We start from the raw sequence: 72,089 nt of genomic DNA, 5'->3' as shown, positions 1-72,089 counted from the left end.
ACATATGTATGTAGCGATTTTGCACATCTTTGGTTTTATTGTTGATTTTTTAAAGTTAATAATTTTAATATTCTGCATAACATTGCTCTTATGGCCTAAAATATTAAATCGAACGCATTGAAAACGAAATACAAAATAATATATATTTATATATTTTTCTAAAAAAAATGTATTTACACACAGCAGTTAGAGGTTTCAGGGGTGTTTTATTATTTTTTTATTAAAACCCCAGTATGGGCTAAGACTAAGTTGTAAAGGTAGTACTGAAGTATCTGATATTTTCTAAATTAAAAAAGACACCTAGAGGTGTATACAAAAACAAACAAAAAATAAAGAATTGTCCACATTCTTCATTGACGAATTGTCAAAAATGTCTGGTATATTTTCTACAAAACTCCATCAAATCATTTCTGAGGGAACTATGTCAAGTAAATTCAATTTAATTACAATGAAACTGATGCTGCTTGCTTGCTGCGTATTTTTTCTACATTTGACCTACATTTTTGCATTTTTGCTATTCACCTCAAGTTGTCCTACCTTGTATTCTTGCACCATGGTTCCATACAAATGTAAACAAAACAGATACCTCTAGTGATCTATTGTTAAAAAATGGATCCTACTTTGAAAAAGCTATCCCGTTGCAGATCATCATGGTTACCGACAACAACTGAGAAGAACAGGTCCTTCCATGGAACGGTGTGGGTAGCACTTAACTCATCAAAAGCCTTTGATGCCCTCAATAATGCCAATTACTATCCTGAGATTATATTTCATGAACTTCATCACCGCATCCCAGATTCCTCCGAAGTGAGGACTTGCTGGCGAAATAAAATGCCATTTAACTTTTTACCTCTCTAATATTTCACAAATTTCGGAATTTTTTCGTACAGCATCCGCAAAATCTGCATTTAACCGGAGTACATGTCGGTACTTTTATCGGTACCTTTCTTTATCCCTCTAGTTATCTATTTTTAACAAAGGATTTCTACATTGAAAAAATAATGTCAGAGAAAGCTATGCTTTTGCAGATCATCATGGGCTCCGGCAACAATTGAGCAGAACTGGTGCTGCCATTGAACGGTGTTGGTAGCGCTTAACTTATCAAAAGCCTTTGATGCCATCAATAATGCCAATTACTATCCTGAGATTATATTTCATGAACTTCATCACCGCATCCCAGATTCCTCCGAAGTGAGGACTTGCTGGCGAAATAAAATTCCATTTAACTTTTTGCCTCTCTAATATTTCACAAATTTCTGATTTTTTTCGTACAGCGTCCGCAAAATCTGAATTCAACCGGAGTACATGTCTTTACTTTTATCCCTCTAGTTATCTATTTTTAACAAAAGAATTTGTACATTGAAAAAAAATAATGTCAGGCAAAGCTATCCTGTTTAAATGATTTCTGACTTCTACCTATTCTCAATATTAAATGTACAGGTCCAGCATAATCGACACCGCAGTGTTTCGGTGGTGCAAATACACTGACTCAATACTGCGGTAGGATGCCAATTAGCTACTCCCTACCCTGATATCTGCACCAAGTACACACGACACATTTTATGGTAATCTTTTTTATGCAGTTTTTCATGTTTAGTATCCAAAACTTTTTTCGAACTACTATTGCCAATTTCAGAATATTTTCGTACAGCATCAGCAAAATCTGCATTCAACCGGAGTACATGTTGCTACTTTTACCCTTGTGGAAATGAAATGATGTAGAAATGATTCCGTATCTAACCCAATAACCGCTTCCAAATGTCGCCATGCATGTATCATAACCTTTAAATGATTTCTGACTTCTATCTATTCTCAATATTAGCTGTAAAGGACCATCATAATCGACACCGCAGTGTTAAAGTGGTGCAGATACACTGGATCAATACTGCGGATGCTAGGATGCCAATTAATTATTCCCTATCCTGATGTCTGCACCAAGTACACACGACACATTTTATAGTTATCTTTTTTACGCAGTTTTTCATGTTTTGTATCGAAAATTTATTTCCAACTACACTTTCCTTTAGTCGATGTAAACAAAACAGATACCTCTAGATATCTATTCTTAAACTTCAATTTCAGTACTACCTTTACAAATTAGCGTCTTAGTCCACTACAAAACCTTTTTGTTTTCAAAAACTTAAATAATAATTATTTGTTATAATATTTTTTACCGTGTTTCTTCTTTCTATAATATTTTTTAAGACATGGACATTATACAACTAGGTGTCTAGATATAACTAATTCTAAATCTCACGCTCTTTTTCTCTCACTCATACACACAATCTCATTCACTCTCATTTCTCAAAATTATCTATTATTTCAAATAAGAACAAAACAAATATTCATTCATTCAATCACTCACGCATCCACATACACTCTCTCTCTCTTTCTCTTTTGTCTTTTTCTTCTTCTATTTTTCTTGCCGGCTTACAAAATACACTTTGGAAAACAAAGAAAGAAATAAAAACAAATATCGACAAATCTAAACTTTATTCATTAGTTCCAATGGGGTCTGAGGATCACCGGTACTTGTACCGCCACCATTCATTAACTCCGAACTGAGATCATTTATCGTCGTGACCAATGTGTTGACAACGGTATTCACGACATCGGGTATTGTGGCCACTGTGGCAGCCACAGTGGATAACACTGCCAAGGTGGCTGTAGATGTTGTCGCCGCCACCACACTCGGTGCTGCGGTGGTAATCGAGCCAATTGCTGCCACCGATGTTGTGCTGCTGCTATTTAAAATCGATAACATTGTGGATGTTTCCATAGTGGGAGTACTTCCAGTACTGCTTGCAATACTTGCACTGGCCACGCTGGGTGGCATTGTGGAAGTCAAAATGGCCGATGCAATGGCGGTGGCATTACCCAGCAACGAAGAACTTGTGGTAGTCGCCGTATAATGTGGATATTGTGGATGATCCATTATGTAGGGATATTTGGGGCAAGGATTTGTCAGCTGTGCCCCCAGCATCGACTCAAAAACATAGCCAATAAATGAGCCCACCGTCAGCCCCACATTGTAGGACAAAGTCATCATATTTCCCGTAACTTCTCTAAGCGTAGCATTTACCTTGGCCGGTGCCAACATCATCGGGAGACTACCCGCCAAACCATTACTCACACCCAAGGCAATGGTAAAAATGAAGGCGGCCGTTTCCCCCGAGATAACCGGTTGATGACGCGGAGCACAACACAACAGCAGCAGTGGGACCAATACAATTCTCAATCCCGACATCAAAATCAGTTGTCTCCTCGACCATGGATATGGCACACCAGCCAATGTTTTACCAATTAAATCGGAAGTATTGAATGTAAACATCAGCAGTACCGGCATCCAGGTACCCAAACTGCAGGAAATAATTTCCGATTCTATTCCAGGATATAGCGACAGCGTTACACAATAGGCCAAAGCAATGCAAACCATATATGGGTAAATGGATTGGGCCACCTGCCATCGTGATGCAAAGCCTGTTTTTAAATCACTTAATTTTCCAGGGGTACATGTGCCAGGTGTCAATACGTGCTCCACTTTAAAAGCCACCGTTGTGGGTGTTGCCGGTTCCTGTGGTGTTGTGGGTATATCGGGTAAATTATTCAGGCCCTCAATAACACTTTCACCAGCGGAGGGGTTCGATAGTTCGTACACTGGATTACTGAAACTCAATGCAGCCGGTGTGGTTTTATTTGGTATCGGTACCGTGGGACTGCTGGGCTCCAATGTCAATACACCATATTTGGCTGTCGGAGTGGAACCATCGATTTCGTTCTGTAAAAGAAGAAAAAGTTAAATAAAATTAAGTTTGAAACATGGAGAGAGAATCGCGATAATCCTAATGGTATTATTTTCGTTTCGCTAGGTCTAGAACGACAATTATTAATTGCTCCGAGCTTCTGATCAGAGATTTTGTCATTGATTATTTTACAAAAGGACATCTACATTGAAAAATGTAAAAAATCTGAGAAAGCTATCCTGCTGCAGATCATCATGGTTTTCGAAAACAACTGAACAGCATTACTTATCATCTCCAGAATTATAAGTAGAGGTAGCGCATGACCTATTAAAAGCCTTTGATGCCATAAGTAATACCACTATGTTTATGGATGTCAAAAATACTATCCTCAATTATATGTCGTAGTTGGTCGACAACAAGAAATCCAAACTCCGCAGAATTAAACGAGAGGTTTGCTAAAGTGAAGTGATATCTACGGAGCTATTTAACCTCAATATTTTCGGCATTTCACGACCTCCAGATATCATATCATTACATCCTATCTGTTCAAAATGCTTTGAACAGAAATATAATTTATCAGCTCTTCTTGCCAGTCGTCAGCATGTTCAAAATACTTTGAACAGAATTCTGTGTTACAGAAGATTTGATCGTTGGAGTGTTTTAAGATAAGAGTCTAAAATCCCACACGGTACGCTGATAAGACTGTTGTTGTTGGTGGTGAGATTTTATGACGCACACGATGGGAAAACTCTCCACAGATCAAATTCTATTATTAGAACAAATAGTTTGCTGATAGTATTTTGTGTTTGAGATTAGGCTAAGAAAGAGTTGTTTAAGTAGAACCTAAGGATAAATATTTTAAAATAAAATTAGTGCCTTACAACCACTCACTTAGTACGGTCGGGAGCACCGTGTCGTGTCTTAATTTATTATACAGACGAGCTGCGGCTGTCTGTATAATTTTAATACTATCATTGGAGGCATAGTTGTAAGATTGAACAACTATATCTTCCAAGCGAGGAATATATAACCATCTATGTGGCATCAGTGTGATCTGCGAAAGACTATTCAAACTTGTCAGGAACCCGCTTTGTAAATTGCGACAGGGTGCCCCATCCTGACTCCACTGAACCATATAAGTGATCAGATATACTCTTCCTTTAAGTCAGAAGTATAGGAACAATTCTGGTGTGTTTCTGAGATAGTCATTTTAAGCTGCTCTCTGGCTGCAATTGGGGCATAGACATCGAAACCTTGGCTTGTGCCCAGCTATGCAACAGCAGTGTCGCCCTTTGAATAATAATGCTAGGCAATGAAAACGTATAAAGACTTTTAAGAACGCCGACTTGTAAACGGCAACAGCGAGCCTCCCAATTAATCCGGTGGACCATCAATTCCCTACCCACAGCCTCGGAAAGTAGACAAAGAAACCTTATTGACCTCTGTTGATAAAGCGATTAGTCGGACTGTGGCCAACATTGAGGTATCAGTGTAGTCTACGAAAACTAGTACAATGCTATGGAGAAGTATTTCGATTTCTGAGAACATCGGATCGTTTAATGTAACAAGAAGCCAGTCATTCAGCAACATGAGGAGACGAAGATACGCCCCTTCCTCAGCACATTAAAACTCCCTCAGACAGGCATTTCAGGAAGAACATTCATGATCCAGAGATAATGTTTCATAGATATAAAAAGGAATATCTAGACCAGGATGTATTTTGAGCTAGTCAGAATAGTATTCTCACGTATTCGTAGGTCTAGGTTTAACAGAGTAGTTTTACCTCTACTACGTTCACCATGCCAGCAATGGTCGTAATTAGAATTGGGCGCGGATTTATTAAAACTACGCTGTCGGTACTGTAGTTTAGTGAACTGTACGTCATTTATAAATAAAATGAGTTCACCTCGAATCACGGAACCGTCAACACCGTGCGTTTCTTTTTTCTCTAGTTTCTCCCGTCGCACATTTGTGATGAGATCAGGAGTCATCTCATCAGGTACTACATTCAGCACGAATAAAGTTGTGACGACGTGTTTTTCCACATTGAAGCTGGGAAAGCTCAGAGGACGGACAGTGTCGGCACAAGTATAGGCAACCCAAAAACGATTAGGACACTGTGCCACGCACGGCTCGAGTCGGAGAGTCGAGGAAACGTTAAAACCCCACTCAACTCTACCGACTACCCACACAGCGGACTGAAGAGAGGAGGGAACCTTAAAACCCCACTCCACGCAACAGTGGACACACATAACCTAAGAGCTGATAGAACGTTAAAACCACACTCATATCTAAAGCCCACTCAGCAAACGTCTGAAGGGAGAAGGGAACGCTACAACCGCAGTCCACTTAACAGTACACGTACACAAGCCTAAAGAGCCAAGGGAACGTTAAAACACCACTTAACAAAATAACCATCCACCAAAGACCACCTATTGGGTCGATAGCGCCTCCATTTATATTGTGTCTATGACTGGCGATAAAATCCATGTCGGCTGATTTCTTTTTAACGCCGTACTGATACCATAATCGTTGTTTAGGGTTAGTCTCTAAATTCGTCATCTTAAAAGAGAATGACACTCCATAATAAAGGGTAGACAGTTTCGTCATCCATGGGAATCTAGATAAAGAGTGTCAGCGGTCTAGGTTGATTTTGAATTATTGTGTTATCAGAAGTCCTACTTTATCGATAACTCTTGGTATTGACGGAATCTCTATGGTAATGATAAAGCAAATGGATGCACTGTACCCCTGCATGACCACACCACCACATCTTATCCATTTTAGAGTGTCTTAATCATAAGCAGGGGAATCAATTTTGACTGACTTTTTCCGCTTGAGTATCTCAGGTATATGCCAATGTATCTACGCATTAGTTAATCTTCAGAGTTGAGCAACCTCGTTCCCGAAGCAGTTCGATCTTTTTCGGATTTATTAAGTTCCATTTAGTTCAATATTGGTACACGTCAGTTAATTAGGTCAATGAACGGAACGATTGGATCAAAAGGAACTAGATAAACGAGAACGAAATTGAACGACTGGAGTGGGGGTAAATAAATAAGTAAGTAATCGGCTTTTTGTATAAAAAATCTAAAAGTCGAAGTCGACTTTTGTTCTTTGAATAAATCACAAAGTTGATTTTTCAAAATAAAGTTTCGATTTTCTTCATAAATACTTGGTTTATTATTACAACGCCCAAATTGTCCAAAAATTACCCATTCCAGAACTTTATTTTATCTGTTGACAACAATTCGTATAATAAATAACTTTTACATTAGTCGGTAAAAATCGAAATTCGATTTTGAACAGGTTTGTCAAAATCGAAAAGTAGAACAAAATAGTTGGACCTATTACCGATCATTCCTTTTGCGGAATAGTCCCCTTGAACTAGCTCATTTTAGAGCTACCAAACTCTATGAATCTTCGTCTACTCAGATGTTCTGATCCTATTCGCTCGGTTTTAAAAGCAATGATCACTGCAAAGTGCATCTTCATAATATACGGATAGTTGGAAAAATTATGCTCTTTTAAATCAACAGGCCTATCAGGATTTTTTTCAGAGGATTGATGTAATTGTAGAATGTAGATTAAAATAATATTTAAAAAATGGCCCGTCGTAAATATCATATCTGGAGGTCAAACAAGTCCTTACAGGATTATACTACCTATACTATTATACTACCTAAGTTTATGACAATGTCGGAGCTATTCAGCGACAAATTATATTGAACAAATTTATAAGTATTCTCATACTTACCAACCGATCCTCGTCCGGTCTTAGGACAATCTTGGCACACGCTCTCATATGATAACGGACAAATGGCGAATTGATGGTGGCCAAATGCAACAAATAACTAAACAGAATATACAGCGTTGAGGTGAAGAAGAATATCACCGTTGAGATGCGGTCATTTTGTATCAACAGCTTTGTACCGACACGATTGGAAGACACCAAAAATCCAGCCAAACTTTCACCGGCCATCACTGCCTGGGTATAACGTTTGGGGAACATGCTGGCAAAGCCATAAAAACTTGATTGTTGAACTGCAAAAAAGAAGAAGACATCAATTAATAACTTCACGACATAACACCATCAGCACCACCCTCATGCCATCACCACCACCTTTTTTTTTTCGTTGGCACTTATCACCTTATACCACTTCCTCACCTGTACAACCAATCGCCACCAATGAGACAGCTGCCAAATTGACCGTATAGGCTGTGTTGGCGGCAAACATATGCCAGGCCACCTCACACACGGCCACAAACACCAATGTGGTAAAGGACACAATATAGCCGAACATGACGCGCACACGAAACGGTGCCAACGAAAGGAAAACATTATTTAGCAGGACGGTGCCAAATGCGACCAGAATGTACGTCATTGACATATCCAATGCAACGGAACGTCCAGGAAAACGTGACTGCCAGTATATATTTATGGTCACATCAAATAACAAGGCGATGTTAACTTTCAAAGGAGGAAAAACAAAAAGAAAATACCCAGAAAATAAAGCGAATAATTAGAACGAGGATGCAGAACTCTCTGTTATAAATCAACGGTTTCGCTGCTACGCAGGAGTAAAGAAGGAATGGCTTGAGTGACCGAGTTGGAGTGGAGTTGGCGACTGATAAGACATTACTGATGTTGCTTAAGAAATGTTTGGCACATAGTCGTCCTCCGTGCTGGATAGGTTTGCAAGTACGTTAAGTATCTTGGAATAACTATGTTTCATAGAATGAAATTCCTTTTTACACTTTGATCGGTTGAAAGAGAGGTTAACAATATTCGTTGGGACCAACAGGCGCATTTTACGGGGAGATAGGGCTTGAACAGACGGTCAGTTCTTATAATATATGACGGGCTATTTGTTGCCAGTAAAAAATATCGGTCACCTATTTGATACAGAACTGACGAGAATGTGCTGGATCTGAACAAGCTGCTTTCCTGCCAGTGGATCGTCATGCTAGCATGTTTGCCAGTGTATCGCATCCACGTTACAAGTGCTGCTTGCGGCGGTGCCGCTTGATAGAAATATGGGGTTATTAAATATAAGCTTAAGCGTGAGTTGTAGCTGGGTAAAGATAAATGGCTCAGACCGTCTGATCTAGTAGATGGGGATAAAATCTGGTACAGCACTATTATTCAGGAGTACGTTGTTGATAGTTGGAGAAATAGTGACAAAGGAAGGATGACGTACGATTTTATTCATGACACGACGTTTGTACTTTACCTGCCAGACTTTCGCCTCGGCTTAAAAACAGGTATTCTACTGACAGGGTATAGTTTTCTAAATGCACTTTTTCATAAATGAAGAGTATTGCAGGCTGATGGCAGAATACTGGAATCATATGTTATGCTGTTACTATAATAACATTAGGGATTTAGCAAGTATGGATAGCGAATGTTCTGGGATTTCTGTAGGGTACTTGAAGATGATCGGGCCTTAGTTGTTTAAGTAGTTTTGCACGTGAGGTGTTTAGGAGAAGGACGGTACCTAATGGAGATGGTCTTTGTCCATAATACACTTGTGGGTATCGTGCATACTATACGTGAGGGTGGCTATACCCAGTGTTGGTGTTGTATTGTCCGTTGCAGCGGTCTCTTTGTGCAGTCCGAGAGGACATTGTTGTGCTTAGTGTGTTTGTCTACATTTTAATTGGATTACCGGTCCGGACTTGAGGTCAAACTGATAGATGCTTCGACCTCTAACCTGAAAGGGTGATGTTTGTCCATAGAAATGTGGATCTTGCCAAACCATTGGCGTGGCGCCCTGTTGATCATCGCGGTATTGTGGTTTCACTCATCAAGGTGGATAGTGTACCTTATGTATGCTCTCCAAATAGTTCCACACTAACAAACTAACCACAAACTAACCATTTTCCATTGAAACAGGCAGCATTTAAATTGATTGTTATGTATATTAAACTAAAATTTTATTTATACACCCTTGCTCGGAAATTTCCCTGAAGGACCTTATTCTGATGAGGTAGACAATGTTGATTTCTTTTGTACTTCATGGATACATATTCCTTCTTGCATGATTTCTTGTTCTGTTACAATAGAAATGTTAAAAATATTTTATAGTTGACCAGGTACATGTCAGGTATTTGTGTAGATTGCAGAATTGCTACTGAAACCGAGTATCCCGTTCGATACTCTTGTGTTTGTAGACTAATTCCACTTCGGATTATCTTTACACAATTCCGAGGATTTGTTATATATTCCGAAATTTGGTTCAAATCATTTATTACAAAATTCAATGGTAACATCAGATATGTTTCCCAAAATAAATATTAACACCTATCTCGGCAAGGCTGTATTTGTAAATTTAGTGCTTCTACGCTACTTCCCCATGCAATTTCTTTAAGGAATCGTCTGGGTTAACAGAAGTTTCACCAACTAGGTTGAATTCGGTTCACGTGTTTGTATTTTAGAGCTTTAGGTTTTGAGATTAAAGAAAGATTTCTAATAACATTTTCTGAAATTTATAAATTGTTGTGTTGTGGGTTCATTCATTACATCGAAGTCCTGGTGTAGTTCGAAACTTCATTTTTGGAACTTTTGCCATTTAAAGTGACTATAATTTAGTATTTCCGGTGCCCAGAGTGTTACAAGATATCCTTGGAAAACACTATTTACATATGTCCACTTATTTGTTTTATCCCCACAAATAAGGATCCGTCTGTTTTACCCTTCAGAACACTGTGGCACAGGGCATTATGCATTTGTGCATAAGCTTGTAACAGGCTAAAGGAAACGAGATAGGCAAATTGTTCTTTTGAGAATATGCATAGAATAACTTATGCATGTCAGCCTGACACAGCTAAATTATTTGGTTCAAGTACGAGTTCTATGTAAATTGGGGGAAAATCGGTTCAGATTTAGATATAGCTTCCATATATGGGCAATATTGCCAATTTTTTAACATAGCTGAAGCGGAGGTTCACCCCTTTATAACTCGGGAATTACTTAAGTATATGAAAAAAAGTGAATAGTTTTCGGTTAATTGATCTGTCTTTGCAAACTGCTCATGATATTGACCTCCAAACTTTATTCTGGTGGAAGCTGTGTCTACTTTAATGTAAAAAAATGTGTAAAAACACGTTGAGGCGAACCAGTTTTTTTATGTTCTCTATCGATTTCTAATTAAGCCACTCATTTCACGGTCTTCGTGTCAAAGTAAAACTAGAAGCCAACAAAATGGGGACTACGCCCTTTATGTATCATTTTTCAAAATTTTAACTGCATCTACCTTTAAATGATGCTGACATTTTGAAGCTCGATTTTGAGTGTTTTTTGAATTTTACTTCTAGCTTTAATACGCATACAGGAATTTCTAAAAATCGATTATAAGATTATTGTAGTCGCGAATCTGAGTAATTTGATATATATTTTGTGTATGTTGTATGCACAGCTTCAGAGTAATACTCATCAGAAAGTGAAAATTTTGTGCGAACAAATTTCTAAAAAACATATTTTTCGGGTCAAATTTGTAGATCTGTCAACTGAATGATACGGGTACCCGCGATCAGTAAAGTTTTTTACGTTTCGGATGATATAAAATCTTCTTCGTGAAAATCCATCTACTAGAACGGCGGGAACTGGCCTTCCAAAAACACGAAATTTGGCAAAAAATGTTTTTGAAAATATCGCGGATTTATTCGCGTTTTCTGTGGATCATTTCCGCTTCAATAAATGACCTCATACCGATTTTGATCTTTTTCGAAAAGATAACTTTAAAAACTTCAGCCGAAAGAGAGATGTACCCAATTTATCTCAAAAATAGTTTGAGCCCGCACATCCATGGTTCTTAATGGACCACATTGAAATCGGTATAGATCGATGTATTTTTTTAGGGTGCACACCGAAAACGGATGCGCGTTAATGGCATATGGAGTTTTCGGAAATTATTCGCGTTTTACGATTTTTTGGGTACTTCAATGTAACGTGCGGCACATCTTAGCCGTCAAATGAAATTTCGCAAAATATATATGGATTGGAAGATGAACTTCAGTACTTCCTGGAAGCCCCATGCGCATCAAATGATTTTGAGAATTACGCGATTTACACGCAATTTGAAATGTATATTTCATAATATTATTTCATTTTAAGATTTATACCTATTTATAGAATTCTAAGATTTATCGGAAGGGTCTTGATATAATCCGCAAGGCGTATACTTATACACAAAAAGTGATTATTATTATATATGTCAATTTTTCGGCGAAATTCGGGTGAAATAGCAGAATAACCCCAACATTTTTTTCTGAAATTTCTTGTATACCATTAAAAAAATAAATATGATGACATTATTTTTTCGAACCAAAAACAAATATTTTTCCTCAATATCTTGTTTTGTTGCCGCTGTGATTTAGAAACCGCTACACGGACTTGTGTGACTTTGATATCATTTGATTCATTATGGTGTTTAGATTATGTAGATATTTTTAAATTATTTTTTAGGTGTGTGTATGTCATTAATATAATGAAAATATTGACGCAATCTCCTATATTTTTATTATTTATCTCATATTTCGCGAAGATGTGCAACTTTATCGTGATTATTATAATATATTCATATTCTTATTTTACAGAGGAAGATATATATCAAAGTTTTTGGTCAATATAATAAACGGCGTAATTTTAAGATTTTTTTCTTATGCCCAAAATTAAAACCTCGATAACTTTTGCGCGCATCAACCAAAAATTTGATCGCGAACGGTTTCGGAGTCAGAACATTTTTCTCTATATGTGTACCAAAAATCATTAATGTGCCACAAAAACAAAAAAGCCGATTTTTTGAAAATGGAATATTAAAAAATTGGCAATATTGCCCATATATTGTTTCGTACGATTTTAAGTAAATGCTGCACCAAATACCCAAAGTTAAGCCGATTGGCACAACATTTTGCACATCGTACTGAATTTAGTATAAACGAACGCGTTGAAATCGGTTCAGATTTAGATATAGCTCCCATATATATATATATTTTCTCTGATTTGATGTAAATATTACACCAAAGACCAAAATTCGATTCCCATAACTTATTGGTTAACCAAAAGTTCACATAATTGCTCAATTGAAACGAAATTTTGGACAACGTACTAAAGACTAGTAAAGCCTAACATTGTTAAAATCAGTTCAGATTCAGATATATCTCCCATAGGGTCAAGGTTTGACCGATTGCACACAATTCCGATTAAGATAGGTTCAGATTAATATGATGCATCAAACCAAAAAATTTAACGTAGAATGAAGTTGTTTGCTTTTTGTAGAAATTGGCGAAGATCTCCCATATATTTTCGACCAACTCTATGTTAATTATAAGATTTTGCACTGTAAAGTACTTATATGTGGGAGTAGAAACTTTATTTCTAACAACTGTCCGGTCGAATGATATTTTCCTGTGAATTTTTGAATTATAATTCAGACTTTGTTCTAATTTATATATGTATTTAGGACATATCTGGCAATATGGCAGGTCTATTGAAAAGCACAGGAAATATCAATTTTCAAGACAATTAAACCGATGTTAAGAAAGCTAAATGGAATTTTTTCACGCGACTTCGAATTTAAATAAATGAAGAATGTTGCATTCATTATCACATACGCACTGAAGCTGCCAAGGGAAAGGCGTCCGACTCTGTGTCTTTGGGTATATACAAGATATGTTCCTAGGATTTTTTTGAAACATTTAGTATTATATACCAATTTATATCAAGCTTGACAAATGGCCTCTCTAATAATGTTGGATGTTTGTATATCGATCGAAACTTTCATATATGAACCGACTTTAATCAATCCACATGTCATTCGACAATCTATGGACTTGGGTGTATCATTTATATAAAATCGGACAGAGTTATATGTAAATCCGAACCGATTTGAAAAAAAAAACTTGACACAAGTCATTCGTTATGCTGCAGCTCAGCAAATGTTAATACTAGATCCAATTTTATTTACTTTTTTATCGCAATCGGAAAAAAACATTGGATACTTGGTCTCCTTTTTTATTGCGTGTTATAAACATATGGCTAGTTTGGTGTAGGATTTTTTGAAGAAGATTATTCTTGAAAATGTTCAAAATCCTAGATAGAGGGCCTACACGATAGAGGGCCTACGAAAGTTTCGATCAAAACATTATGTTGGCCTTAAGGAATCCCTGTCCTGTTGAGTACGTTGAGTTCGATTTACATAAAATATCTTTGTATCATTTCTGAAGTACTAATTAATGTGTCTTGTAGTGTAATCTTTCGAATCGTTGTATATATTTATTCAAATATTTGACCGCAAAACCCTTTTGTATCCTATCTTGAGTATTTGTTAAGGACACTCCCAGTAAAATTCTTCCATTATATTGTAAGAGTACTTATTAAGATATCTTGCTGATTTTAAACTCACTTTTCTGAGCTCTAATTTTTCTATCGTATTCCTTATTTATCTTAAAATGATCTGGAATTCTGTTCGTTTTCTATTTTTGTTATGAAGACCTTTTTTTTCAATCCGTAATAACTGGTAAATTATTATCTTGTGGCTTTGATTAGGAAACTTAAAACACAATAATCCAAAAATGAAGCTATCGCCAGAGACTTTCTCAAATAAGTATCCCTAGTTACCTATATTCGCGTGGGAGAAACCCTTTAAATAATAACTCTAAATTCGTATAAATTATTTACGTTGGGCGCCATTTATTTATCTATTTTATGAATAGAATCCGATATTACAGAAAAATTATAACTGGAGGCTATTTCTGAAGGGTTGGAAACGAAGCTTCGCTTTACTTCTTGAACAAACCTCACATAGGCCAGAATCCAATATCTGCGATGGGATAGTCATTATCGTTGAATATTTTTAATATACGTAATTTTTTTTTTACAAAGCCTCCATATATCAGATCCCTTTCCATCTTAGATGTTTTCTCGCTTCTGGCGCATAGGCCAGAATTCAACCCCTCTGTGATAATTTCGTGCTATAATATAATTAAATAACACTGCTATAATAAATTATAATTACAACTAAACGGGCATTCTGCATTGTCATCCCAAAAAGTTCATGAACATATTTCGTCCCCTCCGAAAAATAAACGAAACAAATTTTGACCACCAGACTAAATATGCATTGACACGCAAATACATATATCAAAAAATGAAAACACACACACACCCCCTGTAAAAAAATATATAAATATTAAAATATAGTAAATTTGATAATAGACCCCCTATACACACATTAGCTTAGTCTACGTGCACTTAAATTGTAAGCTGACCCTACGTAAGTATGTAGCTACGTGTATCAACAACAACAATAGCACTGACCTATTCCAAACCTAGACCAAAAAACAAAAATGATTTGCATATCAATTTAAAAAAAGAAAGAACCATGAACTCTGTCGCAAACTTTTTCAAACATAAACACACACACTCTCACCCTTAGTTGCTTTTCAGACAGGGTATGCGGAAAAAAAGGTAGATTGGTTTTTTTCGTTTTCCGCAAATTATTACTCACCTATTGTAGGGCAGCACAAATCCAATACCGGCCGCCAGCATGGCCAAATAGACCATATGTTTTTGATCCTTCGGTGCACGTATATCATTCTCTGGACTATCCATGGGTTCATGGCGAATACCGGAACTACGGCCCTCCAACGGTTCATAGGTGGTCGACTGGGCCGATTCCATGTTGCGATTTTCCTCCGTATTATTTATTGAGTGGAGTTCCAGTTCTTCGGCGTTTCGTTTTTCGCAATTTCCCAAAAAATGATTATTTGTTAGCGTGTGTGTTTGTTGTTTCCTTCTTTAATGTTTTTCTGTGTGTGCGTAGGACCTGCCCAACGAATTTGTTATTTGTGCTAGCACACACACAGACACACACACACCCTCAGTCACAACGAGAGATTACACACACAGAAAAATATACACTTCACAAAATGATGATGGCTACGTGCAGCAGTACTTAAAACCGGATATTATGCACAGCAATATGAAGCAGAAGAAGAATAGCAGAAGCAACAACAATAACACTACCGCCACTACTACTATTACGCATTATATTAAGTATACGCAGGCACGTACATTAACACACACACACGCAGTGTCAGAGACACACAATTTCACTATTGTCGTTTACAAATCCGTTGCTTAGGAGGAAGTACCGTCCGCCGCAACAATCACAAATATTCCAAATGAGGAAAAATAAGGAGTAAACATCAAATTTGAGAGAGAAACCGTATGTCACCGAAAGAGAGAGAGAGCGAGCACACGAGCGAGTTATTTCCCGAGTAAACAATTACAGTTAGGTTTGATTATTGTCAAAGGGTATTTTTTATTACAGTTATTTATTTTTTCTCTCTTTTGTCTCTTCCTTTGCTTTTGTTTAATTCTTTTTTCGTGCTTTTGTTTGTTTTCACTTTGTTGTTTTATTTTCTTTTCTTATTTTTTTTACAAAGTCAATGCTAAACAATCGCCTGTTTCAGACATTAAGGCGCTGCAAATGACAAATGGTCATGCTCTCATCCCCTCTTTTCCATGACACACAAACAAAAAAAAAAAAACATCATCAACAATAACACCAGTGAGAGGTGAGCAAACAAAAACAAATGATACATATCAGAGAGAGAGAGAGAGATGCTTTTTTTGGCATTAGACTTGCCACCTATGGGGATTGTTGTTTGAATATGGGGAATTTAAATTTGTTGATGTATTTTGACATAAATTTAAATAGAGAATTATCAAAAAATTATGTTTAAAATCTAGTTCCATAAATGTTGGCATTTCGCAAAGAAATATGACCTGGGAACTTTATATAGAATTCTAACCAGATTGCAATTTATAACCGATTTAACAATGACAGCCGGTTGAAATCACAATAGCCGTCACAGTAATTTAAATATTCCTCACCAGGGTGACGTAGGAGATGTTATATACCAAGGAACGGTTCTGATTGGCTCTATCATGTCAAAACCTAGGCTTATCATGGTCCTTCTTTCATCTCAATTGTGGACACTGACCTCCCCGCCGTGTCACTTGGGGTATATACTTTCAACACCCGTTGAAATAGAGAGCTCATATGTGCAGCGAGTTCACCCATAAGAACTATAAAAAATGGGTTGAGGCGTCGGTTAGTTTCCCACACTCGGAAAACACCACTTTCTATGAAAAAGCTACGAAAAAACAAACCCCTCTTATGTTGACGACCCCCGCAAATGCACAAAGGACCACGATCTGCACTTGCACGTTTTACAGAACAGTTTTCGCTTTGGCCGATTCTATTGTCTTAGAGAAAATGCGATGAAGAGGGACAGGCGTAAGTACATCAGGCGATTACGCGCTGTATTATAGCTGCCATGAAAGGAGAATTTGGCTGCTGATTTATGGTTAACATGAGAATAAAATACCTCGACTCCACATTCACCCCAGTAGATGAGCGAATTGCTATAATCCGTATTAAAGCGAAATTCTTCTAAATCAGTCTCATTTGCGCCAATGCTCCGACCGCAGACAAAGATGAACAGACTAAAGACATATTTTACGAACGCCTAGGAACAGCATATGACCGTTGCACTGGCCATGACATTAAAATTCTGCTAGCAAATTTTAATGCAAAAATCAGAAGTGCCTCCTAGAAGAAACATGCGACAACGCCTTGAGGTTGATTGACTTCGCGGCAGCAAAAAACATGGTAGATAGCAGCGCCAGATACAAGCATTTCGCTATGCACAAGGCCACCTGGATTTCTCCCGAACGAACAACGAGAAATCAAATTGATCATGTTGTGATAGACGGAAGGCATTCATCCAGTACTTTAGACGTTCGATCGATCCGCGGAGCGAATATCGATTCGGACCACTACCTTGTAGCAACCAAGGTTCGCACTCGTCTTAATGTTGCAGCAAAAGTGCGATCTAATGTAACACGAAAACTCAACTCCGCTCTACTTACCCACCTGCCAGAAGCACAATGATAAAGAATTGTCCACTCCTTACAAACTGCAGCAAAAACAACACATGGGTACCAAAAACCACCATCAAGAAACCCATAGTACGATCAGGAGTGTCGTAATGCTGCTGAGGTGAAAAACGCAGCGTATAGGGCAACCCTGCAGACAGTAGCAACACGTAATGCGAGGGCGAATTATCGGAAGAAGAGAAACATATTTTCAGAAAAAATAACAAAAAAAAGTGAGCGTGAGCAAATCGAAATGTACAGAATGAAGTCCGGAAATTTTATCAACGAGTAAAACACAAACCGAATGCTTTGGTGCAGGCACATCCTCATGTAGAGATGAAGAAGGAAACCTGGAAGGAAACAGATAAATACTGCGTGCTAAGGATCTGGAAGTAGCATTTTGTAAAGCTTCTGATATCAAATAGTAACGGTGAAGAAGATAACCCTGAACCAATAAGAGATGACGGTATAGAGTGTATACCACCTAGCCAAAATGAGGCCAGAATAGCAATTAATCGGCTGAAGAATAATAAAGCAACAGGTGCCGATGGATTACCAGCCTAACTATTCAAGGCTGGTGGTCAGATGCTGGTTAGTACAATTTGGCTATAGGAATGCATGCCCAATGATTGGAACCTCAGCATCATGTGTCCCGTGCACAAAAAAGGAAACAAGATAATATGGGCCAACTATAGAGGAATTAGTCCCCTTCGCATCGCATATAAAGTGTTATCCAGCGTGCTGTGTGAATGACTGAAGCCAATGGTAAATGATATTATTGGACCATACCAATGTGGCTTTAGACATGGCAAATCAGACATAGACCAGATTTTCACTCTAGGCCACAACAATGGAGCAATTGTCACGAAATTGTAGGTTGTAGACCGGTTCGAACCAAAGAAGGCCCCTATCGGTTAATATTGAGGGATGAAATGGACCAAAAACTTTATTTTTATCTGCTTTTCAGGTAGCTCCAGAGACCGCAAATATGACTCCAACATCAAAAAATTTTACACGGGAAAAGGGATCAGGGCAAAGAATATGCATGGCTGAAGATCGGTCAATATTTAGCTGGTCAAATGAACCAAGACTTTTGTGTGAAAAATTGCGAAATTTGCATTCTATGGCGTATGTATTTAAGCCTGAAGGATATAGACCCAAAAAGTTGTTACTATACCCAAAAGTGGTGACTGACCTTTAAATTGATATCGATTATATTTATATACGTGCCCGGATGCGAGAGGTATACTTAAACTTTACCGGGCTCTATGTAATATTATATTGATTATAGTATTAGAGGGCGGAAACGTAGCACGGATGGTTAAAAAATTTTGCTTGAGGTTCAGGTTATGGTCAGGGATGACAACGATAATGATCAGATGATATTTCGCGGTTGAAATAGACCGAATAAGTTTTTTTGTCTCTTTTCTAGTGGCTCTAGACGCCAGAAATATAAGCCGAATATCACAATGGGGAAGGCCATCGACCAACTAATTCGAATGACTGTCATGCCACAGAGGAGCTGTTGACATCTAATTGGCCAGGAAAATGCAAATATTGCGAAATATTACCCAGGCTCGGAATATAGTAGATTTGGGTAGTTCCGAAACGAACTAGTTCATTGGAACTATGCCGATAAAGGAACGATATGAACTAGTCCAAGTTCTATAGTTCCTACAGTTCCTTTTTCTGATCTCGTTCCTTTTAGAGATCCTTTTTTATTCTTCATTCGATCTCTTTGTTTTTAGATGCTGTCACGTTGTTTAAAATACGCTCGTCAATTATTTATGAAAATCGTCCTGCAGTTGAATTCTATAGCTTCTGAATAATCTACTAAATTTAAATCAACGAATCAAAACGGAACTATTTGAACGAAAAAAAAAAACTCAAACAGAACGATGAAAGAGAGAGATTCAAAGGAACTAAGAGTTGGAACTTCAGGGACTAGTTCCATTAAAAAATAAAGAATGTAAAGGGTCGGTCCGCTCCGTGAACTAAATTGCCCTACTCTAGTATCTTTGCTTTTGTATTAATTTAGGATTTTTTCATGAAGAACATCCCTACATTCTCATCCCTTGCTGCCATGTATTTACGTAATATTTCCGTGGAAACCTTCCAAATCATTGCTTGTGTGATATCATATGATTAGAGTATTTGTCAAGGTCTCTAATGTCTATCAATCCTGTTTCCAACGTGGCCGTCAAGAGTTCATAAGAAGGTCTCAGAAGTCAGCATACAATTTATACTTAAGTTAGTTAGTTCAAGGGGGCAATTCCGCAAAAGGAAAATTGGTACAAAGTACGGTTCACTTAGACCTTCTCGTTCATTGACCGAATTTAGTGACCTGTACCGATGAACGATTGAGCTAAAAATAAACTATGGAACTAGATGAATGTCCTAGTTGCTTTTGTGGAGCGAACCGCTTCAGGAACGAGATTGTCCAACTCTAAGTTATGGTCCCCATATAAGTCCAGCACCGTTTATGGTGCGTTTTTATCCGAATCTCAAATCGAAGTGGTTGTAATTTTTTTCCAGAAACCAGAGTTCTGCCGAACTTATAGATGTTTTCCATGTTTAGAATCAACAAGTCTTCTTCTAGACTTCATTATTATTCTTATTAGTAGAACCAAATAAATTAATTGTAAACGTGGTTTATTAGAAACATATAAACAGGGAATTTTTCCGATTATTTTTCCTCCCTTTTCATCACATTAAAAATCTGGCAAGCTTTATGCTGGTAAACCACCAGTTTATAGACATAACCTAAACCACACAAGAGCGGAGGATGAGAGCATAATTATTACCGAATAACCAAAGAAATTGAGTGTCACTTTTCTTCTCGCAGAAAAAAAATAGACAACAAATGGTGGCGAGATTTTCTTGTTTTTAATATTGTTAAGACTTTTTGTTTACAAAATAATTTAATTTTTCAAATTTTTTAACATAGATATTCTTTTCACAAAAAATATTGCATTGAAATCCTTTACATTTTATTTCACATATCCTTTTTACGGTTATGCATTAACACTTTTTTACGCACACACACAGACACATTCCAAAAGGCGTTTCTCTATTCACAAAATATTGATATTTTTTGGCAAAGGAGGAGACTAATATTTTTTCATTGCCGTCATCAAGAACACAAACACTTGTTTTCTTCGAAAAAAATCAAAATTTTAATTCTCTAACGGCTTATAGTTTTCAACCACTTTTACACAATATTCAATTTTACAATTTATTTTATAATAAAAATTACTTTTTTATTAAAAAATATATAAATTTTCTTGTATTCTTTAGTACCGCCGTGAATTCGTGTATATTTTTTATTCTTCTTATTCTTAGTTAGGTTCGATTATATTTGCGCATGTTTTTCTACTGAAACCAGAAATTGATTTTCCCTTCATATTTGGCTAGAAGAATTTTGTCGCTGCTGTCGTCGTCCACTCTGTGTCATCACTCTCTGTTTATTTATTTAATTGTAGTTCTCTGCTCTTTCGCTCTCTCAATTCCTCTCTGTTGCTCATTTTTAAGGTGGTTTATTATTATTATCATCATCATCTGTCAAAACGGTAAGTGAGATTTGTGTCGTATTGTTGTTTTGGGGATGATGACATTCAAATGGCGTAATTGTAACACACACACACAAGCACTCATACGTTTTCATGTATGATAGAAAGGGGTGTGTGGATAAAGTCTGAATAAAAGCTTCTATAAGAGTCACCCTGTGTCGTGTGTCTTTGCTAAAGAGAAACGGCTATACTACAGCATTGCTAGCAGCAGAAAAATGGTTTAGGAAAATTAGAGGACATTTTTCGCAATAAAAAATAATTTTTAAAGTTTTTTGTAGAAGCTATTTCCTCAGTCTATTCGTGTTTAACATTAAAAAAAAAATCTACTCCCATTTATAGGAAAGTGGTACATGGTAACGACGATGGAGTGTACCGCAACAAAACAACAAGTGTTAGAAAGGGTGATGTTGCAAGGGACATGCTGCAACAGCTGGATGAGTTGGGAGTTGAGTATCTGAATAAAGTCCTTAACTTCTCGATAGCCACCCACATCGTTTCCACAGACAGGAAAACTCACGTTGAGATCAGCAGAGTAGTCGTGGAGAATAAGAGAAATAAATAGTTAAAACATCTGAAGTCGCAAAATTAGAATCATTGTGAATAAACTTTGGACTACGATCAAGTCGATCTCGAACCCTGGAAAGAATAATGATAATAGATGACTGATCCGAAGAGATGCTGGTTATTTTAACAAATATTTTTTCGAATATTCCCAGATGAGATTTCTTCCCGCCGAAAAGTTTCAAGTGTCATCCGGAGCACTAAATTGTTTAAAGTGTTGGGTCCGGATGAAATATGCTGGAACTGCTTATCAAAATTTTGTCACCATTAGTGAAGACTCTTGAGGCATTACTCCTCCCTAACGTTCCACTTTCGGATCACCAACATGCATTTCGTAAGAAACAACATCGTCTCAACCCATATAAATCGAGGACTAAACCACAGCAGGTCGTTGCAAAGAATGAAAATATTCGGCACGAAATCTTCGGGCACATTGTTTACCACATGGACTACGGAGATGAAAATGCAGCACAAGGATACCTTGTTAACATCTTATAAAGCCAAAGGTCGGACTTCGGCCAACATTGCGAATACTAGTGCTACGCAGTTGAGAAGTACTTAGGCATTGCGGAACTCTGCCCTGAAAACACCGACAGTCGAGCAGGATGCTTGTGAAGGTGTCTAGCCACTGTCCTGAGTATTTGACCAGAGTGGTTACTGCCACTGTCCTGTGTGGACTGATGAGTATGGAATGCTCGTGATGCCATTCGGGTTTTGTTTGTGCCTTTTGGTTTACTAATCCCGGATCATAGACCGAAAATAGCAGGGTTACCATTTCCGAACTTTGTAGTCTTATGGAATAATCGTTGAGTGGGGATGGGAGAGTGGCATCGAGAGGTGTTCGCTTTGCATCTGTTCTTCATCCTCTTTAAATGGTTTTTACATTTTAGAGAGCCTGCAGCTTGAGTGGGGATGGGAGAGTGGCATCGAGAGGTGTTCGCTTTGCATATGTTCTTCATCCTCTTTAAATGGTTATTACATTTTAGAGAGACTTCAGCTATCTGTTCAAATGCTAGTAGTATTGGCTACCGAAGCGTGACCGAAACAACTTTTACGAATGCGTACAGAGGCCATTATCGAACTACCTGGCTTGTAGAACAATAGTCTGAGGGTGACCAGTCTCAAACTGTTTGAAGTTCTACTGGTAATAGAATCGGTTATAAACCTGGCCGAAAGTTTCGGTAGCTGTAACGGGTGTCAAAGGCCTAGGGGCCCGGATCTAGCTTGACACTTGGTGTTGGTCGTTCGAGGAGCATCGTGCTGAAGTTGTTTTATATCCAAATCGTGGATAGAGTTTCGGCTTGGTCCGGAGTTGCATTAAAACCGGGTGTCTGGCCCATAAAAAAGCAGACATTTTAAATGGGCTCCCCTTATCGAAGAAGGTGATTATGTCGAAATAAGTTCAAAGCAACTATTCCGCACTAGGAACGGTCAGTACTAGTTCTTTAGTTCACCTAACCCAATCCACCCGTTGATCTACCTACGCACGATTGAACTAAAAAGAAATTACGGAACATAATGAAAGAACTAGTTCCTTTTGCGAAGCGAACAGAAAAATATCGAACCGGCTCAGAAACGAAGTTATCCAATTCTATACAGTATGTATTGTATTGCTAGAAGACATATATGTCTTTAATTCCCAAAATTCCTATAGGTCTTCTTTCTATGCAAAAAAGAAGATTGTCTGAAAGTCTACTATAGCCAGTGAACCTCCTGTAGATCTTCAATAGCCAGAAGATCACTTTGCGCCTTCTTTAGACATATGTAGGCCCTCACTATGTTCTCCTCTAGCAAGCCTTCTATAGTCAGAAGACTACCTCTAGGTCTTCTTTAGCCCGAAGACGTCCTGTTACACGTCCTGCATATCCGCAGTGTTGAGTAGAGTTGAATATAGTCAGTTCCTCTCAACTTTGACTACTGGTTTTTATCCCAAACAATGTGAATAATGTTTACGCCAAACGCATTACGTCCGCATTGTGTTTGTCTTCGCCATGCTTAAAAGCCGGTTCACATTGCACACTAATTACATGCAATGCAACTCTGCATCATTCATCACAGCGTTACCATTTCACACATCATTCTCTTGTACTAATTATAACGGTATTTACGAAAATTATTAAACGAAAAGTATTTCCAATAAGAAAACAGGAGGGGACACAGTTAAGAATACTCCATTGGCAAATGCTAAAAAATTTTGATTTGTATGTTGTTGTTAAAAACTTATTTTCTCTTAAGAAAATTCTACAGTATTTTTAATGTAAAACGGCTGCAAGCAAAACGGAATCCGCAATAGCTTGGCAATGAGTATACAAGATGAAAGTTTTCCCTATGATGATGATTTGGAGATGTCACGAACATCGGGACAGCCTATGATATTTCCACATCATAAGCCACGTCTTATTAAGGTAAATAGTCGTGATTTAGAAGAAGATGATGATGACGATGAGATGGGAGAGGAGGGCAATGCGGAAATATCGACAGTGTCATCACCTGGCCACAACACACGAAATAATGATTCGACGCAATCATCCAATGATGGTCCCCCAGAATCGGAGACAAGTGGTAAAACCAATGCCAGTGAGACACAAGGTAGGTGTGAGGGCAGTGTGAAGATGGTTTTCTTTATTGAATTTGTGGGTTGTTTTTTTTTCTCCTCTAGCCTCGGAACCAAAGAAAACCGAATTTATACGCAATCCCCAAAGTAAATCGGTCTCGTATCAGGATATACACTCGGAATATACCAAACGTCGTTATAAACATGTTGAGAGCAAGGTGGGTCAATACATCGCCAATATTAAGGCCCAAGATGAAAAACGACGTTCGGGTAAGTTTCAACGGCATCGTTCCATGCCGGAGACATTAAGTGGTCCAAAATCTGTTGAATCGGCCGCAGATGGTATACGCAATGTGCCACAAAAACGTGGTATTCTCCGACACAGTACCAATGATTTGGATGATATACGTGATCATGAATCCGCCATCAGTGATCATGATACAGAAAATTTCGATAATATTACCGGAACGACAACCACCTCCACTTCATCGAGTCGTGATATAATACAAGATGCTGGCATCTATTTGGATAAACAAACCTATGAACAGCTGTTAAGTGATCGGGAGCGTGGTGAATATCTCCAATCAATGATGGATGAAAAGAAAGCCGAAATATGGCGCTTAAAACAAAATTTGGATACGATGCGTATTGAGTATACGATGTGTAAGGATAAACTGAAACAATTGAATCAAACGCAAAGAATGTCATTGGGTGGTGGTGGTACTGGGGGTTTGGGAGGACCATATGGTTTAAATTCCATAACCAATGTTAGCCGTAACTCATTGCAGTGTTTGTTGTCACAGCAGCAGGAATTTCATGATAAGGCAACGCAAACGGAAAATTTGCTGACGCCTTCGCCCGTGCCACCTTTAATGTTGGCCAATCGCACAGAAATGTTTGATACCCCTCTCACACCGGATTCCAATAACAATTCATGTGATCACAATGCAATTGGGGTGATGGCCCCTGCCCACTTGAAGGTTCCCAAAAATATTGCCACCATACAACCGCTATCGTTGAATTTTAGTAATCTTCTGGAGCAGGATAATAGTCGGGATTGTAGTATTAATAATACCATGGGTAAGTAGCCAGGTCTATCTTCAATTTTTTTCAATTTTTCCAAGACCTAAAAGGCGTGGATTTTTTAAAGAATATTTTTGAAAAACCATATCACAGCTAAAAGGCGTGGATTTTTTAAAGAATATTTTTTCAGGGTCTACCAAAGGCGTGGATTTTTTAAAGAATATTTTTCAGAGTCTACCAAAGGCGTGGATTTGTTAAAGAATATTTTTTCATGGTCCACCACAGGCGTGGATTTTTTAAAGAATATTTTCTTCAGGGTCTACTAAAGGCGTGGATTTTTAAAGAATATTTTTTCAGGGTCTACCAAAGGCGTGGATTTTTTAAAGACTATTTTTTCAGGGTCTACCAAAGGCGTGGATTTTTTAAAGAATATTTTTTCAGGGTCTACCAAAGGCGTGGATTTTTTAAAAAATATTTTTTCAGGGTCTACCAAAGGCGTGGATTTTTAAAGAATATATTTTCAGGCTCTACCAAAGGCGTGGATTTTTTAACGAATATTTTTTCAGGGTCTACCAAAGCGTGGATTTTTTAAAGAATATTTTTTCAGGGTCTACCAAAGGCGTGGATTTTTTAAAGAATATTTTTTCAGGGTCTACCAAAGGCGTGGATTTTTTAAAGAATATTTTTCAGGGTCTACCAAAGGCGTGGATTTTTTAAAGAATATTTTTTCAGGGTCTACCAAAAGCGTGGATTTTTTAAAGAATATTTTTTCAGGGTCTACCAAAGGCTTGGATTTTTTAAAGAATATTTTTTCAGGGTCTACCAAAGGCGTGGATTTTTTAAGGATTTTTTTTTCAGGGTCTACCAAAGGCGTGGATTTTTTAAAGAATATTTTTTCAGGGTCTACCAAACACGAGAATTTTTTATATTATAATTTTTCAAGTAGCCAACACAAGGCGTGGATTTTTAAAGAATATTTTTTCAGGGTCTACCAAACAGGAGAATTTTTTATATTATAATTTTTCAAGTAGCCAACACAAGGCGTGGATTTTTAAAGAATATTTTTTTCAAAGACCCAATATCTTTATCTACTAACTAATTTTCTTTCATCTCTTCTTCTTTTCCAGGTTTCCTACGTCAACGGTCCAACTCCATGGCAAATCGCCAGAAATCCACACCCCTAGCGATGGCTTTAAATTCCTCCAAAAATATGGGCTCCGCCAATAAAAGTTTTATACCCAACTCGGAGGCTGGTATTGATATTGAAGTCATTGAATCATCGCCGCGCAAACAAAGACAAAGTCGCCGTGAAGAATTTATTTATTTTGAAAATCGTTCGCAACGCAACACCTCCGCCCGTGGTGGTCATAATTTAGCTGAAGCTGAAACCACTTGCTCTCCGGCTGGCCTTACCACAACAATGATTGTCAATACCAGTAGCGGGACGGATAGTGTTCTAGCTGCGGGTCGTAAATCCACACATAATCGTCGTAGTTTGGGTACGCGTATGATGCGTCTTTTTGGCGCCTGCACCAAATGTGATGATCCAAATCGATCGATGGACACAACGTTGGATCAATCACAACATCAATCGTATTCACAAATTCCCCTTTTGGAAAAAAGTCGTACAAATCGTCGTCCAAATTTACGTTGAGCTGTTCTGTTTTTTTCTCCTTTCCATTTTTTTTTTGGTGTATTGAAGTTTCTTTAACTTTTCTTTAAAGGAAAAGTTTGGTAAACTTTGTGATTTGGTTTCTGTTATTTATTTGATTTTGCCCATAACAACAAAAATGCTACTTGTTCCATATTTGTTGGACATTAGTTCCATTTATTAGTTTTCTTGTTCTAATATATTTATTTAAATTTATCGTTTGATTATATATTATTTTTCCTATCTGTGTATTTACGTTGCTAATATTTATTTTGTTCGTATGCACAACTTTATTTATTTAAATATATATTTTTTTCATTATTTATTTATTATTTTTTCTGTTTCTTTTCTTTGATTTATATATTAAACAATTTAAGTTTCTTTATATAAATGTGATTTTATTCTTGGGATAATGGGTTTTCAGAATATCATATATTGGTATTCTAGATATGAAGAAGGTTTTTCCATTTTCTATATAAGGGGGAGAAGATCATTACAATAAGACAATTTTTTAGAAAACGGTGAAGTGGCCTAGACCAGATTTTGGGAAAGAATTGTTTTTTGTGAAAATATTCTGATAATAGGCAAGAAGAGCAATTAACTATTCAACCCGATATTCTGATAAGGTACCAATCAAAATATCTCTGACAATGAAATCCAGCTTTTGGCAACGAAAATTAAGAATAGCCCTATGCATATTTATGTAAATTCTGATTAGCAGGACTCCTACATTATGAACAGGGTCGAATTCTATCGGGACCTCCCCAAAGCAACGAGAACTGTCAGTACGGTTAGTAAGGTGAATTCTAATGTGGATTCAAATTCCTGACTCATAAAAATTTCTATGTAAACGCGATAAAATATCATTATTCCAGCGACTCGGTAGAAAAAAATGTTGGTAGAAAATATGACTACATATGTCCCATATCAACTTAAAGGGCGAACTTCCTGCGAAAACGTCAAAGTATTTGGTTTAACCTTTCAGAGAGTTTATCTAGGATTTTTTTTTTTTTTTTTTGTAAAATTACCCAAGTCGCCTGCTTAGTAGAGCTGAATCTTCCAAATTATAACGGAAACCTCTACACATATGGAAAAAATGTGATAGCAAATATGACATCGCAATCCTTATAGAAGAAGATTGCTTAGAAGCTGCCTAGCGACTCAATAAAAACCTGTGAGCGAAGCAGTAAAGTCGGACGGGGACGACCATATGATACTCTACACAAATTCCACGAAAATATAACTTTCTGTGTCTACATCCTGAGCTTGGGCAATATTTAGCGATATTTGCACCCTTCAGGCAGTCTAGAGGTCAACAAATACTACCAATATTCAGAACAGCCCTTCTAATTACTTGTCCAGATTCCCATCACCGTGGTTTGTGTTGTGATCGACTCAAAAAAAAAGAAACACAAAAAATTAAGTTTTCGGTCCACTTTATCCCAATATTATTATCTGATCATTATCGAAAATTATACCATATCTGGATCCTCATGGAAAATTTCAATGCGATCAGCGCTGTATTTTCGTCCTCCTGTAAATATTTAGGACCAATATTTCGCCGCGTTACAAACTTTTGGGGGTGAACAAAGCTATAATACCCTGACAAGGGTATAAAAATGTGAAAATAACAAAGCCATTTGTCCTTATCCAACTTATAAGCGCGAAGCCTACCGGACCTCGAGCCAACACCTAGGACAAGTGAAAGGTTTTTTTTTTAATCGTCCATACCAGAGATCCTGGTGATTGTTTGGACCTTTCGATTAAAAAGGAATTCCAAAAGTAATGACCGCCATGGAATACTAACCTAGCTGGCTCCAGAAAGAAAATTTGTTCCAATTTGAAAGACCATGTTTCGAAATGTTATCTTCCACATGATCTTGTTTTTGCAAAATAGTCAGGCTTAATCCCAGTTTGTTGTTTTTATAAAAAACAACTATTTATTAGTGGGGCATGTATGGCATTGTCCGCCGAGGGGTAAGGCAGGGAAGACTATAGTTTCGGATCTCGCCACTGATCCTCATCAGTTCCCTTAGTTTTTTGTTGGGATATTCTCCCCAGAAGCTATTAATAGATTCTTTACAAAAAACCTTTCAAACCCAAATGTCTCTTGTGACAAATCGAAGTTCTTACGTTACCAGCGATACGACCCCAATGAGAAGTTCGTTTCGTTGGCGCCTAACTTCGTGGTCAACAAGGCATTTACAGACAATTACAATACATTTCCCACTGCTATGTGTCGTCACTTTGTGACGAATGCACATAACGTTGTTGTTGGTATTGCTAGTTAAAGCAATAAACCAAACAGTATGACCGTGCCTCGTCTACAACTTCAGTAGTGTTGGCGGGTTATTTGGGATACCATTTGTATTTTGTTTTTGCAAAATAGTCAGGCTTAATCCCAGTTTGTTGTTTTTATAAAAAACAACTATTTATTAGTGGGGAATGTATGGCATTGTCCACCGATAAGGCAGGGAAGACTATAGTTTCGGATCTCGACACTGATCCTCATCAGTTCCCTTAGTTTTTTGTTGGGATATTCTCCCCAGAAGCTATTAATAGCTTCTTTACAAAAAACCTTTCAAACCCAAATGTCTCTTGTGACAAATCGAAGTTCTTACGTTACCAGCGAAACTGCAGCTCGATACGTCTGACTATTGCGGTGTCCGAGTATAGATGGTACAACTCGTGGTACGTTCGACGGCAATATTCAACGTCGGCGCAGATCGGCTCATAGATTTTTCGGAAAAATTTTCTCTCAAAAAATTCAAGAGCTGCCTCATCTGCTTGTGCAGTACCCATGCTTTTATTCCATATAACGACACGGCTGGTATCAGCGTCTTTTAGACTCTGAGTGAGTTTGGTCTGGCGAGAGGTGGCCTTGTTCCTAAATTGCTTACTCAGACCATAGTAGCATCTGTTGGTCAACACTATCCTTGTCTGAAGTCTGCGGGACGTCTTGCGCGTTGATACCTGTTACCGCTCGCAATGTTCGACCCATTATTTCGTTGTCATCGGCGCCCTTTATAACCCCCCAATAACGTCCTCCACGACATCTCAAGGACTTCTTTTGAAGCCTGGAGAATTGAAAGGATGAAAATACTCTGAAGAGCAACAAAAGGGCCACTACTACTACATATACTATATTGTATGGCTGCTATAACATCACATTCGATAGCCTCTAAAGTATCCGCGAATGCCATAGCTTGGCATGGTGTAGCCGCCTCAATTCATATTGGGCACGAATTGATGCAACGGTAAACTATATCTGCCCGGCATTTGGTATTCGTCCGCAAATCTAACCCCATCTTTACTTTGGACACAACCGATACAGGTCGCAGCCTGTTTGAACTTGGCATTAGTAGCAGAACCAGATAAAAGATTACATAGAAAATACACAGCAACAACAACTGTATGAACGACAACTCCCATAACATGCAGAACTTTGCAGAATCGAACCAAAGCAGAATGACTTACCTACCAAACAGAAGTTCCCTGATAATATATGAGATCCCAATGGGTGAATTGTGATAGTCATTCGTTGCTTATTTTAAATCAGCTGAAGAAAATGTATCTTTAAGAAGTTGTACAAACCGGCATACAGTTCTTCAATCCCATTACGAGGAAGTCAAAGCCATCAAGTGTAATGAGTAGCGATCATTAACGAATACCAACAGGTTAAACAGCGATAGTCATTCGTAACTGATCGATGTACAACGAATGCATATTCCTCCCAGACGAAGTTAATCATTCTTATTTTATTAATTAGTTTTGTATCTCTACAAAGTACCTTGTAAATGTTTAAATGACAAGCATTATATATTTTCCATAAGTACTTAAGTATAGGATGAAATTTCTTCCGCATTCTTCTGAACAAACAATATAAAAATACTCATAATAAAATTGACAACATCATAATTTAATTTAAGCTTTTTCTCCTTTATTTTCAATTAATACTATTTTATATATCCAATGTGTTAACACTTCTTCTCCGTAAGAAGTGTTTTTGTTATAAATTCCACAAACAATATTGTATATGTTAACAATAAATGACACACATTTCAAAATATTTTAATAGTTCTAAACAACATACATAATTAAGAATTTTTATTCAAAGATGCAGATATATGATTATGTTTATATATAAATATAAAATATATAGAGCTGGGAGGAGAGAAACACACATTTAATAAGGGAAGTGCGAAAAAATATATAATAACAATGTTACATTGGTTAAATAAAATACCATTTTAAATAATATAATAAATTGTTTTAAAGCCCGGAACAATGCTTATATTTCTTTGGGAGGAATGTCCATAATCCATTTAAAAATTTGGAAAAATTGTGATTAGTAGAGTGAAATTACTGATACTTTTTGCGATTAGAATCATCGTAGGTTGGTGGCAAATCCTGAAAATTAATATATATGTTATTAAAATATAGAACGTAGAAAATATAGAAATGTAGAAATACTTTTTATTCCAAATATATTTCTACTTACATCATAAGCTGGTGGTGGAGCATCTCCGCGTGAACCACTTGGTCGTTGATTTTCAGTTGTATTATAAGCACTGGCTAAGGCTTCAGCTTCCTTTGAATCTGAATAGTATAAAAAATAACAAATTAAATTAAAAATTTTTAATAAAATATTTAATATAAAATATATTAAAGACAAAACAAATATATAGCTTACATTCGATGATGGGAAGAGATTCAATACATATAGTTAATAAAATTTGCATGCGTAGTTTGGTTGCAATAAATTCTTAAGTTGTTAAAAATAATTCCAGGATGTTGGAAGAGAAAAAAATTATTGTGGATTTCACTACACTCTTTGAAGAAAATACGAAAATCGAAAATCGTTTATAAAGCAAATGGTAGAAGAATTGGTACAAACAGAAATCCCGTTGAGTGTGTGGGTGGTTGAGGATAATAATATGGATAATATTGATATTGATAGTAGTAGACAGTATTGCCTGGAAAAATTTGAATATGGAATTCATAAAAAGAAAATTATAAAACAAAATTGTTTAGAACCTAAAACGTCTATGCTCGGCTTTTGTTTTTTTCTTTTGTTTCTTGATTTATTTATTTTGTTTATTTCCAATTTGTTTTTCTTTGAAGATTACCTTGGATATTTGAAATCGTGTTGGTTTGTTGAATGTTGTTTTTTTTAGTAAATTAATAACCTGTTGAGGAAAACAAAACATAAAAAAAAATATTGAGGGGATATATAAAAGGTGGAAAGAAGAAAGATTTTAAAAAGAAATTATTTTTATTGAGTAGTGATATTAATTGGTTTTAGCACAAATGGAATCTGTGTTGTTCCCAGAAAGGGTGTGTCAGCGCCAGTTAATATTGCATTAAGTGAGAAAAATCGAAGAGGAAAATGGGAATTGTTATTTTTTTACAGGGAGTGAAAGAGTAGATCTTCGTTAGGTTCACTTTTTGTTTTTAATTGCAAATAAAATGTGTTAGGAATTTTTTATAGAATCGATCCTGATGCCTTCCTAAAGTTTATTGATCTCTAAAATGAAGCTTAATTATAATAAAATAAGCAAATAATGAATTGTGTAAGGGTGTGTGTCTAAGTGTAAAAAAACAAGAAAAACACAAAAAAATAAAAAAATTGCAACAAAAATCAAAACTTACGATAATTTGGTGCAGTGAAACCCATTGCCCCCGCTGGAGGACCTCCAGCTGCCGGAGGATACGGAGGATATCCACCACTACCACCACCATAGGGCTGTGGTGGATATGGTGGATAACCGCTATTTGGTGCATAATTAGGATAAGGTGGATATGGAGGAGGAGCAGCTCCTCCACCATTCGGTGCCGGGGGATACCCACCTCCATAACCGCCAGCAGCATGTGATGATGGTGCTGAAGATTGTTGTGTTTGATTCTGTTGACGTTGAGCTGGTTCATCATCGTCTGGTGGCAATGAAAATCCGTTCCATGATGGTGGCTCCTCACGTTGTTGCTGTTGTTGAGAGGAATTGTTTGAGACATTGTTTTGTTTTTGATGCTGTTGTTGCTGTGGCTGCTGTGGTGCCGAAAAACCACCCCAACCTTGATTATTACCCTGGGGATTTGGATTATAAGGCTGTGGTTGATTGGGATTGTAAGGATGTGATGGTGGAACAGAAGGATATAAATTCGGCTGAGATGATGGATCACCATATGGTGGAGCACTATAAGGTGGGGCATTACCACCATAACCCGGAGCGCCACCATAACCAGGGGCACCATAGCCAGGTGCGCCATAACCTGGGGCTCCACCATAACCCGGAGCCCCACCATAACCCGGTGCCCCTCCATATGGAGGAGCCGAACTACCCGGAGCACCATATGCTGGAGCTGTATAATATTCAAAAAAATTTAACAAAAATGTTTTCAAATTTAGAAAAAAAACACAATTTACACGCCAATTACAAAACAAAAGCCGAGTTAAGATATAAAATTTCAAAACAAAAATCTTCTTTATTTTACTTACGTCCTCCAATACCCGGATACGGTGGTGGATTATCACTTTGATATACCGTATTGGGTGCTGGTCCACTAAACGCCTCGTGCTGTGGCAACCAACCGTAGTAGCCTGGTGGTGGCTGATAGGCTGGTGGTGGTGCTTCATGCCAATTTCCGGATGGTGTATATGGTGGTGGATCATCACCTTGCAAACCACCACGATGATAATTGCTTTGAGCGGTTTTAGCTGCCCTCAACAGAGCCATACCATATTCTATGGCACCGCCGGATTTGAAGTAGAGTTTGAATTTAACTTCACCAACGAAGTTGCCATTTGGCTGGGCACGTACTTTGCCCTTGATGTAATTGGCACCGAATACCGGTTGTTCCAATTCAACCTAAAAGGAAAAGAGATAAAAATATTAGTAATGTGTCGGATAAGAGGATCGAACAATTTAAATTAGTATCGAATGGGCAAAATACTGGCATAGAGAGCATTAAAAATACTTTAATGTATTCTTACGAATCTCTGATGCTTCTTAAAAAAATATTCTTTAAAAAATTTGTACTCTAATGGACCCTGAATTTTTTTTTTCAAAAATATTTTTTAAGAAGTTCATGCTCTGATAGTTCATAAAATCCATTCAGAGTCTGTAGTCCTTTAAAAAGTATTTAAGAAATTTGGACTATAAAAATATTCAAGCACTGTTGGTCCATGAAAAACTAATTTTTAAGAATTTTTGATTCTGACTGAACTGGCCCTTAAAATAATTTTGAGAAAAATCATCTAAATACTAAAAAATTTCTACTCTGACGGCCCTTAATTTTTTTTTAGAAAAATCGGTCTCTCATTATTTGATGGTCCATTGGACTCTGATGGCACTAGAAGAAATATTACTTCAAAAAAAAAAAAAAAAAAAATCATGCATTCACCTATTCATTTTATTCATTTTAAGTCCTAATTCGAGTTGATTTTTTTTAATCCATCCCTTTATTTTTCCAGCTCCCATTCTAATTGAATATTTTTTGAAAAATTCAAACTCTGTGGTCCTTGAAAAATATTTTTTAATCCCAGTTTGGTTCGATATTAATTTTATGATTTTGATTTAAAAAAAATAAATTTGATTTATATTGAAAATATATATTTGAAATTATGTGATCTGAAGCTAGGGTCACATGTGTTCGCAGGGGAGCTGGAGCAGTTGGCCACTATTCTCTTGGGGCAGCATTCATTTATTGCAACGTATTACGAGTTGTCTATCTGGTCTGCAATGCTTAGCTCACGGTGGTCTTGAGCTAATTCTGAAAACCATGTTTCATGATGACCATTCTGCTATCGCCTACCAACAGGCGTTCAATGGAGGGTTGATAGCCGGGTCCCGATGCTGTTTACTGGCGGAATGTATACATTGACGATCTCTAGTTCACTACCTCCTGTTTGAATAGAAATGCCCATATTCTCAAGGTAATCGTCATGAGGCGGTAGCTGACATTACGATTTATAATGAAAGCCAGTCCTCTTCCATGCCTCCTCTGCCTATATTGTCTTATTATGACATAATTAACATGAGAATTGAAGTCTGACCTCGCCCATAAGTTTTGTCTCTTGGATGGCAGATATTATGATGTCGTTAACATACAGGAAGTTGAGGTGCTTAGAGTTGGAACAACAATCTCCTACAAATTGGGTTGTCCACTCCCTATGCGACCGCATGTTTGTGCAGCGTCTCATGTGACACCAGTTATTGCACCAGACAGATGTAGTATTTCTCCTGATAATTTCGTTGCAGACCGAGCAAGACCATATGATGGGTGTTGCATTGGCGTTGCTGGAGGATGGAAGTTGAGCAGCTGCAGGCGGAGAATTTGTGGGGGCATAGCAGCTCGCCACCAAGTTATTTGACCAGTCTCTGTGACTAGCCAATCCAGAGCAACGTCTTAGGTGACACCATCAGCTGTCGCTGAGTTGACAATCCTTGGCTGGGCGTTGCCCGGGTCGTTCCTGAGCGTAGATCCGATCGTCGTGGGAACGATTGGAGTTAAAAAATGTGGTTTGCAAACTTCGAGTTATGATTTTAGTTATTTTTTTTTAATTTCAAGTCTCATTCGAATGTTGAAAAACTCGCGATTGGAGTTTGGAAAAATGTGAAATTATATTCAAGATTGGTCTACTTTTTGGGAGGGAACCATATAACGAAATCTCCAAAATGTCTAGATTTTGAGAAACATTGTCAGTTTTTTAATAATATTCTTCACAATTTTCTTAAATAATATAAACTTTTCTATTCATTGAAAAAAAAATAATCTTTACAAATCATTAAATAATTGACGCTTTGCTAGTTATGAAAAAAATAGATCAATATGGTACACTATGTAGTCGATATGGTTAATACAAATGCCTGGACCTCAGTAAGTTGATGAGTATAAACAGACGTGGGAGCGGCACTATAATTTAAGTAGTTGATACTCATACAAAAATTTATATTAGAAGACCTAGTTCTGTCATATGTATGTACCTAATTAAAATTTATACCTATTCAAATAAGGCGTAAAACTGCATAGTAAACGTCATCATCATTACTTACATCATTCATGGCAATAAATGGAGCACTAAACGATTGCATTTCATCACCGGACTTCTTGCTATTGAAAATCATACGATGCGAAGTCAAGTAGATGCGTCCAGCCTTGGTACCCTTAAAGACTGAACTGTCTTGACCAGAAAATTCCATGGTAACATTATCGCTGTGGAGTAATATACTAAAGAAAAGGAAGACAAGAAACAACATTAGCCATCAACATCATATACGTTTGTTTGTATATGGAAGCAAATAATTCACACATCTGTTAAATTTTGTGATAAGACGTCATATATATTCCGTTCAGTGGGAAATTAATTTGTGTTTTCTCAAATTGCAATCTGTCGTCCATTGCAAATCTAATCTTGTTGAATTTCGTCATAATCTCGTACTCGGTGATTGTACTTACTATTCTCCCGCATGTATTAGTACGCCATTATTGGCGTGGGCTGTATTAACAGACATTTTCGTTAATTATTTTATTTTTTATCGAATTTTTAGTTGTTTTTTTCAACAATAATTGTTTGTTTTTCTACTTGGTATGACGGCTAAACAGAAAATAAACTTTTTCTCGAAATGTCAAATGATTCATCGCATTAGTAGGGTTGCCGTTGTTATAAACAATTAACCAAAAAACAGCTGTTGTCACAGAGCTTTAAATGACAGTCATATTTAGGGCACTAGGTGACACATCAAATTTGGCATATGAGACTAGATTAAATTCTATCCGTATTATAGGATATAATCCAGCTCAACTGATACGTCTGTAGGCACAGGATTGGGCAGCGACACAGGAGATGCTCAATTGTCTCTGTCTTCTCCTCGTCAACGTAGAGTCTACAGTAATCAGTATCATAATGGTCCCATTTACTGGTATTGCAATGACCAGTAATGATTCCTGTCAGCTTTGCTCAGGTTCAACAGTAACTGTGTCCTTTTGGTAGACAGAGTCGGTCAAATAGATCTTGACACATTGCACCTAGGCTCGTTGCGCCAAAGTTCATAGGCTCTTTCGTCGAAGAACTCCTCAAAGTTCCGATAAAGATGACATATGGGTGGTTTGATTGAGCGATCAATTGCTAGATCTGCAGATTGAGATCCTCGTGTAGCTAATTCGTCTGCTCTTTCATTACCCCTGATGTCACGGTGTCCTGGTACCCAACACAGCCGATAGCTGTAAGTAAGTTCTTCCAAATCTGTTGTACACTTGAGGACGGCCTCAGATTTGATGTAACAGGATTTAATGGCTTTAATATTGAAAGATAGTCACAGGTTCAACGATCTCTGCATCCAGACTTTTTATCAATTCCGCTGTCTTTCAAATCACGAAGATTTCAGCTTGGAAAACACTAAAGTTGGTATCCAGCTTGTAGGTGAGCTCAAGGCCTAGTCTTTCACAGTAGACGCCAGCCCCTGTACTTTCTTCCATCTTCGATCCTTCTGTATAGGAAGCCAGACCGTCCAGAGGAGGGTTACTCCGGTTCCAGTCGTCTCTACTATGAATAAAGACATTTACATCGTCATATTTCAGGACTGGTGATATGTAGTCACTTATTTTTACGCGTTGGTTCAATGTCATACCTGGTTCGTTCAAGATACAACCATGCCCAAAGGTACAACTTCGACAAAGATTTTGTTCATGCAGCCTTAGGACACTACGTGCGGCCTGACACTTAAGGGCTAAACAGAATGTTCGCGTTGGGCGTTTTTTGTTAACGCGTTAACGCACGCAATCTTTGGACATAATCTAGGCTTGGTGAAGATAATAGGTTGTACATGGTTTGGTTCAAATCACATGGTCCGTTGACATTTTATTACAAAATTAATTTTCAGCAACATTTTGTTTGGGAGGTACCATAAGGAGTGGACCGATAATCCCAATCTTCGAACTTTAACGAAGTTTGGAATAAATATTGTGATGTGCAAAGTTTGGATGAAATCGTATACGCCCTTTGATATGTATCGTGCACATCAGCCGGCCAGACAGACGGACGTGCACTTGTACATCGACTCCAAATTTTCTGAAACAAGTTTGGTCCAGGGAGACATGGTGTCTAAAACCAATATTTCAAAGTGGCACATTTTTGCGGTAGCAAAGTGTATGTACCCTCATTAGCCATAAGGCTGAAGGCATAAAAATCAACTCCTCTAGAGTTCTGTTAAAAATGTTAATTCCACCATAGTTCTAGTTCTAAAAAATATTTTTATAAAATAGCGGATTTTTAAATATTTTTGATAAAAAAAAAAACTAAAAAAAATTATTTTTTTTATAAAAGTGTTTAAAAAATAACGATTGTAGAGATTTTTTTAAATATTTTTATTAAAAAAGCTAGAATCTTTTTCATTTTTTATTAATCGAAAATAATTGAAAACAAAAAAAACTTTCGTAAAATATTTTTTTAAAATCATCCACTTCTGCAAAGAAAATTTAAAAAAAAATCAAAATATATAAAAAAATTGTCTATTTTTTAAAATATATCACATATTATTTCCCAACATATTTTCTTTTCACCTACAACATCCCCCACATTGCAATTTCCATATGGCAACACAATTCATCAAAACTATGCAAGGTGGCATCTTCGCTCTCTGAGAAAACAATTGACAGCTAATTGACAAAGAAGAAAAATTATAACAGACAGTGGACAAAGTTATTTATATTTTTACGGAGAAAAAACTCCAAAAATTAATTACTTTAAAACAAAAAATGTGTTAAAACAATTCACGGAAGAGTAAAACAACAACTTTTCATCAAGAAAATGGCTTTTAATTACAATAACTTGGGACAACAAGCGTTGGAAAATATGTGTAAGTAGAATGGAATGTCTCGGCTGCCTCGACCAGTTGTCTCTCACCTAATAAGATTGCAATACTAGAAATTCTAATAAGAAAAGTGTGTAGAAGTGGTTGCAATTAAAAGGGGAGGAAAATTGGGTATTGATTTCAATTAAATTGAATATTGCACTCTTTTTTTCTAAATTTTAAACATTGTGGTTTCTGAAAAAAAAACCTTTGCATGATAAATCTTGTGTCGCCATATTCTTTTCTATTTTTTGTTGTTCTTTATATCTTAAAATTTATCACAGTATATTTTATTTTCCTTTATTTGCATGTTTGTTGTGATCTTTATATTCTAAATAATCTTGTTTACGAATGTGATATGAAGCAATTTGAAATTATTTGTTTTGTTTTGCTCGTGATATTCATTGGGTTTTTATAACTTTTTCTTATTCTCTTTTATCCCCTAATTCTAAACAAAGATCTAATCATATGATTTCTGTTTACATTTTCATTGCAGTGCCATTTTTCAATACAGCGGCTGCAGCAGCCGGCATGACCCCACAAACGAACTTCATCAACCATTTGGCGGCAGCAATGCAAATGAATAGCAACAATGCCACAAGCCATACTGCAACTACGGGACAACACAATACCCCTTCCACAACATCGGCCACAAGAAATTTCAATGACAAATCAATGCCCACAAATATAAGGCGAACACCCGAACCACCACCAGCACCGATATTGGGATCATTAAGCCCCACAAGCAGGCCAGTTAAACCCAATCAAGGCACGGCACCAATGGATTTGGAAAATGATGATAATGAAATACCATCCACGGTAGCTTCCTCGTCTGGTGCCACGACCTTAATGGTGGGAAATGAATCCGCCGGGGCTAACAAAATAAACTCGGCCGATAAAAATGCTTTAAATTTAGCCAATGGCAGTGTCTATCTAAATAGCCTGCTGACTGGTCAGATACCTGGTATCAATCCGGCTTTTATGTTTTTTCCAAATGCGGCTGGTAATCAACAAACTGCAGCAAATAATCTGCTAGAATCGACCACCATGATGGCAGTGGCCATGCAGCAAATGCAACAATTTGGGGCCTATGGTAATGGAGCTTTAACGGATACAACAGCGGCTGCTGCTGCTATGGGTGGGGGTGATGTCAACAAATTGGGACAAGTTAATAGCGGAACGGGTATGCCTATTTTAACAAATACTATTTAATATACCGCTCTAATCATTTCCCTTCATCTGCAGATGCGGTTACTCCACAACAACCCATTAAGGAAATAATCAAAACAAAAAGCTGCATATTATTTCCACCAAATCCCTCGGCACCACCGCCCACAATACGTGATAGGCCACCAGGTTGTCGTACCGTATTTGTTGGTGGTCTTCCCGAACAAATAACCGAAGAAATTTTACGGGAAATTTTTGAAAGTTGTGGTGAAATCTCCACCCTTCGGATGTCCAAGAAAAATTTCTGTCACATACGATTTCGACAAGAAGAATCCATTGATAGAGCCATTTATTTAAGTGGCTATCGTTTGCGTCTGAATTCAACTAGCACCGATCAGACAACAACATTTGCACGTCTACACGTCGACTACGCCCAGGCCAGAGATGATCAATATGATTATCAGTGTAAACAAAGGCAACTGCAGAGGGAACAACGTCATCGAGAACGTATGTCCTTGGATCGTTTACGTTCACAATCACCACCACCCATTCCGCATTATAGTGATCATGAAGCTTCATTGGTGGCGGAAAGTTTACGCAGCAATGACACCTTTATAAAGGGTGTACAAACCCTAACTGTGTGGTTGGAACGCGGTGATTGCAATAAACGCAACGCCAATGTTTTCTATTCAATGATCCAAAGTACCCATGCCCATGTTAGACGTTTAACGGCTGATAAACAAGTGCTGGAGGAGGATTTGCGTAAAGCACGTGAAAGTTTTCGTAAACAAATGTTGGCCATGGCTGCACAATGTAAGTTTTTTTAAATGGAATTTATGTGTTTTCTTTTTTTGTTTTACAAATATGTTAGTGCCAAAAAATGAAATCGCAATTTTTTTCGTTATGTTGGTATGAATGAATGCTTGATGGAGGAAATGTGGGTGTGTGTGTGGTGTGTATGTTCTGGAATTGGGTATGTCGAAATTTTTATTAGAATAGAAATGATGGTAAAGTTTTAGGATAATATATTCCTTTTTTGTATTTTTCTTTTTAATAATATTTGTGATCTATAGTTAGAGATTAGATGTATAGAAGTCATTGTTGTAATCTTTATATCCTACACCACATATAATAATTTTTAAAAATCATATAGGGAGTAGATAAAATATACTTATTAAGGCGTTGATTCAAAACCTATTTGCCTAAAAATACATTCCTTTGGGGGGTCCTTTCTGGACGTTCTCTTTGTATTTTAGAAGATAATAGAGATTTAGAAGTTTTTATTCGACTTCAAACAGCATTTAGCGTGAAGATTATTTTTGTCCTTTATGTGAAGATATATGGGGTGAGTTATTCAAAGGTTACTGAATGTTTTTATTAGGAGCTCTATGATTACGATAATCTTGTCGAAAAACAGTTGAACTTTTTTTTATAAAAATTTGGGGACCATATTCATTTACCCTTGGTTTTCGAAGAGCAACCATTGACCTTTTCTTTGTCGGGATAGAAAGAAACGCCCGACCTTGGTTCTGTAGTGTTTGTCAGAACCGCACCCACCATAGATCCATCTCGGTGAGATGCAATGGATGTAGAGAATGGGCGAATTTTCCAGGTTCCTCTGGACTAAACCGGATCCAGAAGTACTGCGAGGCGTTACGTGGCTTCATGTTGCGCTAGCACGTCTCCTAGCGTGTCTCAGGAATAGTCGTCGTCGGAATAAGAGACATCCCCGCAGTCTCCTCAATAGCAAAACACGCAGCACTTAACACCACATATTGCTGTCCCGCGCTTAGAAAATGCATTGCTCTTGCAGCTCGCTTGAGCGAGATAAGTCTGTACTACAGCTACCCTCATACATTGAATGTATGGGCGTAGCTGTCAAGTGTGGAACTGCCGAGATACAGGCGCTATATGTTAATATATCGTCGATGAAAAGCTGTACACCACGTTGTTTGCCGAATATCAGTCCACTTTTAGAAGTTAATAACCGCCTGGTTCTAGGAGATTTCAATGATCATCATGAGGTTTGGAATTTTGTCCTAGGGAATGACCAGCAGGGTACAGCGCTGACGGAGCAAATAAGTTTTGCACGTTGAATGAGGATGCCCCCACGAGAATTAGTGGATATTGCCACAGTTCGATGGACATCACTATTGGCTCAGACTACCTCCCCTTCATTGTCTCCGTAAATAGGCTAACCGATTTAATTAGCTGATTGGCAAGGTTCGATGCCACAGTTCGATGGACATCACTATTGGCTCAGACCACCTCCCCATCATTGTCTCCGTAAATAGGCTACCCGATTTAATTAGCTGATTGGCAAGGTTTCAGAGATTTTACCAAACGTCGATTCAGAAAACTACCCATTCTCTCATATCTTCGGGTAGCTGAGTGGAATTTCCGAGGCATCATCCCCGTTGCAGCAACCGCCATATACCGCAACCGCCGGTCGTATACCCGAAGTAAGACCAAACTTTCTAGCAAAGACAACGGTATTTGCGAATGAGCTTTGTCGTACAACTTGAAGTCAACCGATTAGTATTCGAGCACAAGACGGCTAGAACACCTGAAGTTTTGCAACACTCTTGAATTCCGGAAGGACGGTAGAACTGCTGTCACGTTTCGCGAAGTAACTGTGACTTATATGAGCACCCCGAGAGTGACAAGGCGAAAAGGAATGTGCTTCGTTCTAATAGAGCCCTCCGAGCCGAGTAGGTACCACCAAAATGTACGAAGGTTCATATTGCAGATGATATTCGAAACGCCATCCAGCCATCCAAAGTGTTGGTCCCGGAAGGAATCTCAATGGTACTGTTTAAGCAAACCTGGGGTAGGGTACTTAATAGCTGTACTTAGCTGTCGGCCCTTGTCTTGCCACCCAATGCTGCTGAAACAAGGCAAGGATGTCAGCAGAGTTAAATCGTACTGGCTGAAACAAAGTCACTTGAGGCGCTACTCCTACCAATGATGAAAAACAGTTTTGCAGATACCAAACATTAGCATGAATTCCCTAAGATGTACAGCACCTCAACGCAACAGGTCGTGTAATATGCCAAGCTGCTGGAGGACCTAGAGAAGAGAAATCTCCAGCCGTGTTGGAAACTTTGAAGGTTCATCTATGCGGAATTGTTTGACCTCTACCATAACCAAAGGACGGTATCTATACAGTAATAAATGCGGATGATTGCACGATTATGGCGTCGAGTTTCATTATAGATGACATTGAAAATTTCTTCATCTGAGGAATATGAAAATATTCGCCACCAAATCAACAACTCCACTACTCACCACATGGACGGCTGAAATAAAGCTCCCGCTGAACATAATGGTCGATGGAGAACTGATTTCGACCACAAACTAACCCAAGATTTTGAGTGTAACATTTGATAGCCTTTTCAAGATGGCCGGCAGCACTTGGGGTGCTGACAAGGCGACCTTGTTCACCTCTTATAAAGTTATACACGGGTCAGTGGTAAGCTATGCGACGCATATGTTGTTTCCGAATATAAATGACACAAAATAGAAAAAAAACCTGTCAGAATTTCGCCCTGGGACATGCAACAAAGTGTCTCCCCTTAATATCAGTTGACCATCTTCATAAGGAGACGAAGATCATATCCGCCAATCGGCGCAATCAAATATTGTAGAGAGAACTTGGAACCGGACAAAACTAAATTTATTACCTTTCGTTTATTCAGGTTGTTACAAAAAAGGAAAATAATAATAAAAAAAAAATAATAGATTAAAGATGCAAGACCGCGAGTTAGTTATCGGTTGTCTCAGTCGCATTTAGTCCACTGTGTGTCATCCTAAGTACCTAAAAAATGTGATAAAAAAAAGTAGGAATAGATAGAGCCACCTAATTCTGTAGTGACATGCTACAATCTATACAGTAGATTTAAGCTCTTTCTTCCCATTGATAACTTAAAGATAGATCTACGGATGTTGCCACGATAGTAGGCACTACGACAATCAATGTAAGATATATGGTCATAGACCTCAACTTTTTCATGGAGTCTGACATTATCTTCATTTCTACATTACAGGGGGAGAGGGTTGGTAAAAAATGTACCACAGCCACATTAACAGTATACGCCACCACTTTAGTTCGAAGTTGTATTTCGCTTTTCACCAGCAGCCATGACTAAGGGGAGAGCATCCTACCGTGTGATGTGCCTTTTTACCGAATCGATGTAATTACTGTGCATTGGGCTATCAATATAGTTCTCCATGATTTTCTCATGTATCTGACCTACTCATTCAGATCTTTGTCTAATGATCTGCCATTCGTGTAAGGATGTTGAGCTTCGCTGATTTTCACTCTTATGGCAAGTTAACTATTTTTTGCAGCCGTCCTTGTCATATGGTATGCTAGGTTATGTGCGTACCTAGTTAACTTGTTAATAAATTTATTTAAAACCCAATTGAGATTTCACATATCGATATTTCCGCCAGGAATTCCAGTCGAAAACGCCATACCAAAATCATTACATTAACTTTACATGTGGTGTAGGATATATATGCAACATCGCCAGCCGATCTCAGACTCAACGGTTTAGGTATAGAATAGTATTGACATTTTAGTTGAGTTCTCAAAAACAACTTTCACATCGTATTTTGAAAAATAAAGTCAAACAAATGACCTCTCTTGGTCTTTAACGCAAAAGGTAAATTACACTAAACCTCAATCTGATCAATGTGCTTCCCAACAACAATAAATCACAAGAAGAAAAAGAAACAGAAACAGACACTTACCAAAAACAATGTGCGGAGCATTTGGTACAATTGATGCTCTGCACAAACGCAAAAGGTTTGTAACATTCAAGTTCCTAACCTCTAGAAGTCAGCCAACAGCTGGGGACATCTTTTGGTTTAAGAAAATAAATGGTCAGACTCTTGCGTATGGATTTCAAACATCAATGAAATGATGAAATTTCGATTTCAACGAAAACAAACAGCTTAGGTAAAACACGAACTCCAAAAATATTTGAGAAGAAACATTTTGGATTGATTTGTTTTTCGGAGCAGTAAATTTGTTGTTATTATCTACTTTTTCTCCAACCACTTAACATATATATTCAATTTTTTTAAAAGAGTCAAAGCTTTGGCCTTGCTCTGTTCATAGTATTTTTCTACTAGATCCAACTTTGGCTAATTTTAAGTTTGTTTTTTTATTATTTTGATTTTTTTATTTTATTTTGTGTTTTTATTAATTGTATTACCTTGTGAGTCTTCTTTCTCTTGTGTCCACCACTCTTCTTTTTAAGCTGTGTGTTTTTTGATTTTGTTTACTATTATTCTTATCATTTGACCTTATTGTAATTTTTTATTGCCTCTATATAAAATATATATATTCATACATATATATAAAAAACCCAAAAATATATATATTATATATATATTCAGTCACTCAGATTGATAAAGTGTTTAATGCTGCTAGTCACAAGAATCAGAAGGTTTGGGACCATTTCACCAAGGCCCAAAGAAAAAACATCGATCAATGGAAGAAATTGGCCACGGTATGTATTTGTTTTTTCTGCAGTAAAAAAAAACTAAAAAAAGTCTGTAAGCTTGTCTATTTTTCTCTAAAAAACATTTATGTTTATATTTCTTGTTTTTTTGTGTTATTTAACATTTCTCACTGGTCATTAAAATAATTGTTATTTTTTAATATATTGTTTACAATTTTCATTGGTGTTTTTGCATGATTTGGCACTTGTATATGTATATTTCACATTATATATGTTTTAGTAAAAAAATTATTGTATATATGTGTACATTTTTAACATATTTTTAATTAACAACATAGATCTCTCATTTTTATTCAGGACATTATGTTAGGTTAAAGCCATTTTACTACTGCATTATTAGCAGTAGCCTCACCCAGAAATTGGTGGTCCACTGTCTTCTATGAAAAAGGCTGAGAGGATCCGTCAGGTTGGGATCTCAGATAAGGAGACTGCAGCAGGGTTGCTTCTTCCCAGAACGCACCAAAGCCGTCGACATTTCTCACGGATCCACTCAAAGCTTTAGCACCTACCGCTTCACCTTTGTCCCTTGGCGTAGAATCAGGCTTTGAAACAGATCCCTCCACATGTTGATCACCCTTATGGCAGTTGGTGTCGGGATGTGCTCAGTAGCCTTTTCCTTTGCCTTTTGACTCGGGTTAGGTTTCGGATCAGAAGTCATCTTCGCATCTTTGTCGGAGTACTTCACTCGATTCAGAGGTCTGCTTGGAGATTTTTGATCGAGCAGTTAGATTCGGGAGGGAGATCCTCTCCATCTGCAGCTCACGATGGAGAGCCTGCGGCTAAAATTTTTTCGAACTTCCTTACGAATTTCATTTTGCCCTTGATGAGATGAACCTCCTTCTCCGAAAGCAAATTGCTGGTTCGTCAACGTTATTAGGGTTTGAAATTGATGCGCTTGTAACAGATACAGCTGCAGGTGTCAAGACATCCACACCTAGAGCAGCCGGATCACAATCGCTTGATCCCGACGACACGTGTCTTGTGACTTCACCAACGATTGCCACAGGTACTGGGGTATTAACTCCCTGCACCGTTACTTTATTCTTTTTGCTCCGTTTACCCATCGTAGATTAGATTTATATTGGAGGACAAACGGGACTTCAATGCTTACCCTGAGTTGTGGCCCTTGGCAAATACCAGAGGGGAACAGTGCTGGTATAGAACATTGATTCCCCCCATCAGAATAAGGGGAGAGTGTCGCACTTCGCCAGATATAACCGCCGGTTCACTCGGTCTGAGAAATGTCTTCAACTCGCAGCCCGTTTTCTTGGTGTACGAGTAGCTGAATGAAAATTCCGGGACATTATTGCAGCCGCTATATTTATACCTACTGGTCGAATACCCGAGATGAGACCTAGTTTCCCAGCAGAGACAGTTGTAATAGCAAACGAGCGTGATGATCCCCGTCGATCTAATCCAGCATATTCCAGAATTAGGGAACGCAAGTTAGATGTCAACAGATTATTCGCGGAGCATTACCTGAACCAATATGTAATTAGATTATCTGAGGTATGAGAACATTGGAACGGCATAAGTAAACTGTGTGCAAATGTTAAGTCACTCTCGAAACCTGTTAAGAAGAATGATATGATAAATTTTACGACGACACGGTAACTGATCCGAAGAGAAGCGCAAGTTATTTTAACTGAAAGTTTGTCGAGTATACCGGGAGCTAAAGCGTGAAACAAAGGGTACTACGTCGTATAAGATCTCTTCCCGCCGAGGAAGTGCTACTACGGTTTACAATGGCTGATATTGATTTAATCCAGCAGATTCCATATTTTAATTTCGAAAGCTAATCAAATCGTTCCTGAAGCCTGGACAATGAGCAGGGTGGTCCCACTACTAAAGTCGGGCAAGGATACCATGAAACGTGGATCATACAGGCTGATTTCACTTGTGTCACCAGTAGCGAATACTCAAGAGGTCTTACTCCTTCCCAGCATTAGGGAAAGCTATCCAGATGCGGATCATCAGCATTGGTTTCGTATCCAACACAGCACAACAATAGCGTCGCACGCGTTCTCCACACATATAAGTCGAGGATTTAACCAGAACTGGCCTTTAATACCGCGTTGCGTTAACAATTATATGTTTTGACGCTAGTCGTGCGTAGAGATCCACAATAAGAAGTCCAAACCCCGTAGAGTGAAGCAGGGAGTCTCACAGGGCGGAGTGATTTCTCGGAACTGTTTAACCTCTACCCTCCCGGTATTCCATAAAAAGGTAGGAACAAGGTCATCAAGTCGCTTGACGGCATGGGTCTCAGATAAGGGAACCTTGTTGACCTCTTGTAAGGCGATGGATCGGTCTGTGGACAGCTATACCAGTATGGTATGTGAATACTAGTGCTACACAATGAACAATATTCAGACCTGTCAGAACGCCTCACTGAGAACTGTAACAGGATGCCTCCTCATTACATCAGTGGATCATTTTCATAAGGAGACAAACGTCAGCCTAGGAATATGATTTCGTTACATTACCTTTTTGGGTGCTTCAGATAGAACCATCCAAACCATCCAATCATATCGCGGATAAAAACTCCAAGCGTCTCAGGAAAGATCGGCATAAAAGAAAGAGGGGTTCGCGCCAAAGAAATTTCTGACGAAAAGATCTACCGGAGACCAATAAGTTGTTCTACAACAACCAAACTCATTGTGCCAAAGAAATTATGTCAGAGGTGATATTATGTTAGAGACTTCTAATCAAACAGATCTCTCTAAGAGGGTATGGTATTGTCGAAGTCGACCAATAGGAGCGCCTTCTGTAAGGCGTATAGAAAGACAGAGCCGCCTGCTGTTACGTGAGAATAGAGCAGTTACTGCTGGATAAACCCAAAGTTGTGAATACGAAGCAGGAAGTGCTGGTGACAGCTGTGTTGACCTCTGTGACAGCTGCAACTCAGGGAACCAAACCTCTAACACAACTAGTGGCTGCGAAGCGTATGAGGTCCTCGGATGAGCAGTTATAGTTTCATGCTTTAAATTTTTATTTGGTGTACTGCCAAATTGGGTGTACCTCCAAATAAAAATCCCGATAGATTTTAGGTATTCTGAGTGTCCATCTTATGATGAAGGTCCAGACGAACTTTACGACATTCTTTTTTATTTTTATACCCTTCACCACACTGTGGTACAGGGTATTATGTCTTTGTGCATATGTTTGTAACAGGCAAAAATAATCGAGATAGACTCATGGTTCCTTTTGAGAATATGCATAGAATCACTTTCTGAGTCGATTTACGCATGTCCGTCTGTCCGTCCGTCCGTCCGTCCGTCCGTCTGTCCATGTTAAATTGTAAACAAAGTACAGGTCGCATTTATGATCCGAATTGGATGAAATTTGGCATAGGTCACTTATTTGGCCCAAGGACGAACCCTATTGAAATTGGGAAAAATCGGTTCAGATTTAGATATAGCTCTCATATATATATTTAACCGATTTAATGTAAACAGTCCCTATATAACTTTCGATTTGCACGAAATTTAGTACAGCCTAATCATTTAGGTCTAGAATGATGTCTGCCAAGTTTCGTGAAAATCGGTCCAGATTTAGATATAGCTCCCATATATAGTTTCGTCCGATTTCATGTAAATGGTGCCCCAAAGTCCCTATATATCTTTTGATTTGCACGAAATTTGGCATAACGTACTGAATTAAGCCTAGAGTGATGTCTGCCAAGTTTCGTGAAAATCGGTCCAGATTTAGATATAGCTCCCATATATAGTTTCGTCCGATTTCATGTAAATGGTGCCCCAAAGTCTCTATATATCTTTCGATTTGCACGAAATTTGGCATAACGTACTGAATTGAGTCTAGAATGGTGTCTGCCCAGTTTCAAGAAAATCGGTCCTGATTTAGATATAGCTCCCATATATAGTTTCGTCCGATTTCATGTAAATGGTGCCCCAAAGTCCCTATATATCCTTCGATTTGCACGAAATTTGGCATAACGTACTTAATTGGACCTAGAATGATGTCTGCCAAGTTTCATGAAAATCGGTCCCGATTTAGATATAGCTCACATATATAGTTTCGTCCGATTTAATGTAAATGGGGCCCCAAAGTCCCTATATATCTTTCGATTAGCACGAAATTTGGTACAGCCTAATCATTTAGGTCTAGAATGATGTCTGCCAAGCTCCGTGAAAATCGGTCAAGATTTAGATATAGCCACTATATATAGTTTCGTCCGATTTCATATAAATTGTGACCAAAATCCATATATATCTTTCGATTTGCACGAAATTTGGCATAACGTACTGAATTGAGCCTAGAGTTATGTCTGCCAAGTTTCGTGAAAATCAGTCCAGATTTAGATATAGCTCCCATATATAGTTTCGTCCGATTTCATGTAAATTGTGCACCAACATCCATATATATCTTTCGATTTGCCCGAAATTTTGCACAACGTACTGAATTGAGCCTAGAGTGATGTCTGCCAAGTTTCGATAAAATCGGTCCATATTTCTATATAGCTCCTACATATAGTTTCGTCCGATTTCATGTAAATGGTTCACCAAAGTCGCTATATATCTTTCGATTTGCACGAAATTTGGCATAACGTACTGAATTGAGCCTAGAGTGATGTCTGCCTTGTTTCGTGAAAATCGGTCCAGATTTAGATTTAGCTCCATTTTATTATAGATTGATTTTATGTAATTGACGCACCAAGGAACCAATAGGAACAAAACGTTCTAAAGTTAGTATAACCTAACCTGTGACAAGTTTGTTTGAAATCGCTTAATATGTGGATATAGCTTACATATATTTTTTCGCCCGATATCAAGCAAATTGGGCATCATACTCCTCATGTTAGTCAGATTGACATCAAATTTTGCACAACGTACAAAATTGAGCATAGAATTACGTAGTTGCGTTTTCTAGAAGTACAGACATAGTCAACCGGATGACCTATTTATATTTGTTTGAAGTCGATTTACACACTTTATGGACAAATCTAGGTAGATTCACATTTAGATAAATATCACATATTTTATTTCATCCAATTTCATGTTAATAGTCCTGTTTAATGTACCCATAGTGGTGAAGGGTATCCTAGAGTCGGCCCCGTCCGACTTTACTACTTTCCTTACTGGTTTAATTCTGTCGTTGTTCGAATTTATTCTATTTGTGAATGCTCCTTTCTAACACAGTTTATTTCCTAATCACAGAATTTTAACATATCAGACATTTTTTGTTAAATATTTTGCATGCTTAATTCACTTTTATATATTCATGCATGGTATAATTATAAAAGGTAACAGCAAATCCCAGCTGATTTGATTCCAACGTAATACTAGTGTCAATATGAATTTGACAAATTATGTTTTTAAAAATCACCCAACAGGAAAATTGGGAACGCATACAATTTGAAATTGTTCTTTATTAATGTGCTCCCGTATTCAATTTACTCAATCTGCCTGCTGGGAAAGTTTGAGGAAGCAAATCTTTCTTGAAGGAATAACTCGCTATTCCCAGCATTGTCATATGTGTTACCCATATTTATGGCAATGGCTCAATTAAAGGAAAGATGTGGAAGCGATAGAAATATAAATTTGATAGATTTTCATTCATGTTTTTCAATTTTTATTTTGAGGATTCGAAAATATTCCATTTTCAAAATAAAAATAAGTTGATGATAATTTGTTTGTTTGTTTACATTTTTCTGTCAAATGAGTTGACACTAGTAGAACTTACAACAACAAATTTCCATGTGGTTGTTGTATCGTTTTTTGTACAACAACACTTGCTGTTACCTTTTATTATTATACCATGATATTCATGTTTATTTACTTTTTTGTTTCAATATCACTAAACCATTAGCACCATTTCCCTTTTTGAAAGATTGGGAAATTGAAATATACTACTGCTAGAGACTGAGTCCAAATTGTAATAATCCAATTCATTTCTAATTAAAAAAAGAAAATATTTCAACTCCCCACCCCTGTAATTAACTGCCTTAAATGTTGTTACCTTATACATCATACTACCACAATCATATCCTTTAGATAAATATATTTGGTTTCAAAATAAATGTCATTTTCAATTATTTACGCTAAACAAATACGAAAACAACAACAACTTCATAAATAATAATTAAAAAAATTACAATGCTTATAACTTAATAAAAAGTTAAAAACAAAAAACATTGGTCGATTTTTTTCCTGGTATTCTTTTTTTGGATAAAAGTTTTCTATAACAAAAAAAATTGTCTTTAAAAAAATCAACACAACATCCAATGCTAACTATTAGCATTAAAATTTTTCTCCCAAAAAAACAAATCCCCTTTGTGATCAAAGGTAAGTAAGTCAACGCAAAAATTTGCGTAAAAGAAATAAAAAGTGGATATAAAAAAGGTATATTTGGATTTAAAATAAAATGAAAAGAAAGAAGATTTTTTGCAAAATTTAAATTATATATTATACATAACCTTAGATTATAAGCAAATTTTTATTGTTTTTGTTAAACTATGTAAATAACTTTGTTAGTGCATTGAATATTTAATGAATCTTGGTTTCTTTTACATCACGAATATTTAGGAACTACGTTCTATCCAAATCGATGATGATGAAATGGAAATGTCCGATGAGGACCGGGATTATCAAACGTCATCTAGTGCCAAGCGTCGTCGTTTCGATAGTGATAATTTGAAGGTAAGTAGTTTTTTTGCAGAAAATAGATTCAAACATAGATTCAAAAATGAGGATAACGTCCTAAAAATAGGGACAATTTGGGATTTGGGGCTAGTGTAACAGCCCTAACGTTGTTAAAAGGGGCCCAGATTTTACGTTGCTGATGAACCGAGTCATGTGTCATTTCATAACGTAAACCGCATGGGTAAACGACGATATAGATACAATATTTTCTAAATTATTGAGAGATCATGAAATTCTTTTTGATCCATCCAAACACGTGTCAACAACCCAGCCTTCAAACATGTTTCCGATGCTATCTAACCATGTAGAATAATTCGAAAATAATTATTTTAAAGAGTAGTAATACCAGGAAACCAGTCGAAAACAATTACGCCTAAAATAACTCCATAACAACACTGTAAGAAATACCCTAAATACGGCAAATAGGCGAAAAGTTACGAATAAACAAACATCATACATGGGAAGACATCACATTGCGAAAAAAAACATTGGGCGTAGTCCAAAAACACTAATTTCTCAAAGAGAGGAACCGATGAAGCAGCTAGCCATAATAACATGAGAAAGCTACACCGAACGATATATAGTCTCACAAATGGGAGGTGAACCAGTAGCCAAGCAATTAAAGATCGTAATGGTAGTCTACTAACAAACAATGAGTAGAAGATAGTATACCGGCGGAAGAGCTATAAGCCGACGGCAGAACCGCAGCTGAGTTACTTCGACCTCACAACATTTCAGCTTGGGAGGAAGAGAGACTGACTCCAACTTGGAAGAACGGCATTGTTGTGATATTACCCAAAAATGTTGACTTGAAAGATTATAACAACTGGAGAGGAATAACCCTGGTCAACATCATATATAAAATTTTGGGAACCATAATACAGAAAAGAATTCAAAGTCAAATAGAAAACATTCTAAAAGAAGAACAAGCTGGGTTTAGAACAAATAGGAGCCGCGTGGACCAGGCCAACGCCCTATTCGCACCAATGTAGGAGTAAAACAAGGATGTACTCTGTCACACCCTACTGTCCACAATTGTACTGGATGAAGTAATGAATGAAGTTTGCAGAGAAGAGGCATAACATGGAGTCTCTCACGCCAGCTCGAAGACTTAGACTATGCGGATGATATCTGCCTTCTTTCAAACAAGGTATCCAACATGCTGTCAGAAGTGGAAGATCTGGAGTGACTTGCACGTAATGTTGTTAATCGGAATTCTCCCGGATTAACGATGATTTACCGATTCACGGCAAACTTTTCCAGCTCTCCTGATAACAGCTTTGTTAGCCCGTCACTTTTGCCTTTAACATCATGCCAAACCCGTGTTTCATTAACGATAACAGCAGTCAACTTGTGCGCCAGGAAGGGAGAGAGACTATTCAGAACAATATTGATTCGTGCTGCAAAACGTTGCATTCCTTCAGGGAGAATACCCAATTGCAGGACAAGCTATCCAACAACCGCAACACGACTAGCATATTAAAGGGAACTTTTAAGCCAGGCGTCACTAGATGACCCAAGGATACAAGCTCTGACGGTACAAATAAATGATTTCTTAAACCAGCACCACAGAGAAATTTGGAAGACATCTTGATAATTGTGAAGCTGGTTCACACAAGCTTTGGGCTACAATTAAGATTTTCCAAAATTTTGCCAAAACAAGTGGAGGAAATGTAGTTGTAAGTTTCACTGGTACTGTATCGGATGTCAAAATGTTAAATTTTGCCAGGAGTTTGTAGAACATGCAGCAGAGCAAAAGAGCAATTCTCTGGAGAACGAACAACTTGCAAAGGAAGCTGTCCTACAATTCACGCCAGAGGACATAATCGCAGCCACGTCATACATCACTAGATGACCCGAGGATATCAGCTCTGATATCTGAAATCTGATAAATGATTTCGTAAACCAGCACCGCAGAGAGATTTGGATGAGGCATCTTGATAATTGTGAAGCTGGTTCACACAAGCTTTGGGCTACAATTAAGATTTTCCAAAATTTTGCCAAAACAAGTGGAGGAAATGTAGTTGTAAGTTTCACTGGTACTGTATCGGATGTCAAATTGTTAAATTTTGCCAGGAGTTTGTAGAACATGCAGCAGAGCAAAAGAGCAATTCTCAGGAGAACGAACAACTTGCAAAGGAAGCTGTCCTACAATTCACGCCAGAGGACATAATCGCAGCCACGTCATACATCACTAGATGACCCGAGGATATCAGCTCTGATATCTGAAATCTGATAAATGATTTCGTAAACCAGCACCGCAGTGAGATTTGGATGAGGCATCTTGATAATTGTGAAGCTGGTTCACACAAGCTTTGGGGCATCTCGGGCACCACATGGAGCAAAGACAAGGAGGTGCTCATGACTGTTTGCAAAGCTGAATGTATATCTGTTCTCAACTTCGCTCCTCCAATTTCGACTTCGTTTATGAGCCATTATCAATGGAGAAAGCTTCAAACCACACAAAATAATACCCAACGTACCGTAACCAGCTTTCTTTATTCAGAAGAAGTATTTTTTCTGTTCTGAAGATCTTGAGAAATATGTTTGATCATACGTACTATGTCTTATAGATGCCTAAAACTATCGATCTGCCCAAAATATCGAAGTTAGCTAATGTTTTGGAGTCCCTCTTGCTGTCATCTATGACGGAGAAACGAAAGCTAGAGCAAGATTAGGCACGACATCTGACATTCTCCAGAAGCGTAATATGGTGATCAAAGCCATCTCGGACTCCGCATGGAGCAAGGACATGGATGTTCTCATGACTGTTTACAAAGCTGTAAACAGATCTGTTCTCAACTCTGCTGCCTCAGTTTGGATTTGCAATGGAGAATGCTTCAACCACGCAGAATAAAGCCCCACATACCGCAACCGCCTTTCTTTATTCAGAAGAAGTCTTTTTTTTCTAAAGATCTTGAGAAATGTTTTTTGATCAAAAATTAAGTCATATATATACTAATATTCCCATTTACAGGAATGTGGTTGGAAAACATGACCAATATCCTAGAAATAAAGAAATGCAAACTGTCTTCCAAAAACTAAAGGCATAAGTCCACTTTTTGACTATTTGATATTTGAAACCTCTAAAACTAATTACGACGGAATTAGACGGATTTAGAGTTTTGATATAGGTTCTAAATAAGCAAACAGTCTTATATCCTCCTTACTAAAATTGTCGATATTAGGCTTCTTTATAAACAACAGATAAAAATAATGGGCCTATACTCTGAGAATGCGAAATCGATTTAGGCGTCGATTCTCAAAATATCAGAATACATACAATTTGTTTTTATTTTTAATCAAAACCCTTTCCTTCTCTCTTTCTCTCATCCCATTTCCAGGAAGAAAATGACTCCTTACGCTGTCAATTGGAAGCGATGCGCAATGAGATGAGCCTTGAGCGGACCGATCTCAAGTATAACAGTGATTTTCGTGAAAAACAAATGAAAGTGTTGCAGGAGACCATACGAAATATGCAAACACAATTGTTGCAGACGAAAATGCGCGAACAGAAAGATGCTAAACACATCGAAATGCTGGAAAAACGCCTGAAAGAGGCGGGAGTTAAGCAGCTACTGCTGAAGACCAAAATCAAAGAAACAAATGAAAAGTTGCGTGATGCCATGGGAGAAGTGAAGAAATATGATAACTCCGAAGTCATTGATATTGATGTGGATAAAAATGAGGATGAAGAGAACGAAGACGATGATGATGAGGTGAAAATATTGGAAATCAGTGATGTGACAAATGAAATTATAAAAGAGAAACCAGGAGATAAAATTGTGGAAACTAGTTCCACTGTTGAAGAGAAATCTGGACAAGAAGTACTCAACAAAGCTGAGGAGAAACAACCTGAGGAGTTGAAGGTTGAAACAAAGGTGCGTAGAATGGAATATTTCACAATAATGAGTATTGTTTTCATATTTATTCTTATTTTCCTCTTCATTTCAGTCTCCCTCACTCCTGGAAGATGCCAAAATAATTGCCTTAGCCACAGCATATTTGCTCATCCAACCCATGGGTTCATTTGCCTCCGAAATATGTTCGTATATTTGCAGCATTACAAAACAAACTGAACTACAAGTTAACCATTTAAATGAAATACTTGCAAGATATTCAAATCTATTTGAAAAATCTCAACAACTCGGCGATAATGAAAATACTCATAAAATTAAATGGAAATTTTGTGGCTTAACAACAGCTGGAACCCCTTCACAAATGGCCAGTAACGAAAATATTGCTTAAAGTATTTTTTGTTTACATTTGAAACAATCAACATAATGAGACCACTTTTTGAGATTAACATAGCGTTAGTAGTATTGAAATTATATTTTCTATATACTTAAGTAAAGTATTTGCAAATCAAATCTAAAACAATGAAATTAACATAAACATAATAATATTATTAGCCATGAAACATAATAATATTATTAGCCATTCAAAACTAAGGTTAACAAATGAAACTCGTTTTTTGTAGTAGAAGATTTATTGAAAAATTATTATATTATCACTGATAAATTGAATAAAAAATTTACATGAAATTAAAAGGAAAGAAACTGTATTTTTTAGAAAATCGTTGTGGATAAAAAGAATAAAAAAGGTAAGGATATACCCTTTAACGTGTTAAAAATGGAAATTGGGAATACAAACTTTAAAATTTGTTGTTGTTGTAGCAGTTTATATGAGTTTTGTTTCCCTAATTGATTCCGTCAGGTTCTGTCTCCATGTTAAGAAATACGGCTACTTCCACTGACTGCAACCACAGATCTTCGGTTAGATTTAAATTTGAATTGAATAAGTGAAGTGCGGTATGAGGCCCGTACCACATGCTGGGCAGATATTCTGCACCTGGTCATCAATACGTGTCGAATATGAGTTGAAACGTCTGCACCATCCTGAACGTAATTGGGCCAAAACTAATCTGTTTAATGTTTTTTATTAATTTCTCTTTCGAGATGAGCTACATGATCGGAGTTGCAATGAGAAGGATAGCCAGAGAGATACTACAATTCCCATCATTATGCGACACGTTTCATCGTCGATTGAGCGGCTCATCAGCCATATTGGGCAATGTGGCTTACAAATGTCGTTACTTGATAACTTGTATTGTTGCGAAATTGCATCTACGAATTAAATTCAACCGTGTCAAGTTTCGGACATTTGGCATCACATCAGAACATTCCTTTTCAGAGCAGATTTTTCTTGTAGTGACGGATTTTTTTTTCCATACAGACTACAATAATTTTTCTTCAATGATATACAACTGCATATTGTGCAACCTTAGGAAGATAAGGAGGTGGCTTTAAAAGCTAAAGCGCCGGACAACAATCAACAGATGCCATTGGAAACTAATCTGGTTTGTCTGGGCAGCTGCGATAGATGGGGCTGAGCTCCGAGTGCGGCTTTCGATAGGCAACTTGATCTAGAGGCTCCCTTTTATAACGTTTGAACTCTCTCTCTCTCTCTAGAACATGCAGATCTTTCCTGACACGCCTTATCCACGATATGATGGTTAGGATGATTGTCTCAGAAGCACCCGAACAAGTACTGTAACGATCGCATGTTGCTATGCTGACGTAAGCGAAGCATCTTCATCTCCTCATGAAATAGTACATTGGCAGTTCTCATGGCGGCGTCTCTATTGTGTAACACTACTATTCGCAGACCACAGTGGTACCGCATTGCTAGCCACAGACCGACCTGTCGGTTTGTAAGATGTCGGCAAGGTTTCCTCTGCGCCCCAAAGTGCTGCCGGCAAGTGACTTGAGGACCTTGGTGGTCGGAATTGTGTGCCGCTCGAAATGCACATTTAATAACAATCTCATCTCCGCAGTCCATGTGGTGAATAGTGTGGCCGACGACTTAGTTTCGGATATTTTCATATTCCTCTGTGGGATAGGCGTTTAACCCCAAACATATGTCCTCAACAATATGTAACGATCTCGATGCCGTCCGGAGGGCATGGAATACCGGAAAGGTTAAACAATCCCGGGGGAACTCCCAGCTTCACCCTACGGAACTCCGCGTCCGTCTGGCGCCCACACATATAGTTGGTTATCCAACATTTCAAACTTGGCCGGAGGGAAGTGCTCTCGATGTTCTCAAACAGTGTGGCATGATTTATGGTATCAAATGATTTTGACGACCGGTTCTGGTTAAGTCCACGGCATGTATGTGTGGAGATGGTGCTGTTTTTGTGCTGTGTTGCTTACGGAACCCATGTAGATGATAAGCCACTGGATAGCTTTCTCTAATGCTGGGGGAGGAGTAATTCCTCAAGAGTTTTCGCTACTGGTGACAAAAGGGAAATCGGCATGTACGATTACCTTTGTTTGCATTGTCCCGGCTCCGGTAATGGCTCCACCTTTGCGTTACGGATGACACATGCAACATCAGCCATTGTAAATTGTGGTGGTCCCTCCTCCGGGGGCAGAGATCTTATATGACGTAGTAATCTTTGCTTCTCCTCTGTCACTCTCGGTATACTCTACAGACGGTTGGTTAAAATAACTGGGGCTTCTTTTCGGATCAGTAACAGTTACGTTTAATGTGACTGAGGTCCTATCAATCAGAGTTCGAGAGCGACTTAACCGTTGCCCACAATTTACTCACACCGGTTCCAATATTGCAACACTTCAGATGAAGTAACCATTTATTCCCCTTATGCACTGCGACTAATCTGTAGACCTCCAACGCAAATTGCCGGAATTCGACGGAACTCATCACGCTCATTTGCTAGTTCAACACCCACTGCTGGGAAATTATATATGGGGAATTATATATGATATTTCTTTATTTTAACCAGAGAAATGGAAATTTCTCTGAAACTCCAGTTGGCGAACTCTTTGAAACCCTGTCAGTTGGATTTTCATTAGTAAAGGGAAGAGTGGAGTTTGGAAGTGATGAAATCAGGTGGTATGCTGATGGAAACAATTATGGGGAGTTGATTAGATGGGAAATGACGGGCTGTCTGTTGGCGTAATTTATCTGACCCGATGACACAGTGGTTATGTCAGGCGATCTGTGACATTTTCCCCTTATTATGGTAGGGCATCCTCATTTACCGTGTAGAACATGGTTATTACCTAAGAAGTAATGACACAACTCATGGTGAGCAATGAATCCTATAGAAACAAACGGCTTTTGCCCTCCTGCAGAAAGATAATGTTAAGCAAAACACACAGTTCGTAGCTATTATTCGGCGGTTTATACATGTTAAGCAGATCTACCTCGGCAGAACCATACATTGGTCATTAGAATCTAGCCCAAACAAGATAAGTCCGTATTGAAGTGAGGGGTGAATGATGTTGTGACAAACGAACACTTAAAAATTGTCAATAACCTGGCTGCAACACTTACCAGATATACGAGTGGTTGCGCCATTCTTCAGTATTACTGGGGGTTTACACATGCAACTTTTGTAAGCTGAGTTCTTAGAAATGAAAGGTATAAAAAGTGGCAAGGGTGAAGAAATTCAAAAGAGAATCGTGGAGAGCAGCAGAGTTGCTTAAAAAGTTGCATGTGTAAACCCAGACTTAGGGGATTTTTTCTGTTGTGACGACAATTCTGCCGTCAAATGACATCTAAATACCATTAAATTATTGACATTTGAATTACTTTAATAAAATAATTTAGAAAAAATATTGACTTGGAAGTTAAATTTTAGTTTACAAAACCGCGTCGATTTATTCGCTTAAAAGTTGTTAGCAGAAAAGTAAAATTAAATTGTGGTTTTTTGAATACAAGAAGAATAAAAAAACATGAAAACGTAATTCCAAGATAATTTTTTAAAACGTAAAGAATATCACGTTCTATAAAACTAGCATCGAGAAATTTTGCAGGTTCCGATTTTATAAGCCCTTGCGATGACTTTCCATGTGAAGAAGGTGCGCCAAAAAAATCGTTAAGAAACAAATTAGGTGAGTGGTATTTTAAACACAAGTAGTCCCGAGATTGTTTTCAAGAATTGTTGAAAATTTTAACCGAGGAAAATATGGAACTGACCATAAGTGCGAATGCTTGTATTAAAAAACGAGAACAATTGAACCTCTGAACCTCTGGTTTTATTGCAATTTTGGTGTCAAAAAACAGCTATTAAGGTCCTCAAGCATTTTAAGTGATTATCAAAAAATACTGAAGTGATCTTTTTTAATTTTTATTACTACAGTAGATATCGAATATAAGCACATCTCATATAAGAAAAAATCGGATATAAGAAAGATTATCAAAAACACCGAGCCTTTTTACATCTTTTCAGTGTACAAATTGCTTCATATAAGAAAAACGCGAATAAGAAAAACACTGATATAAGAAAGGATTGCCAAACATCAAAGATGACAAAGGTATTTGAAAACGTTTCGTATAAGAACATATTTAAGATTGTTGGTCACACTGAATATATTTAAATATTGTTAGTCAAACTGTGAAAAGATTTTAATTTTGTTATTTTTGTTGATTAAAATTTTTAGTTTTTAAGATAATGCATTTTTTTTTCTTGCTAAACTATAATTTAATTTCGTAACTTTGTATTTTATATACTGAATTGTTTTATTTAATAAAATATTGTTCTTTAAAACATGCTTTTCATTTTAACATTTTACTTTAAGAAAATATATTCGTATAAAAAATAGATTTCTTATATGCGTATGTACTCTTATAAGAAACAAGTTTCTTATATCTGATAATTCCATATAAGAAAAAACCCATATAAGAATGAAATCTCTGACTTTTTTGAGTTTATTATATCCGATATCTACTGTATAAATTTTAATTTTATTAAAATTTAGATTTTTTAAACTCATTTAATTACGTGTAAACACCTATTTTTTCGTTGACTAAAATTTGAATTACATATATCAATAAGTTATCTCTATGTTAACAGCTGGATAACTAGCTATAAAATTAATTGAAAGTAATGCAGAGTCGGACAATTGACTACTTCCTAGGACATCACAATGTTAATATAGTCAGTTTATAAAATATAAAATAATCCAAGTATCAACAAACACTACGTGAGAAATAGTTATATTTAATATCAAGTTAGCTGAAAGGGAATATTTTATTATTCAGTCAATCATCGGCATTCGGGCAGCATGAAATTCTAATTTGGGAATTCGTTGGGAATTCTAAAAATATGTATAGGTAATAAAATCTTAAAAAAAAAAAAATAGAAACAACCATTTAATAGCAAAATATGTCGCCTTTTATGTTCCTGACCTATGACCCAGCTAGTCGAATAACAATTGAATTATATCATCTTTTTGATAACATAACAAAATTAAGCATATTTACCCAGACACGTACACATTTTGTCCCAAAAAATCCAATTTACATCGGTCAACGAACTAACCACATTCCATTTTGGAATGGAATGTGGTTAGTTCGTTGCCAAAAACATATAGGCTTGCAAGAATAATTTCATCAGCACCCCACTCTCTAGCATAATTGAATGATTCCACATTTGCCACATGCGAATATCATCATCAATTGAAGTGAATTACATTAATAAAGACCAAAGAATTTGAGAATTTGACGAAATTGTGATACAACGTAGAATCAAAACGTGGGCACACACACGTATGCATACCCATGTTTACCTATATATAAATAAAAACCAGTAAGGAAAGTAGTAAAGTCGGACGGGGCCGACTATATGATACCCTTCACCACTATGGGTATATTAAACAGGACTATAACATAAAATTGGATGAAAAAAATGTTATATTTATCTAAATGTGAATCTACCTAAATCTATCCATAAACTATGTCAATCGACTTCAAACAAATATAAATAGGTCATCCGTTGGGCTATGTCTGCACTTCTAGAAAACGCAACTAATTCTATGCTCACTTTTGTAAGTTGTGCAAAATTTGATGTCAATCTGACTAACATGAGGAGTTTGATGCCCAATTTATTTGAAATCGGGCGAAAATATATATGGAAGCTCTATCCAAATATTGACCGATGTCAAACAAACCTGTTCCTATTGGTTCCTTAGTACCTCAATTACTTAAAATCAATCTATAATAAAAGGGAGCTATATCTAAATCTGGACCGATTTTCACGAAACTTGGCAGACATCGTTCAATTAAGTACGTTTTGCCCAATTTCGTGCAAATCGAAGGATATATAGGGACTTTGGTGCACCATTTACATAAAATCGAACGAAACTATATATGGGAGCTATATCTAAATCTTGACCTATTTTCACGAAACTTGGCAGACATCATTCTAGACTCAATTCAGTACGTTATGCCAAATTTCGTGCAAATCAAAAGATATTTAGCGACTTTGGTGGACCATTTACATCAAATCGGACGAAACTATATATGGGAGCTATATCTAAATCTGGACCGATTTTCTCCAAACTTGGCAGACATCACTCTAGGCTTAATTCAGTACGTTATGCCAAATTTCGTGCAAATCAAAAGATATATAGGGACTTTGGGCACCATTTGCATGAAATCGGACGAAACTATATATGGGAGCTATATCTAAATCTGGACCGATTTTCACTAAACTTGGCAGACATCATTCTAGACATAAATGATTAGGCTGTACCAAATTTCGTGCAAATCGAAAGATATATAGGGACTTTGGGGCACCATTTACATGAAATCGGACGAAACTATATATGGGAGCTATATCTAAATCTGGACCGATTTGCTCCAAACTTGGCAGACATCACTCTAGGCTCAAGTCAGTACGTTATGCGTAATTTCGTGCAAATCGAAGGACATATAGGCACTTTGGTGCACCATTTACATGAAATCGGACGAAACAATCGAAAGATATATAGGGACTTTGGAGCACCATTTACAAGAAATCGGACGAAACTATATATGAGAGCTATATCTAAATCTGGACCGATTCTCACGAAACTTGGCAGACATCATTCTTGACCTAAATAATTAGGCTGTACCAAATTTCGTGCAAATCGAAAGATATATAGGGACTTTGGGGCACCATTTACATGAAATCGGACGAAACTATATATGGGAGCTATGTCTAAATTTGGACCGATTTTCTCGAAAGTTGGCAGACATCATTCTAGGCTCAATTCAGTACGTTATGGCAAATTTCGTGCAAATCGAAGGATATATAGAGACTTTAGGGCACCATTTACATGAAATCGGACGAAACTATATATGGGAGCTATATCCAAATTTGAACCGATTTTCTCGAAAGTTGGCAGACATCATTCTAGGCTCAATTAAGTACGTTTTGCCCAATTTCGTGCAAATCGAAAGATATATAGGGACTTTGGGGCACCATTTACATGAAATCGGACGAAACTATATATGGGAGCTATGTCTAAATTTGGATCGATTTTCTCGAAAGTTGGCAGACATCATTCTAGGCTCAATTCAGTACGTTATGGCAAATTTCGTGCAAATCGAAGGATATATAGAGACTTTAGGGCACCATTTACATGAAATCGGACGAAACTATATATGGGAGCTATATCCAAATTTGAACCGATTTTCTCGAAAGTTGGCAGACATCATTCTAGGCTCAATTAAGTACGTTTTGCCCAATTTCGTGCAAATCGAAAGATATATAGAGACTTTGGGGCACCATTTACATGAAATCGGACGAAACTATATATGGGAGCTATGTCTAAATTTGGACCGATTTTCTCGAAAGTTGGCAGACATCATTATAGGCTCAATTCAGTACGTTATGCCAAATTTCGTGCAAATCGAAGGATATATAGGGACATTGGGGCACCATTTACATGAAATCGGACGAAACTATATATGGGAGCTATATCTAAATTTGGACCGATTTTCTCGAAAGTTGGCAGACATCATTCTAGGCTCAATTCAGTACGTTATGCCAAATTTCGTGCAAATCGAAATATATATAGGGACTTTGGGGCACCATTTACATGAAATCGGACGAAACTATATATGTGAGCTATATCTAAATCTGGACCGATTTTCACGAATCTTGGCAGACATCATTCTATACCTAAATGATTAGGCTGTACCAAATTTCGTCCAAATCAAAAGATATATAGGGACCGTTTACATTAAATCGGTTAAATATATATATGGGAGCTATATCTAAATCTGAACCGATTTTTCCCAATTTCAATAGGGTTCGTCCTTGGGCCGAATAAGTGACCTATGCCAAATTTCATCCAATTCGGATCATAAATGCGACCTGTACTTTGTTTACAATTTAACATGGACAGACAGACAGACGGACGGACGGACATGCATAAATCGACTTAGAAAGTGATTCTATGCATATTCTCAAAAGGAACCATAGGTCTATCTCGATTATTTTTGCCTGTTACAAACATATGCACAAAGACATAATACCCTGTACCACAGTGTGGTGAAGGGTATAAAAAAATAACATAAATGTCCATATATATGTATATTTATTGTCATATTTTGGAGGAATGTTCCAAGAAAACAGGATTTACTGTGTTGAGAACACTCTTGCCGCCTAATAAATCGGAATTATATTCAAGAGTTGTTACGATGTACTTTTTAATTGAGTATATCACATATTCTTTTTGATCCGTGAAAAAAATAATGTAGGCAAATCTATGTTGCATGAATAACAGCCTAGTCAACGGTGTTTCACCCAGGAGAGATTTCTTGCCTATCTATGGAACTGGTCATATGTCAACTTGAGTCATTTTTGATCGACATTTGGAATGCACAGTTATTGGTTGTCAAGTTATTAGAGAGCAATGTCAATCGACAATTTATGTTCATCGTAACGATTACAACTAAGGAAAACAAGTAAAGAAGTTCGGCCAAGACGATTTTTTTTACCCTCCACCAAAAAGTGGACATTCAAACACACACCCCTATATGAGAAAACGAAACAACGGACTACGTACACTCAAGTTGGGAAATTTGGCTACAATACCAATAACATAATCGGTGATTTTGTCGGTGGCAATATCAACTTGAGTATTAACAACGAATGGTACACCCTTTGCGCCCAATTAAGTCTTTCGGACCTTCCACAATTTGTAAGCAGCCTATTTATTGTAGATGAGATGATGAAACGACCTTTGATGATGTTTGTTGGGTCGGCGCGTACATTACCGCCAACCCTAAGCAAACTCTGTATAAGGTTTTTAGTTACTTTAGACTATCGGGCAAAGCCTTGTTGATACCTAGGCGCCTCAACAAGTTTTTTGTTTCAGTTTTACCTGCCAGTCCTTACCATGGAAAGAGGCTATGCACCGGCTGACCTCAAGTCATCAAAACATTCTATGAAGTCGTCTTTTGAAACATTTTTTTCTAAATAAAAATATTATGTAAAGGGGGTTTTAAGACTGATGTTGGTGTGGCTGTCATGTCACCCTCAGTCTAGAACTCTACAAGGTCAGATCCCAATCGGCCGCCACAAACGATGACGGCCAATGTACCAGATCACTCTTTTGTTTCTTCAACCCCCATCACTCTCGACGATATCAACGCAAGACTGGAGAGGCCTCGACCTTATTGAGGAAACCAACTCCTTCCGCCTTAGTCAGAAAAGTATCCTGACTCTTCTCTGGGGTGACTCACCCATGACATACTACTGTGACACAATGGCTACCCTAGTGATTCCTCCAAATCAAGCTGAGTCTTCCACGATGATTAAAACGGATGCAATCCCTGGCGAGGGTGAAGCAGCAAAGTCTCTCCGTTGAAGTAGAGGCTGGCGCTGGTGACCTTCCCGTCGAAATGATATATGAATAATCAGCCCAAGAAACTTCTTCAACCGGTTTATCGAACGTGGCAGGGACTATATAACCGACAAGGAATTTCTTCTGATTAAGAGGAACCTCAAATTGACATACTACTGTGACACAATGGCTATCCTAGTGATTCCTCCAAATCAAGCTGAGTATTCCACGATGTTTAAAAAGGATGCAATCCCTGGTGAGGATGAAGCAGCAAAGTCTCTCCGTTGAAGAAGAGGCTGGCGCTGGTGACCTTTCCCGTCGAAATGATATATGAATCATCAGTCCAAGAAACTTCTTCAACCGGTTTATCGAACGTGGCAGGGACTCTATTACCGACAAAGAATTTCTTCTGATTAAGAGGAACCTCAAATTGACATACTACTGTGACACAATGGCTATCCTAGTGATTCCTCCAAATCAAGCTGAGTCTTCCATGATGATTAGAAAGGATGCAATCCCTGGCGAGGATGAAGCAGCAAAGTCTCGAGAATTCTAAGGCAACTGGCCGTTGAAGGAGAGGCTGGTGCTGGTGGCCTTCCTGTCGAAATGATATATGAATCATCAACCCAAGAAACTTCTTCAACCGGTTTATCGAACGTGGCAGGGTCTCTATTACCGACAAGGAATTTCTTCTGATTAAGAGGAACCTCAAATTCATTTGGAAGTTCTCTGGTAACTATCCGAATGGCATTGCAAGGACTTTTTTATTAAAAGAATTCCTACGTCGCGTGTGGAGTCGAACACAATTTAAGCCCGTAAACACTTTAAATTGACGATATAAGGCCTTAAATATCCTCCTGACAATATAAACCCTTAGATACATTCTATTTATGATATAAGCTCTAAAAGGACTTCTATTGATGATAGAAGCCCATAAGGCCTTGTAATGATATTAAAACCTGGAAAGACCTCATTTGTTGACAAAGAGACAGAAGACCTTCAGAGTATATTTTACAAATAGAATTTCATTTAAAGCTCTTCTATGAATAGAAGATCTATAGGAGCTCTCCTGTGTATAGAAGATCTACTGGAGTTCTTCTATAGACAGAAGTCTTTCTAAAGCCCAATATAGATAGAGGATCTTCTGAAGTTATTCTATGTCTAATAGATGCCTTATGATGACAATAAAAGCCTGGAGATACCTTCTTTTTTTTAAGGAAGTGACATGACTATTTTACAGATAGAAAATCTTCTAAAGAAGACTTGCTGAAGCTCTTCTATGAATAAAAGGCTTCTGAAGCTCTCTATGGTGTTTTACCAGACGTTGAATTAAAGAGAAATCTATACCTTTATACGTTCTTCATCCTCGAGATGACCTTTAAACGGAAAATTTAAGCGTAACAAGGTCCTCTATAAACTTTCCACAAAGAACATATTTCATAATTTTCTTTAAAATTGCCTCGAGTCGTTAAAAAGTACATCAGTATTTGTTTGCATGATGAAATTGAAAGTTTCTGTCGGTGTACATGTGCATGTATTTGTGTGTGCCATTCCGTGGATGGTTAAAAACGCACGTTATCCAATTCACGTTGTGTATGCTTTCTTTGAATGTCACATTGTTTCTGCTTTGCCATTTCATGCATGCATGGCACTGTCCTTGGTGAAGGACAAAAGCGCCAAAAGAAAGCGCATAGCAGACACAACAACAACAACCCACAAGAAAACAGAAACACACCTCTTTTTTGGGATGCTGCAAAACTTGAATTAAAAGAGAGAGTAGGAGCATAGAAAACAAGAAGAGAGCAGTTGATGTGAGAGCAAAATAAATAAAATAACAGTTGAGAACATGTGTCACATACACTGAAAACGAATACGAATCTCTGCCAGTGATGACGTTAACAATTTATTTTAATTTACATTTAATTAATATAGAATTCTGCGTCTTTGGCTTGTTGGAAAGCAATAAACATTGAAAGTAGTTATTTATTAAAAATAATAAAGAAAAAACACTGAATAATAAAAAAAGTAAAATGACAAAACATCATCACATGCTAGGTCACAAACACATTTACGCAACGTGTAAGTCAGCCGTCAATGACAAAAACAACAGACCAGCCCCTATATCAGAGACGGGATGACTGATGTGATAAATTGGAGAAATAATTTTTCAAACGATATTTTTGACAATATCATAAATATCAAACCAATACGTCGGAAGTGTGATGTTTCCGCCTACAGAGAACCCAAAAATAATAAATTTTGAATGTATCGTATTTTTATCAAAAAAACTACTAAAATCGCTATAGAAATTATAATATTTAAGATAAAACTTTGCGATTTTATTCATAGATTGATAATGCCCCTGGGAGTATTGGAAATGAACTAATAGATTCGCGTTTTTTTTCTGGGAGTTAAATTGCCATCCGATATTTTAAATTATATGTATATTTTTTAATTTGGAAATTTAATAAAATATTAAAGAAGAAGAATTATTATAATTTTAAAAAAATAATAATAATCCATTGAAACCAGTACCTAAATTAATCACAGTTTATAAATAAATGTATCCAAATATCTCCATTATAGTACGTTTACATTATACTGTATTTCGTTAAGCCAGTGGGTTTAAATTGTCAATTCAATTGCATGTATGACAAATAAAACCTCATAAAGAAGGTTAACCTAATAAAAACAGATATAATATAAATGCCGATTTATCCACAATACTTTGTAAACTAACTCTGACTGACTCTTGCAAGGGTCATCCGTAGCACTAAGGAATCTAAAGCGTTGGGTATCTGACTGAAGTGCTTAATTTGTCGATAGCCACAGTAGCGAAGAATCTTGAGGCATTACCAGTATTACGGTCATATCGTTGAGGAAATCTGTGTAAATCTACGTATTAAATACCTATCTTACCGATTTAGCGGCATTTTTATGCGCGAGGAATATTTAAATTTCTTGCACGAAATCTTCGGTCATATTATTCACCACATGGACAGCGAGATAGTGCTGCGTAATTGAGAAGTATTTATACATATCAGAACACCGCCTTGAATACTGCAATAGGGTGCCTCCTCATGATACCTGTGGATCAACTACGTCAGGAGACGAGATTCTTCCCTTATGTCAGAATAGCTCTCGATGCAGTATCTGTTTGGGTGCTTTTGAGATAATCATCCTAACCATAGTATGATGGAAAATTATTAAGGTATATAAACTGTGGTCCTCGAATACTAGCGTCTGCCTGAATGGTGTGTACCATAACTCCCGAAGAGAGTAACCGATTTCGTCCAAAGTTTGCACATTGTAATATTTCCTTCAAACATAAATCGAACTCGAATATGAAAAATATTGGTCAACTCCTTCTGATACCTCCCTCTCAAAATGGTCAAAATTTTGCTGAAAATTAATTTTATAATATGATACGAACGGACTAACCGATTTGAACCAAACATTGCAAAACCTAATATTATATCCATGATATTGTATAATATTGACAGAAGGGACTTGTCGATCTACTTCTTCTAGTACCTCCTCCACAAAGGGTCAACATTTTGAAAACATTTCATATGAAGCGAAAGGAATATCCATTTTCATCGAAACTTTACACATCGTAATATATTTACCTTACCTAGATTATGTCCGAAGATGAAACCCGCAGGACTATACCTTCCGGTACCTCCCCCACAGTGTCAAAAGTTTTAAAATTTGTTAATCCAATATCAATATATTTCAATCCGATTTGTTCTAAATTTTGCAAATTAATTTTTTATCAAACATATATCAAGTTTGAATATAGAAACAATTGATCCACTCACTTTGGTGCCTGCCGATAAAAAAAAACAAAATCCTTTGTAAAATTCCCTAAACCTCCGCAAACCATAGGCTGAGGATATATATCTGTCGACAACACCGACTGATTTGTTTTTATAAACTAATATATATTAAAGCCTCCAAATGTTTGAACATATAAGTCTATAATCGATCTACAATACTTCTATGGATTGGTATACAGTACGAAGAAAATCTTGGGGATGCCTATCAGCGAATGAAATTTTTGGTGGCGGAGTACTTCTCTTGAGGTGAAAAACATGTTTCTAGTCATGTGAATACTAGTTGAAATGTGTAAAACATTTAAAATCCCATCTCTGTCAAACTCGTTTCTCCCATTCATAATTTCTACTTTGTGGAAATATGCGTATTTTTCTAAAATTTTGTATCATTATATTTCCAATTGTTTGCCTTTGTACAGCTCCCCACTCCCCCTTTATGTAACGGGTCAATTTTTTTTAGGTTATTGTGATTAGCATCCATCTTTTCTTGCGAAAAATACTTGAAAAGTTTATAACATTTAAAATCCCATCTGTGGCAAACTCTCTCCTCAAGTTTGAAATTCTAAACATATCCACATTCATAATTTCTACTCTTTGGATAAAAAGTGTATTTCCCAGCATTTTTAACCCATTGCAATTCAAAATTTTCATATTGGTATTTCTAAATACTTCAAATTTTTCCTAAATAATTTGTCCCATTGCAAAAATGTTATCATTGCCATATCTCATCTCCAGCTTTTCATTACCATCATTCCAACCAGCAACGTACACAGGATTTCATTTTGGGGGGGGGGGGGGGGGGGGGAGGACCGGTAGTACAAAAAATAAAAAAATCGTTTGTTGCAAACATAAATTTACTGTGGAAAATTTTCATTTCGGGGGGGGCCCGGGCCCCCAGGGCCGCCCCCCTACGTTCGTCCCTGATTCCAACTATCTTTGTTTTTCTTTTTGTCATCATTCAAACTATATGAAAGAAGTTTTTTCCTAAAATATTTTTTTTTATTTTTATATTTCATATCTCTTACCCAGTTTTTTTCTCCGTCTATTTTACACTTGTAAAAAATCTTTTTTCCCCACAACATCCCAGCTATGTGAGCAATAATTGAAACTTTAGTTTTGTCATCACTCAAGATGTGAAAACAGTGTTTCCTAAATATGTTGTTCATTTAAAAAAATGTAAGAATTTAAACTCCCATCTCTGGCATCTCATACATTTGACACTTGCAAAAAATATTTTTTCCTACATATTTCTCCCTTTGGAAATTATCATATTATTTCAACATCCCATCTCTGGTATGCCAGCTATGTGAGCAATAATTCAAACTTCCCTCTCTGATATTCTTACTCTCACCCAGTTTCTTTTTTCTTGTTCTCGTTTCAAACCTCGCTGTATGAATAATTAATTTTTGTCCCATTACAAAAATGTTATCATTGCAATTTCCCATTCCCAATCCGGCTTCATAACTCTTAAACCGCTGTCTTTCTTTCTGTCTTTCTTTATCTGTCATCTGCCGACTTTTACGAAATTGTTATGAACTTGAATTCCCATCTCTGGTAAACATTCTCCTTTCTAGTCTGTGTTTCTCTCTTCCTACCATTTGCTTTGCCATTGTCTGCAAAATTATGTTTTCTTCCTAACACATTATGATTACAAATATGTTATTATTATAACTTCCCATCTCTGCCATCACATCTCTGCCTCACGTGGCTATATATAATTTCCTTATTCTCCTACCATTCTCCCCTTATCACTTTCTCAGAGTGCAAAAAAAAGATGAAAAATATTTTCTCTGTGATTTGTTTTTCGTCTGCCAAATAGTTATCACTTCAATCTCTCATCATCAGTCACATACTTTCTTTCTCTCTTCATGCATCACTCCCACAAAAGCATGTCTTTTCCTTGCATATTTATACCACTGCAAAAAGTCTTATCATACACATCATGTCCATCTCTGCTACACTGTCACTCTCTCTCTGGCTCCTGTCATTTCTTTATCACTCTCATTACGCGCCGCAAAATTTCTTTTAACTGTGGAGTGCAAGTAAAATGCGCTGCAAAACAGAAGAAATTTAAATTATGCAAAAAAACAACGAAAAAAATGAAAGAATAATTTGCACTGCAATCAGAAGGCAGCAACAAAAACAACAAGAATAAGAAAAGTCAAATGAAAGAAAGAAAAAACACAACGCCGCACGTTCATCATATCTGCTGATGTGTGGTCATTTTCTGTGTGTTATTATTACAGTTGTTGTTGTTATCTTCACTTGTGTCCATCATCTTAATGTTGTCGCGGTGTTGTTGTTGTTGCTGTTATTGCTCTGTGTATGATTGCTGCTGCCTTCACTTCA

At 37.2% G+C, this 72,089-nt stretch overlaps 4 protein-coding genes across 4 annotated transcripts; 2 read left to right on the top strand and 2 right to left on the bottom strand.

Annotated features, from left to right (window-relative positions):
• Nucleotides 1-2,485: 2,485 nt before the first annotated feature.
• Nucleotides 2,486-15,426, bottom strand: LOC133321005 (equilibrative nucleoside transporter 4). The gene is made up of 5 exons (XM_061530111.1): nucleotides 15,254-15,426; nucleotides 14,279-14,296; nucleotides 7,912-8,177; nucleotides 7,501-7,787; nucleotides 2,486-3,778 (listed from the first exon to the last, which is right to left on the bottom strand). The coding sequence occupies exons 1-5, from the start codon at nucleotides 15,424-15,426 to the stop codon at nucleotides 2,486-2,488; spliced, it is 2,037 nt and encodes a 678-aa protein (XP_061386095.1).
• An 8,695-nt stretch (nucleotides 15,427-24,121) lies between these two features.
• On the top strand, nucleotides 24,122-27,052 carry LOC133321004 (protein swallow). The gene is made up of 3 exons (XM_061530110.1): nucleotides 24,122-24,410; nucleotides 24,481-25,455; nucleotides 26,526-27,052. The coding sequence occupies exons 1-3, from the start codon at nucleotides 24,122-24,124 to the stop codon at nucleotides 27,050-27,052; spliced, it is 1,791 nt and encodes a 596-aa protein (XP_061386094.1).
• A 4,359-nt stretch (nucleotides 27,053-31,411) lies between these two features.
• LOC133321003 (WW domain-binding protein 2) lies at nucleotides 31,412-36,595 on the bottom strand. Its single transcript, XM_061530109.1, has 6 exons — nucleotides 36,506-36,595; nucleotides 36,103-36,277; nucleotides 33,546-33,915; nucleotides 32,702-33,409; nucleotides 31,551-31,648; nucleotides 31,412-31,459 (listed from the first exon to the last, which is right to left on the bottom strand). Exons 1-6 carry the CDS (start codon nucleotides 36,559-36,561, stop codon nucleotides 31,412-31,414), a joined length of 1,455 nt encoding a protein of 484 aa, XP_061386093.1. The 5' UTR covers nucleotides 36,562-36,595.
• A 2,834-nt stretch (nucleotides 36,596-39,429) lies between these two features.
• LOC133321002 (ecto-NOX disulfide-thiol exchanger 2-like) lies at nucleotides 39,430-56,303 on the top strand (the record flags this gene model as incomplete). Its single annotated transcript, XM_061530108.1, has 6 exons — nucleotides 39,430-40,081; nucleotides 40,144-40,878; nucleotides 45,472-45,584; nucleotides 52,142-52,255; nucleotides 55,603-56,139; nucleotides 56,213-56,303. Coding segments are annotated over exons 1-6 (2,242 nt in total), but the record flags the coding sequence as incomplete, so codon positions are not given.
• Between the last annotated feature and the right edge of the window lie 15,786 nt (nucleotides 56,304-72,089).

The sequence above is a fragment of the Musca vetustissima genome, unplaced genomic scaffold (genome assembly GCF_032173495.1).
Source record: "Musca vetustissima isolate MV318-11 ecotype Yass unplaced genomic scaffold, APGP_CSIRO_Mvet_v1 utg31723, whole genome shotgun sequence".
NCBI lineage: Eukaryota > Metazoa > Arthropoda > Insecta > Diptera > Muscidae > Musca > Musca vetustissima.
The sequence above is the reverse complement of the archived record's forward strand: the minus strand, read 5'-3'. Positions and strand labels throughout refer to the sequence as shown.

Excerpts from the sequence above, each read along its gene's own strand:
- LOC133321003 (XM_061530109.1), bottom strand. The coding sequence starts at position 36,561 with ATGTCTGTTAATACAGCCCACGCCAATAATGGCGTACTAATACATGCG. Across the intron at positions 33,916-36,102 it reads CATTTATTGCCATGAATGAT|GTTGAATTGGAACAACCGGT; the intron begins GTAAGTAATGAT and ends TTTTCCTTTTAG. Across the intron at positions 31,460-31,550 it reads CTCCACCACCAGCTTATGAT|GATTTGCCACCAACCTACGA; the intron begins GTAAGTAGAAAT and ends ATTAATTTTCAG.
- LOC133321005 (XM_061530111.1), bottom strand. The coding sequence starts at position 15,426 with ATGGAATCGGCCCAGTCGACCACCTATGAACCGTTGGAGGGCCGTAGT. Across the intron at positions 7,788-7,911 it reads GGTGGCGATTGGTTGTACAG|TTCAACAATCAAGTTTTTAT; the intron begins GTGAGGAAGTGG and ends TCTTTTTTGCAG. Across the intron at positions 3,779-7,500 it reads GACCGGACGAGGATCGGTTG|AACGAAATCGATGGTTCCAC; the intron begins GTAAGTATGAGA and ends CTTCTTTTACAG.
- LOC133321004 (XM_061530110.1), top strand. The coding sequence starts at position 24,122 with ATGAGTATACAAGATGAAAGTTTTCCCTATGATGATGATTTGGAGATG. Across the intron at positions 24,411-24,480 it reads CAATGCCAGTGAGACACAAG|CCTCGGAACCAAAGAAAACC; the intron begins GTAGGTGTGAGG and ends TTTCTCCTCTAG. Across the intron at positions 25,456-26,525 it reads TAGTATTAATAATACCATGG|GTTTCCTACGTCAACGGTCC; the intron begins GTAAGTAGCCAG and ends CTTCTTTTCCAG.